Raw genomic sequence first — 72,089 nt, 5'->3', positions numbered from 1 at the left:
CTGTCCTCTAGGCTCACCTGGTGGGAAGCGCAAGCTTTTGGCTGAGTGACAGCATTCTCAAGTCTGAATCAGAAGTGCAAGGCTTGAATCCTGCTTCACAGGGATTGGAGACCAAAGATCCTCCAACTCTTGAGTTTTTGTGTGTCCACAATCCCTTTGCCCCACCATTGATAGCAGTGCCTTTAGCTGTCTAAGCCCTGGAATTTTTTCCCTAAACCTTCTGCCTCCCTCTCTTCAAGATCCTCCTTAAAATCTAACCCTTTGACTGAGCTTTTAGTTATCCTCTTAATACATCCTCCTTTGGCTCGGTGCTGAATTTAGTCCTTCTCACCCTTCTGTGAATTACCTTAGGATCTTGTGTCTATGTTAAAGACAATATAAATACAAGCTGTTGTAATTATTGTTAATTAAACATAGCTCACGTCAGTGTTAATTATTGGTTGGTGAGGGAACTGTGCAGTTTGGAAAACGTTTGTAAGTTTCAGGCTCTAAGTCAGAAGCACCCAGCACTAAGTGCCTGGCTTTCTCTCTTTTTAAAATCGTTTTGCATGAGTAACAAAATGCAACTTCTGCAGCGTGATGGACAAAGCACATGACAGTTAGAGATATAGACGAGAGTTATTTGAAAATTGAAAACTCAAATTTTGTACTTGAAATGTTATCAATTATTTTCATCGTTCTGGTAGAATCATTGACTTTTACTCTTAATGCATGTTTCCTGTTGGTCAAAAACAAGGGCAAAGACCAGTGTTAACTCAACTTTCAAATACTAAACATAAAAATGCAGCAGGCAGACTGCCCTATAATAGGAAAAACACAATCCTAGGGCATTACACCTTAAGATAAATAAATCAGTCATAACAATCCTACGACACTACCCATATCATGGCAATTATTTCTATTTTGGGATTAAATGCAAATAATATTTCCTGCTTCTGAACGGTGACCTTTTCTGGTTTGTTACTGAAATCCATATACAAGAAAAAAATGAAGTTATGATTTCTTGTTCAGCTGCTGGCATCAATTTGGAATTCCAAGCTTTCAAAAGTGTGCTGCAAGTTAAATGGGTTTAACATGTGTTCCTGATTTATCACAAATAGTGTCTGAGCCCAAGCAGAAGAATGTATTGTCTCAGACTAGCATTGCAGGTTTGCACTTTGCTAGCCCCATGACATACTTCTCAAAAGCTCTAATCTTTACAATTTCTAGTAGGAATTTCCCTGGTGCATGGTGCAGTGGAATGTAACAAGGCTTGATGAACTCATTTGGCTCATGACATTGCACTTAGACTTGCATGACCAAAACAGGTTATTGCTCCTTATAATTCAGAAACAGGATCACAAGCAGGAACTTGAGCAAGTTTTCATTGCAATCTAGGGAGAAGTTTAAAAAAAAACAAGCAGCACTGTAAAGACAAGTGCTGCCTGCCAGCCAGTATTTTTCGGAGAATCACAACCGGTTCACATCTGCAGTCTGTAATTGTAAAAATAACTTGATTTTCTCCAGTTTTATTTTCGACTATGCTAGCATTTATTCACAACTACTGTCTACAAAATTTGAAGAAAAATATAAATTTTTGGGTCTTTTGTACATTTATTTCATATTCATCAACTTCACAATGAACAATATTCTGTGCATCACACTCCACATTGTACCTTAAAAAAGTAGAGGGATCTAGCTCATGCCGAGAAGCTTCATAATGACTCGAGAAAGGACAAGATCTCTACTAATTATGTCTGACTACTTAAGCTTTATTGTGATTGTTGCTCCCCTATTAGCTTTTGGCCTCTCCTAATCTCGGTCATACAAATTCCAGCCACTTGTTTGCACATTTTGGCTGCCATTCTGGACTAAAACCGATTATGTTTATCTCTTTATTTTCCCTGTGGCTTCTCTTGGACCCTTCTCTCCTGTCAGCCAGTAATGTTATATGTCATTTCTCCCCTCTTGGCTAATTATCCCTCACCAATTCCTGCCCCAACCAATCACTACTACTCTGCCTTTCCACTCTCCTGATGTTCCAGGCTTGAATAAACCCACGGTTACCCTCTCTCTATTCTCCATTGAACTACCTTCTGGCTTCTTACAAGCAGTACCCCTACTGCTCCATTCTCCTCTCTCACCAACATTCCTGTCCAGCACATCTGCTGGGAGCCAACGCCGCGATCCTCCTCCCCATTGCACTCACCAATACTCCCTTAGACTCTGCTAGCAAATCATTTACCCCTCTCTGCATTTCCTTCTATAATGGCTGCTTGGTCATTCATACACAAAGCCCTTGCCATGCACGTTATTTTGGGCAATTGCATTGATATCCTGGGTTTAACTGTAACTTGGTTTATGGGTGGGGACACTTTGTCCATACCAAAGCCTCGTTGCCCATCTACACTTTCTACCACCTGTCCCACCAAACCAAGGTCAGTAGTGGAGTGGTCCTTGGACTCGTTCCCAACTCCACTGACACCTTCTCTTCCAAACACCTCACCTTTTGTTTAAAATCCTTGTTGTCTACAACCACCCACCATCACCATCCTACCCGAGATAACCTCCCTCCTTTCCTTCCTCAGCCGTTGCAATGTGACTCCTCATTCTGATTTCAATCGCCATCAGTTTGCCTTGCCTTCTCTCCTCTGAACTGCCTGTCAATTTAAACTTTCCTACCCATATTCAGAGCCATCCTTTGAGCTTGACATGTCTATTCCCATCGTCTTAATCACTGACAAGTTCATCCTCAATCACTTCCTTGTGTCTCTCATATGTACAACCACCAGCACCCTCCACCCCCACCCTTTCCAGTGCCATTTTCTTGTGCCCATCCCTGGAACAAGTCACTTACAACTGTACTTTCAAACCCTCAACTCTCTAGTCTTTGCCTTTCATTTGCCATTATATTTCTGCAACTGTCGAATTGCTAAACCACTCGCTCTCTGCCACCTTGTTTGCAGTGGTCTTGACAAGGTGCCATATAAAAGGTTATTGCACAAAGTAGGAGCTCATGGTGTAGTGGGTAACATATTAGCATGGATAGGAGATTGGCTGGCTGGCAGAAAACAAGAGTATGCATAAATGGGTCCTTTTCTGGTTGGCAGGATGTGACGAATGGAGTCCCGCAGGGGTCTGTGCTGGGGCCTCAATTTCTTTACAATTTATATCAATGAGTTAGATGAGGGGAGCAATGGCTTGGTAGCTAAATTTGCAGATAACACAAAGATAGGTAGGAAAGTATGTTGTGAAGAGGACATAAGGAGGTTGCCGACTGATATAGATAGCTTGAGTGAGTGGGCAAAAATCTGGCAGATGTGGGAAAATGTGAAGTTGTTCACTTTGGCAGGAAGAATAAAAAAGCAGAGTATTACTTAAACGGAGAACGACTGCAGAACTACAAGGTGCAGAGGTGATCTAGATGTTCTAGTGTATGAGCCACAAAAGGTTATTATGCAGGTACAAGTAATAAAGAAGGCTAATGGAATGCTATCCTTTATTACGAGAGGAATTGAAAATAAAAGTAAGGATGTTATGTTTCAGTTATACAGGACATTGGTGAGACTACATCTCGAATACTGTGTGCAGTTTTGGTCTCCTTATTTAAGGAAGGATGTGAATGCGTTGGAGGCATTTCAGATTGATACCTGAAATGGGCGAGTTGTCTTGACGAAAGGTTGGACAGACTGGGCTTGTTTTCAGTAAAGTTTAGAAAATGAGGGGAGACTCGATTGAAGTATATAAGATCTTGAATGGTCTTGACAAGGTGGCTGTGGAAAGGATGTTTCCTTTTGTGGGGGAGTCCAGAACAGGTAGCACAGTTTTAAAATTAGGGGTCATCCTTTTAGGACAGAGATGAGGAGAATTTTTTTCTCTGAGGGTTGTGCAACTTTGGAACACTCTGGCTCTGAAGGTGGAGGAGGCAGGGTCGTTGAATAATTTTAAGGCAGGGGTACATAAATTCTTGTTAGGCAAGGGAATCAAAGGTTATCGGGGGTAGATGAGAGCGTGGAATTCTAGACACAAACAGATCAGCCATGATCTTATTGAATGGCGGAGCAGGCTAGAGGAGCCGAATGGCCTAGTTCTGCTCCTAATTCATATGTTTGGAAATACCTATGTTCATATGCAAGTCCAAGGGGTGAGGCATAACTGACCCACAACTGTTATAGTCATCCAACAGCATATCTGTTGAATCACATTAAATGCTAGCAGACCTCGCTGCACTCCCTTGAAATGACTCACTACTCCAAGATCATCCTGGGCAGCAAATATAACTTTTCTCCACTATCAACTATCTCCTAAAACCCCCCTCCTCCACCTTCAATAAGAATTTGTCACAAAGACTGAGACCATCCATCTGCTGCTTCTCCCACTTCCCTTCCATCACCAAGCCATTCCACCATCCCTAGCTCCCCTCTACCTTAGCCCTGAACCTGCACCTCTCTCCTCACCCCTTGGCCCTCATACCTTCTCTCAGCTAATCTCAACAATGATAGCCACTGCCTGCCCCCTTGATTCCATTCAATGTCATTTCTCTTTTTAAAAAATTAGTTCTTGGGATGTGGGCATCACTGGCAAAGCCAGCATTTGTTGCCCATTCCAAAATGCCCTTGAAAAGGTAGTGGGTGAACCAACTTCTTGAACCCCTGCCGTTCACGTGGTGTAGGTACACCCAGTGCTGCTAAGGAGGGAGTTCCAGGATTTTGAACCAACAGTGAAGGAACAGCAAGTCAGGATGGTGAGTGACTTGGAGGGGAACTTGCAGGTAGTGGTGTTCCCACATGTCTGCTGTCCTCGTCTTTCTAGATGGTAGAGATTGTAGGGTTGGAAGGTCATAGAGTCACTTAGTCATTTATGGCACAGAAGGCAGTCATTATGCCCATCAAATCCATGCCAGCTCTCCACAGAACAATCCAGTCAGCCCCACTCCCCCGCTCAATCCCCATAGCCCTGCAAGTTTAATTCTTTCAAGCGCCCATCCAATTTCCTTTTGAAATCATCGATTGTCTCCGTTTCCACCGCTCTCGTGGGCTGCGGGTTTCAGGTCATTACCAATTGCTGTGTAAAAAATGTTCTTCCTCACACTCACCCTGCATCTCTTGCCCAAAACCTTCCATCTGTGTTCCCTAGTCCTTGCACCATCAGTTAATGGGAACAGTTTTTCCTTGTCTACCTTATCTAAGCCTGTCATAATCATGTACACCATCAAATCTCCCCTCAATCTCCTTTGTTCCAAGGAGACAACCCCTTCTTCTCCAACCTAAACTTTGTAACTAAAATCCAATATCCCTGGAACCATTCTGGTAAATCTTCTCTGCACCCTCTGCAAGACCAACACATCCCTCCTCAAATGTGGTGACTAGATCTGAATGCAATATTCTACTTGGGGCCCAACCAGAGCTTTATAAAGATTCAGCAGAACCTCCCTCCTTTTGTACTCAATACCTCTATTTATGAAGCCAAGATCCCATATGCTTTGCTAACCACTCTCTCAATACGTCCTGTCACCTTCAAAAGATGCACCCCACCTGTTCTTGCACATTCATTAGAACTGTACCATTAAGTCTAGATATCTTCACCCCATCCCTTCTGCCAAAATGCAACACTTCACACTTCTATTTGCTGAAGAAGCCTTGGTGAGTTGCTGCAGTGCATCTTGTAGATGGTACACTCTGCTGTCACTGTGTGCTGGTGGTGGATGAGGTGCAAATTGGCTTGGATAGTGTCAAGCTTAGAGTGTTGATGCAGCTACACCCATCCAGGCAAGTAGACAGTATTCCATCATACTCCTGACTTATGCCTTGTAGATGGTGAACAGGCTTTGGAGAGTCAGGAGTTGAGTTACATGCCACAAAATTCCCAGCTTCTGATCTCCTCCTGTAGCCATTATATTTATATATCTGGTGTAGCTAAGTTTCTGATCAATGGTAACCCCCAGGATGGTGATGGTGGGGGTTTCAGCAATGGTAATGCCATTGAATGTCAAGGGGAGATGGTTAGATTCTCTCTTGTTGGAGATGGTCATTGCCTGTCACTTGTGTGGCATGAATGTCATTTGTCACTCATCAGCACAAGCCTGTCCAGGTCTTGCTGCATGCGGACACAGACAGCTTCATTATCTGAAGAGTTGCGAATGGTACTGAACACTGCAATTGTCAGCAAACATCCACATTTCTGACCCCTGTTTTGGGGGTGGGGGGTGGTTGTGGAGATCATCGATGAAACAGTTGAAGATGGTTTGGCCTAGGACACTACTCTAAGGAACCCCTGCAGCGATGTCCTGGGTCTGAGAGGACTGACCTCCAACAACCACAACCATCTTCCTTTGTGCTAGGCATGACTTCAATCAGTGGAGAGTTTTCCCTTTGATTCCCATTAACTTCAATTTTGCTAGGGCTCCATGATGCCACACTCGGTCAAATGCTGCCTTGATGTCAAGAGCAATCGCTCTCACCTCACCTCTGGAATTCAACTCTTTTGTCCCTTCCTGGCCCACATTATAGATGACATTGTAAGCAATTCCCTTTTCTCAGGTACTATCTCTCTCACTTTCAAAGTCACCACCATTACCTCCTCAAAAGAAAACATCCTTCACTCTTTGCAAACTACCATCCCATTTTGAATCTCCCTTTCCTCTTCAAAGTCTGTGAATGTGTTGTTGCCTCCTTCTCACGCATCGCATGGCTGTATCTCTTCAAACAGGTTTCATTCCCTGCCGCAGCACTGAAGCAGCCCTAACAGAAGTCACAAGTGACATTCTCTGTGACTGACAATTATGTATTATCCCTCTTAATGATAGGAACAGAAGACTTAGGAACATAGGAGCAGGAGTGGGCCATTCAGCTTGTCGAGCCTGCTCCACCATTCAATTAGATCATCTACCTCAACGCCACCTTTCCTGTGCTATCTCCATATACCTTGATATCATCGATTTCTATCTTGAACATGCTCAATGATTACTCCAGAGGGCTGTGGAAGCTCAGAGAATTCCAAAGATTCACCACCCTCTGAGTGAAGAAATTCCTCCTCTTCTCCGTCTTAAATGGCCTACCCCTTATTCTGAGACTCAACAGCCAGGTGAAACATCCAGCTACATACAAAATTCTTACAAGGCGTGAGAGGGTGTAAGTTTCAATGAGATCACCTCTTATTCTTCAAAACTCTCGGGAATACATGCCCAGTTTCCTCAATCTCTCCTCATAAGACAATCCAACCATTCCAGAGATTAGTCTGGTGAACCTCCATTGTACACTCTCTATGGCAAGTATATCCTTCATTAGGTAAAATGACCAAAATTGTACACAATACTCCAGGTGCGGTCTCATCAAAGCTCTATACAATTGCAAGACTTCTTCACTACTGTACTCAAAACCACTTGTGATTAAGGTCAACATACCATTTGCCTTCCTAGTTGCTTGCTGCGCGTGTATGCTAGATTTTAGTGACTCATGAACAAGGACACCATTTGAACACCAACTCTTCCCAATCTCTCACCATTTAAGAAATACTCTGTCTTTCTGTTTTTCCTACCAAAGTAGATAACTTCACACTTATTCACATTATATTCCATCTTGCCCATTTATTTAGCCTGTTCAAGCCCCTTGAAATCTCCTTGCATCCTCCTCACAATTTACATTCTCACCTAGTTTTGTGTCATCAGCATATTTGGAAATGTTACATTTGGTCCCCACATCCAAATCATTTATATGGATTGTAAACAGTTGTGACCCTAGCACTGATCCCTGTGGTACACTACTAGTAACACTCTGCCATCCTGAGAATGACCCGGTTATTCCTACTCTCGGTTTACTGTCGGTTAACCAATTCTCAATCCATACCAGTATATTACCCCAATCCCATGTGCTCTAATTTTGTTTACTAACCTCCTATGTGTGATCTTATCAAAAGCCTTATGAAAATCCAAATATACCACATCCACTGGTTCTCCTTTATCTATGCTACAAGTAACATTCTCAAAAAACTCCAACAGGTTTGTCAAACATTATTTTCTTTTCATAAATCCATGTCGACTCTGCCCAATAATATCATTATTTTCTAAGTGTCTAGTTATCACATCTTTTATAATAGATCCTAACGTTTTCCTTACTACTGACGTCATCTAACAGGTCTGTAGTTCCCTGTTTCTCTTTCCCTCCTTTCTTAAATAGTGGGGTCACATTTGCAGTAGTGGGGTTACATTTGCGGAACCTGATGAAAGGTCATAGACCTGAAACATTAACACTGTTTCTCTCTCCGCAGATGCTGCCAGACCTGAGTATTTCCAGCACTGTTTTTATTTCTATTAGAAATCAGTTTGATAACACAACTCTTTAGGCTAATACCAAAAAGAATCTGAAATTATCATCCATTGATTTGAATTTGATCTCCATGCCCCTTTTTCTTGTCTCTGATTTGCTTTTTGGTAAAGAATCTGGGGTACAAACAGGTTTAATTGGTGTAAAAGGTTTAATTCTTGAAAATTTTAACAGGTTTTAATTGGTATTTTTTTTGTCCATATAACCAAACCAGTGTTTTATTACACATACACAGGCTAGGGGATTAGAATGGATCAAGTGGAGTGAGGAATGATTTGGAGGAAAGTATAGGTGGTCTGATTAGCAAGTTTGCAGACGACACTAAGATTGGTGGAGTAGCAGATAGTGAAGGGGACTGTCAGAGAATACAGCAGAATATAGAGAGATTGGAGAGTTTGGCAGAAAAATGGCAGATGGAGTTCAATCAGGGCAAATGCGAGGTGATGCATTTTGGAAGATCCAATTCAAGAGTGAATTATACAGTAAATGGAAAAGTCCTGGGGAAAATTGATGTACAGAGAGACTTGCGTGTTCAGGTCCATTGTTCCCTGAAGGTGGCAACGCAGGTCAATAGAGTGGTCAAGAAGGCATACGGCATGCTTTCCTTCATCGGACGGGGTATTGAGTACAAGGGTTGGCAGGTCATGTTACAGTTGTATAAGACTTTGGTTCGGCCACATTTGGAATACTGCGTGCAGTTCTGGTCACCACATTACCAAAAGGATGTAGATGCTTTGGAGAGGGTGCAGAGGAGGTTCACCAGGATGTTGCCTGGTATGGAGGGCGCTAGCTATGAAGAGAGGTTGAGTAGATTAGGATTATTTTCATTAGAAAGACGGAGGTTGAGGGGGGACCTGATTGAGGTGTACAAAATCATGAGAGGTATAGACAGGGTGGATAGCAAGAAGCTTTTTCCCCCAGAGCGGGGGATTCAATTACTAGGGGTCACGAGTTCAAAGTGAGAGGGGAAAAGTTTAGGGGGGATATGCGTGGAAAGTTCTTTACGAAGAGGGTGGGGGTGCCTGGAACGCGTTGCCAGCGGAGGTGGTAGACGCTGGCACGATAGCGTCTTTTAAGTTGTATCTAGACAGATACATGAATGGGCAGGAAGCAAAGAGATACAGACACTAAGAAAATAGGCGACATGTTTAGATAGAGGATCTGGATCGGCGCAGGCTTGGAGGGCCAAAGGGCCTGTTCCTGTGCTGTAATTTTCTTTGTTCTTGTTCTTTATACTATCTGGTTTCCGGAGAAAAATGTTCAGCAATCCCTTTATTTTCTTTTTGTTTAAGACAAATTTTTGCTCTCATCAAGCTTTTAAAATTAATGAGTTAACAGTGCAAATACAAACGAATGGGTATGATTTAGTTGCGATTACTGAGATATGGTTGCAGGGAAACCAGGTTCAGGAATTGAATATCCAAGGGTACTCAGTTTTTCGGAAGGATAGGCAGGAAGGAAAAGGAGGTGGTGAAGCTTTGTTAGAAAAGGAAGAGATCAGTGCTGTAGTGAGAGAAAGGCACTGGAGATCAAGACGTAGAATCAGTCTGGGCAGAAATAATAGCAAAGGGAAAGTTGTCCCTGGTGGGAGTAATCTATAGATCCCCAAACAGTAGTTCCGCAGTGGGGCACAGTATAAACCAGGAAATACTGGGGGCTTGTAAGAAAGGTACGGCAATAATCATGGGTGATTTTAATATGCATATAGACTGGATTAATCAAATTTGCAAGGGTAACCTCGAGGGAGAGTTCATTGAATTTATCAGAGCTTGTTTTTTGGAGCAATATGTTGTGGAACCAACCAGGGAGCAGGCTATTCTAGATTTCGTATTATGTAATGAGGTGGGATTAATTAATGATCTCACAGTTAAGGATCCTACAGGGAAGAGTGATCATAGCATGCTAGAATTTCAAATTCAGTTCGAGGGCGCGAAACTGGAGTCCCACACTAGCGTTCTGGAGTTAAACAAAGGTAAATACATAGGCGTGAGGACAGATTTGGCCCCAATGGACTGGACAGGAAAACTAAAAGGTAGGACAGTTGATGAGCAGTGGCAGATGTTTAAGGGGATATTCAATTCCTCCCAACTAAAATATATTCCAGAGAGGAAGAAAGATTGTAAGAGGGGGAAAATAGCATGGCTAAGCAAGGAAGTTAAGGATAACAAAGACAAAAACAAAGGCATACCATATTGCAAAGGCCAGTGGCAGGCTGGAAGATTGGGAAACTTTTAAAGATCAACAAAGGGTTACTAAAAATGTAATAAAAAGAGCAAAGGTAAATTAGGAAAGAAAACTAGCACAAAATATAAAAATGGATAGCAAAAGCTTCTGTAAGTATATAACAGGGAAGACAGTAGCTAAAGTGAATGTTGGTCCCTTGGAGGATGAGACTTAGGAGTTAATAGTGGGGAACACTAGAAATGGCAGAGACACTAAATCAGTATTTTGCCTGCGTTTTCACAGTGGAGGACACTAGTACCATCCCAGTAGTAACAGGTAATTCAGAGGTTATAGAAAGGAAGGAACTTAGAACATTCATCACCACTAGGGAAAAAATACTGAGCAAACTATTGGGATTGAAGACAGACAAGTCCCCAGGGCCTGATGGACTACATCCTAGGGTCTTAAAGGAAGTGGCAGTGGAGATAGTGGATCCATGGGTTATAATATTCCAAAATTTCCTGGATGTGGGAAAGGTTCCAGTGGGTTGGAAAAATGCTAATATAATGCCCTTATTCAAAAAAGGAGGGAGGCAGAAAGTAGGAGACTATGCACCAGTCAGTTTAACATCTGTCATTGGGAAATTGTTAGAATCCACTATTAAGGAAGTAATAACAGGACATTTAGAAAGTCAAAACACAATCCATCAGAGTCAGCATGGTTTTATGAAGGGTAAACTGTGTTTGAGTAATTTGCTAGAGTTCTTCAAAGATGTAACAAGTAGTGGAAAATGGTATATCTGGACTTCCAGAAGGCATTTGATAAGGTGCTGCACAAAAGGTTAATACACAAGGTAAGATCACATGGGGTTAGGGGTAATTTATTAGCTTGGATAGAGGATTGGCTAACCAACAGAAAAGAGAGAGTCTGGATAAACGGGTCCTTTTCTGGTTGGCAAGATGGAACTAGTGGGGTGCCACAGGGTTTGGTCCTCGGGCCCCAACTATTTACAATCTATATTAATGACTTGGATGTAGGGATAGAAGGTACTATAGCCAAATTTGCAGATAACACTAAAATAGGTGGGATAGTAAGTTGCAATAAAGAAATAAGAAATTTACAAATGGATATGGATAGGTTAGGTGAATGGGCCAATATCTGGCAGATGCAGTTTAACGTGGATAAGTGTGAGGCTATCCATTTTGGTCGGAAGTATAGAAAGGCAAATTATCTAAATGGAGAGAAACTTCCGAGTGCTTCGGTGCAGAGGGATCTGGGTGTCCTCGTGCATGAATTGCAGAAAACTAGTATGCAGGTACAGCAGGTAATAAGGAAGGCAATGGAATTTTGGCATTTACTGCTAAAGGAATAGAGTATAAAAGTAGGGAAGTGTTGCTGCAACTGTACAAGGCATTAGTGAGACCGCAACTGGAGTATTGAGTATAGTTTGGGTCCCCTTACTTGAGGAGGGATGTAGTTGCATTAGAGGCAGTTCAGAGGAGGTTCACTAGATTGATTCCAGAGATGAGGGGTTTGTCAGAGAGATTGAGCAGTTTAGGCCTATATTCTCTAGAGTTTAGAAGAATGAGAGGAGATCTAATTGAGGTACATATGATTAAGGGGATTGACAAAGTAGACGTAGAGAGGCTGTTTCCTCTTGTGGGGCAATCTAGAATGAGAGGTCATTGTTTTAGGATAAGAGGTAGCAGATTTAAAACAGAAATGAGGAGAAATTACTTCTCTCAAAGGGTCGTGAGTCTGTGGAATTCACTACCCCAGAGTGCAGTGGATGCCGTGACATTGAGTAAATTTAAGGAGCAAATAGGGAGATTTTTAATTAGTAATGGGTTGAAGGGTTATGGAGAACGGGCAGGAAAGTGGAGTTGAGGCCAAGATGAGATCAGTCATGATCATATTGAATGGCAGAACAGGCTTAAGAGGCTGAATTGCCTACTCCTGCTCCTAGTCCTTATGTTCTACATCAGAATTCAGCACTCAGCATGCTCAAATTAGTTACAGTATGTCTGAATAGAGTAAAGCTTCTATTTTATTCCAAAAACCAGTTTTAGTTATGTTAGATCTGCAGCTCTTAAGATGCATACTTGATGCTGTTTGCCCCAACAAAAATTGTGCTTCTGAGAAATTAGATCGGGAACAAGTCTATGCCACTAATAAGCACTCAACAAATGGAATTAGACTGCCCAGACTTGCGTCACATGGGATTGTGACATCACTTTGAACAGATTCAAACTCAACTTCCCCAGGCATTCTTTGAATGGCCCATCGAGGCACTCTTTGTTGCCTCATGAGCAGCAACTCCAACCGCCCCATCCTACTCTCTTGCTGATCTTCCTGCCCAGCGCGCTGGCTGGATGCTGATCTTGCCAATCTCCTGCCCATCCAACTCACCCACCTCAGTGCTGATCCCGTAGACTCTGCCTAAGAAAAAGACTTGCATCTATACAGTGCTCTTCACAATCACCAGACATCTCAAAGTGTCAATGAAGTGCTTTTGAAGCGTGATCACTTTTGCACTGTAGGAAATGCACCTGCCAATTTGCACACAGCAAATTCCCACAAACATTGTGATAATGATCAGATAAAGTGTTTCTGGCATTTTTGATTGAGAGATAAATATTGGCCAGGACACCAGAGATAAAACCCCATGCTCTTTTTTAGAAATAGTGCCATGGAATCTTTAACATCCACCTGAACAGGCAGATGGGGCCTTAGTTTAACCTCTCATTCAAATGCTGGCACCTCTGACCGTGCAGCACTCCCTCAGTACTACAATGGAGTGTCAGCCTTGATTTCTGTACTCAAACCCTGGAGTGGGACTTGAATCCGAAATCTTATGATTCAGAGGCGAGAGTGCTACCAACTGAGTTACGGCTGGTTCAGCTAGCTTTGACCCTCGCCACATCTGCTCTCAAAATGTCCATTCACACGTGAACAAAGACCTTGCAATTCATGAGATTATGGATGATTGCATCAACAGCAAGACCTTGACGGAAACCTGGTGGAGAGGTGATGACACCTTTCCCCTATATGAAACCCTCCCTGCCTGGCTATAACTTTCACCACTTGCCTTGCCCAGATCATCATGGAGGCGGTGTGGCTTTGCCACCAAATCACACCTTGATCTGTCCTCCTACTCCTTTGGCACTTTCTCCTCTGAGCATCTTAACTTGTTCCACCCCCTCACCTCATTTAAACTTCTCATTTTCTGCCATCCACCCAAGGACCATGCCAATTTTCTCAATGAACTAGAACCATAGAAAAGTTACGACCATTCAGCCCATCGTGTCTGCGTCGGCTGAAAAGACTAGCCGCCCATTCTAATCCCACCTTCCAGCACCTGGTCCATGGCCTTGCAGGTTACTTCAGGTCCAGGTCCAGGTATCTTTCAAATGAATTGAGGGTTTCTGCCTCCACCACTGATCCAGGAAGTGAATTCCAGACACACAGCACCCTCTGGGTGATTAAGTTTTTCATGTCCCCTCTAATCCATCTACAAATTACTTTAAATCTGTGCCCCCTGGTAATTGACCTCTACGCTAGGGGAAACAGGCCCCTCATAATTTTGTACACCTCAATTAAGTCACCATCAGCCTCCTCTGTTCTAAGGAAAACAACCCTAGCCTATCCAATCTTTCCTCATAGCTGCAATTTTCCAGCCCTGGCAACATTCTTGTAAATCTCCTCTGTACTCTCTCCAGAGTAATTATGTCCTTCCTGTAATGCAGTGACCAGAAGTGTAGGTAATACTCCAGCTGTGGCATGAACAGCATTTTATACAGTTCCAGCATTACATCCCTGCTTTTGTATTCTATACCTTGGCTAATAAAGGAAAGCATTCCATATGCCTTCTTCACCACTTTATCTACCTGTCCAGCCACCTTCACGGACCTGTGGGCATGTGCTCCAAGATCCCTCACAATATGTTCCAGTTTATTGTGTATTCCTTGCTTTGTTTGCTCTCCCCAAATGCATTACCTCACACTTCTCCAGATTGAATTCCATTTGCCACTTTTCCGCCCACTCAATCAAACCATCGATATCATTCTGGTGTCTACAACTATCCTCTTCACTATCAACTAAATGGCCAATTTTAGTGTCGTCTGCAAATTTCCCAATCATGCCTCCTACATTGAAGTTCAAATCATTAATATATACCACAAACAGCAAGGGAGCCAACACTGAGCTCTGTGGAATGCCACTGGAAACCGCCTTCCATTCGCAAAAACATCCGTCAACTATTACTCTTTGTTTCCTGTCACTGAGCCAATTTTGGATCCAACTTGCCATATTCCCCTGTATCCCTGGGCTTTTATTTTTCTGACCTTGTGGGACCTTGTCAAATACCTTCCTAAAATCCATGTAGATAACATTCACTGCACTACCCTCATCAATCCTCCTTGTTACTTCCTCAAAAAATTCAATTAAGTTGGTAAGACACGACCTTCCCTTCACAAATCCATGCTATCTATCCATGCCTTTCTAAGTAACAGTTTATCTTATCTCAGAATTGAATCTAATAATTTGCCCACCAAGGTCAGATTGCCTGGCCTATAATTATTTGGCCTATCCCTCACACCCTTTTTAACCAATGGTACAAAGTTTGCAGACCTCCAATCCTCTGGTACCTCGCTTGTATCTAGTGAGGATTTGAAAATGATCCTCAGAGCATCCGCCATTTCCTCCCTGGCTTCCTTTAACAGCCTGGGATACAATCCATCCGGCCCTGGTGATTTATCCACTTTCAAGGATGTCAAACCTTCTAGTACTTCCTCTCTTATTATGCTTACCGTATCTAATATTTCACACTTCTCTATCTTCACTGTTTTCCTCCTTCAGCCTCTGCACCAAGTGGCTTCTCATCCTAGGTGATTTCGACGTCCACCTCAATTTATCATGCTCTCTCTCCCTAGATCACTGCCCTCCTATCCTCCCTTAATCTCTCCCTCCATTTGAACTCCCCAACCCATATTATGGCCATCCACTTGACCTTGCCATCTCACGTGGCCTCAATATCCCCATAGTATCAATCACAGGTAAAGCAATCTCTGATCACTTCCTTGTATCACTCTCCATCCACATCCCGCTTCTCCCTCCAAACCCTACTTCCTTCTGTATTTCCTCCATTTCACTTACAATTGCACTCTCAAAATCCCAACTGTCTAGCTTTTAGCCCTTGTCTTCATTAAAACCATTACTCTCTCTCACCCTGGCCATTCCCCTGGTACAGCTCTCATCTCCGCTCTCAAGTCCAAGGGATGCAGACTTGAATTAGTATGGCAGACAAGAGGATTAGCCATCCATCATCAGATCTGGCTGGACCACATAAAGCACTAACAGGTACTGCTCTTATCTGCAAAAACTGCTTACTATTCCAGGATCATCCTGGAATGCAAAGGTAAGCACCGGCTTCTCTACTGCAAGCCGCCTTCTCAAACCTCTCTACCCGTCTCCTCCACCCTCACCAACAAGTATGAAGAGCTCATATACTTTTTTGTCTCAAAGACTGAAACAATCCAATCAGCTACCTCTACCAGTTCTCTCCCATCAGGCCAAACATCCCTGCCCTAACCCCAAACTTGCATCTTTCTCTGGTTTCACTTCATCTCCCCTCATGCCCTCTCCAAGCTCATCATGTCGATGAGACCCACCTCCTGCTCTCTCAACCCTATTCCCAGTAAACTTTTGACCACCCAACTTCCCTCCTGGCTCCCATGTCAGCCAACATTGTTAATGGCTCACTCTCCTCAGGTTCTATCCCTCTTTTTTTCAAATCTACAGTCATAAAAAAAAAAAGCCTTGCCCCCTCTATCTTTGCAAACAACTGCCTCATCTCCAACCTCCCATGATTCTCCTAAATCCTCGACCATGTTGTCACCTCCCAAGTTTGTGCCCATCTTCCACAATGTCCATGTTTGAATCTCTCCAATCAGGTTTCCAGCCCTGCTACAGTACCAAAACAGCTCAAGTCACAAATGACATCCCACGTAACTGTGACAAAGGCAAATTATCTCTACTTGTTCTTCTCGACCTGTCTGCAGTCTTTTGACACAGTTGATCACACCATCCTCCTTCACCACATCTCCATCACCGTCCAGCACTTGCCTCATTTCATTCTTATTCATCTAATCACAGCCAGAGAGTCACCATCAATGGCTTCTTTCAGCATCATTACGTTTGTCCTATCTATCCTTGGGCTCCTTCTATTTCCTCATCTACATGCTGCTCGGCAACATCATCCGAAAACAAATCAACTTCCACATTTACGCTGACGACACCCAGCTTTACCTCATCCCCACCTTTCTCAACCCCTCCATTGTCCTTTTTTAAAAAAAAAAATATTCTTTCCTGGGATGTGGGCGTCACTGGCAAGGCCAGCATTTATGGCCCATCCCCAAGTACCCTTGACAACTGAGTGGCTTGCTAGGCCATTTCAGAGGGCAGTTACGAGTCAACCACGTTGCTGTGGGCCTGAAGTCACATGTTGGCCAAACCAGGTAAAGAGGGCAGATTTCCTTCCCCAAAGGACATTAGTGAACCATCGATGATAGTTTCATGGCACCATTAACACCCCACCCCCTCTCTCTTACCATTAAACTTCAAACATGTACTTAGAATACAGAAAATATTGCAATTAAGTATACTTTAAAGCAGAATACTATATTTAACCACCAACACAGCTGCTACACTTGTAAACATTGATCATTATTCTTTCAGTTAGGATATAATTGACTAAACATTATTTTAAAGAAGTGTCCTAATTATTGGACTATTTCACCCCCACTTCCCCTCAAGGCCATTGTAAAAAAAAACTCATGTAACTGGGTTAACAGTATAAATACTCCAGAAAATTGTAATTTTCCTTTTCCTCTGCATCTTCAATACCTGCTCATTATCATCACCACAAATGCAGGCTCTGCATTATTAGACAAATGTTTCCCTGGAAATCAAATGCCTAGCTAAAGAAGTAGTTGGGGAGCCAGTAGGCATCTTCACAGAGGCAAGAGAAAGAATCTATCATTCTAGAAGCAATCCCAGATCACACTGGCACACTTCCTTGTGGCTGCCTCAAGAGCATTAATGCAAAAGATATGGCAGCACTTACCTACCTTCTCTCCCACAGAATTGTACAAGACCACCTAAAACAGAAAAATATACATTTTATGATTAATAGTCATGTAATGAATAGCATGTTCGGATCAGAGGCTTCATTTTTGGGTGCATTTGAAAGTTTTGCCCATTTTATGGCTTTCCATTATTTTCCCAGTAAAACCTAATGGTACATGTAGTAGTTAATGCTTTAAGGTCATTAAATTGAAAAAGTTAAATACTGTAAGTTTGTATATTAGCAGTGACAATCATCAAGCATTTTGTCAAGCAAATTTTATTGCCTTGTTTGAGAGTTCTGCACACGGTTTGCTAGGTTTGTCAGTCAGACTTACGCTAATAAATTATCAGGCAAATCTGACTGGGGAAGCCAATCAACTGTTTTATGTGAATTATGATTGTCTATCCCTAAATTGGTCAGAAGAATGATCTAACATTTGAGAAATACTTAGACTTGTTTCACGCATCACTACATTGACTTCTTTTTCTGAAACCAATCATGCTTATATTTACAAAAAATGTTACACTTTAATTTTCTAATTAGTAGTATTTAGTGCATAAATCTTTTAATAGATGACAACACTGAATACAAGTATAATCCTACATCTACAGACTTTGGCAGAACACCTAATGCAAAGCTTCAAATAGAAAAGCATAAAACTAGTGAAGTTTTATTTTTGCACTGAACAAAATTGTGTAATGACGGAAAACAAATGATTCTCACAGGTTATCATTTAAAATCTTAAGCCTGTACAATATAGCGCAATTTATCACAAAACTTTAGAAGCAAGGAAGTTCTTATCGGGGTTCATGTATTGCAAAATTTTTGATCCTGTCTCTGACTGATTTGGAGAAGGCAGGAATTCTTGTTTGGTTAACAAACACAATAAATACTGGAATATTCTGGAAAGAGACAGGACTAAAATTGATTCTGATAATGCAGATACTATAAATTAAAATTTACTGTAAATATTGTTTAAACTGAGTTTGTTATAACAAACCCAGTTGTATTGAAAGCTAAATTCTATAACTTCTAATGCAGCTTCAGCCAGGATCTGTTCTGCAGGAAGTTAGCGGAAAGCAAAGAGAAGACAGGAGACAGACAGAATACTTTACGAAGGGTATTTGTGATGATGTTGGAAAATAGTTTATAGGTAAAAATCAAGCTAAACTTTGAACATTAGTGACACTAAAACCAACTTAAAAGACATTTGAGATGATACTGTAGAAAATGAGTAACTTCTGCATATTTTATACAAAATGTTCTATTATACATACAAAAATTACAAACTATTGTAGAATAAAAAGTTGCGCCAAGCATGGCCTGCTAAATACATCTATAAGTATTTAAAAGATTAAAAAGCTTTTCAAAAAAAATATTGGTTATGTTACGAGAATTTATAATTGTTTTCAACAGTATGTGAGAAAAGCATCAACAGGTCAAACTGAAACCAAAACTACTTTAGTCCTGTGCCTGTCACTTGTGTACAATTATGTTTAAAAGATCTAACTGTAGAATCCAGGAAAAAGTGGGAGGGGTAATTCACCACTGAGCTTATTTGAATGAATTAACAAGTGAAAATATGATACTTCAAAACTAATTTAGAAAAAAAGTACTGTTTATTCCACATATATTGCAAAATCATTTCGGTCAGCTCAATTTATTTTGAAAGAACATTCCCAATAACTACTTAATTATCTAATGTGAGATACCGAACTAATCCCTACACACAAGCAATTGATCACATAACAGAATATGCTTCCATAAAAATTACTTGGAGAAGTCTTCTTTCCAGTTAAATACAATTAAAGCAATTGGGATAATCAAATTCTATTACAAATTACTCACATTTAGCTTGAGCCATCCAAAGTCAGATGTTGGTGTTTGAATTTAACTTTTTCTATTTTTTGGCAATAGATGGTACTTACAATGAGTCAGTTCTAACTTAATGGCAATCTTCAGGATCAATGATGGAAAATGTACTTTTGAAAGTTATCCTATCAACTTTTTCTGTAAATTTCACTAGGAAACAATGGAGGTGCAAGACAAACCAACAGCAGTCCCATATCAAATGACAGTGACAAAAGGCAGAAGGTTGTTACAGACAATGCAAAACCAGGTCAGCTGAGAAATTGCAAAAGGTTGTGGAAGACTATGAAGAATCTATTGTCCTTTTTGTTTAACGGTGTTAGTTCAGTCACTGTTGCAAAATTCAGATTGACTTTTTCGATACAATCTTTCATCAATGTGATTAGATTTGTTAGATTATACAGTGCAGCTCAAACATCCCCTGTATATCAAAAGCACAAAAGAAAAAGTAAAATTAATGACCAAGTCTGAGAAGCCACGTGATTATGCTCCAGAATGTATCAGTGGTCAAGATTCTGACGGTTGGCTCCTTGGGAACGGTCACATTTGCAACTAGATAAATGCCAGAAAAGTGTAAAAAAAAATCTAGTTTTTGAAGTTGCAATTAGTGATCACACCTGCAACAAAGAACATTTCATTACAGACTTGATTTAGAATATGACCACAACTAAAATTACTACATTTAATGACTTTTTATGAATTTTAAAATTATAGATGAATTTCAGAATTGGTTCCATGAAAATGTATGGTGAGAAATTTCCACTGAATTTTAGGCAATTGTGAAAACAAAAGTAATAGTCATCTCTGATTAGTTTGTATGTAATATGCCCCACATATATATATATGCTAAATTAAAACAGTGAACTACAGGGTTTCTTAGCTCTGTCCAATATATCAGTGCTAAAACAATACTCAATCCAGTGACATGAAACAAATATTATTAAACTGTTGGAGTTTATATTTTCTAAAGAGAAACACAAATGGTAAAACCGAAACATATTTCCACTTTCCAACACAAATCCACAAAACAAAGGCTTCCGGATACCCACCAGGAACTTGATCTTATTTCCCTATTAAAATGGATTCTCACCCCACTCAAACAGAATTCCACAGAACTCAACTGAAACACAAGTGGACTGGTAACAGGTAATGACATACAAAGCTTGAAGTGAAACTCATTATTTTGAGACAGATCCTATCATGGGTCAATATCTAGCCTCTGAAGTCCTACAATCCTTTACTATTCATTATTGGGGCTAGTACTACAATTTACTTTGTTGCAAATTGAGGTTTTGCAAAGTTCCCAATGATGCAGGTAAATATTTCACACATGTATTAAGTTAAATTATTACCACTTAGGAACTGACATAATGCATGGAGACAACCTGCTCATTGTTCAGCAGATACTATGCCTACCGGTTTTAGTCAGATGACTGCTGAAAAATTAAGCTCGACTAAAAATCAAGTGATTGGATGAATGGCAAAATGCAATAGCAGAAACATTTGCAAAAGACAATTGACCAAAACGTGTTTGATAATGATCTGAAAATTATTTGGAAGACATTCCAAATGTGAAGTAATGTTTAGGCATGTGCACAAATTCCTTCGCAAGGTGAAAAATCAGCAAGAACTTTGCAGTCTACCTTGCATTACTGCATAGTGATGCTACAGTAACTTTGTTCGGCTAACATGTCAAAACAGGTTAGCTGTGTCTACAGATGTGTTGCTTTTGATGAAATTTAACTGCAAGTTAAAGCTGAAATGCTCTTACTGGCAGCTTGTGGGTTTTTTCTAGATGTAGTTTACAAAGTAAAAGATCCTCCTTAACAACATTTCAGCATTTATATATGAATATGGGGTTTCTTGGATGCCCAGTTTTAAAAAGAAATCCAAACAACTTGCATTTCTATAGCACTTTTAACATAGAAAAACGGCTCAAGGCTCTTCACAGGAATGTTAACCAAAATTAAACACTGAGCCACATAAGGAGTTATTAGGGCAGATGAATAGAGGTAGGTTTTAAAGGAGTGTCTTGAAGAGAGAGAAGTAGAGAGCAGAGAGGTTTATAAAAAGATTTAAAACACGTAATTTTTTTAAATGAACAAAATGTCAGATGAAACAGAAGTTTAAAGAAACGTGATTAAAAGCATTTTTAAAAGATTACTGTAGTAGCTGACTGCTTACAGATCAGACAGAAATGAGGAATTTGCATATCAAGTTTTTATAGTCAAACATCTGGGTTTACAAGCACTTGGGATTGCCTTCCCAAGAAAATACAAGTGCATCTAATGACACTAAACTGCAAACTTAACAGGTTTGCATTCCTGAATAAATAGCTGGAGAGAACAGTAATAAAAAGCCACAAGCATTTTGATAGCTGCTGTTACATTTGTACCATATGTCCATGTTTTGGGATTACATTGGAAGAATGGGAACCAAACAAGTAGATACAATTTAATGCAATTTAAACACAAGACAATGCTTTACCCAAATTTACAAGTAATTGTTTAACTTTTCTCATAGAAATAACTTTTGGTAAAAGATAAAATACTTAAGCAAATGTAAGCCAGCTCTGATGAAAGGTCACAGACCTGAAACGTTAACCACGCTTCTCTCTCCACAGATGCTGCCTGACCTGGAGTATTTCCAACACTTGATTTTAATTTCAGATTTCCAGCATCTGCAGTATTTTGCTTTTATTTATGTAAGCCAATCTGTTTCTTTGCAATTTCCGTTTCCCATGCTGTTAACAGATTTTCAGTATTTTCAAAATAAATCACAAAATCAGACCAGATTAATAACCAATTGTTTATTGTGCAATATCCATCTGATCCACCATAACCTGAAGCTCCAGTTCAAGATTTGGTACTCTACGCAAAGTCAGTTCTGTCCGGTTGCAGTACATGCTTGTATTAAAAAAGAAAACACGTTTTTACAAATTTTGCAGTGCCTTACCATTCCAATTTTTTCCTATCCCACACAAGCTAAAGGTACTCTCCTCTCCAAAAGAAGAGCTATTGCAAACAAGAAAATGCAAATGTGGGTTTCTATGACAACACTAAACTGTACACTACATAAATATGGCAGTATCAGTGGATATGCTAGCTGCACATACGTTAGCATGAGTGGACTTTTCCCCCTACTCTTATCAATGGCAATATCATACTATAGGCAATGATAAACAGAGGTCTACAGGCAATGACTGCTTTTCTTCTTTGAACACTATTTGCCATTGGCTCAGGTCTAGGGAAACGGATTCACAATATTTCAAGTTGAAGTAGAAAAGTAATCAAAATAAGGCACAATATTACCTACATTTCGATAAATGGAGGGGAACCAGACTTCAGTGTTACATCATTGCAGAGAAATATAATTGCGTAACATTCAGTGGGAAAAACCACATAACATTTTGAAACTGAGCCAACACAATCACCAGTTAGCAGTACCCCCCTCTTTCCTTTGATTACTGTATACTGATTTCATGCAGTTTTATGGAAGAAAGCCTTTAAAACTGCATTGTGCAGAATATTCTCTGAACCCCAGCTTTCAGTAGTGCAAACTACTTACTGTTCTACTGTAAAAGCAAGATCACAGGTGATTGCTTGTAATGTTACTGTACATAAAAAAATTGCACAAAACAAGGATCTCAAGACAAAAATGCCTTGCCCTATTACACCCAGTTTAAAGAATCTTGAAACATTAGTGATGTTGGATGGCTTAAGCCCATCTCACTCCTACCAGCAAACACAAGGCCCAAGATAAATCAACTCTTGGGTGTTTTTTTTTTGCTAACATGGACATAACCTTACCTGACTTATACAACAACTGCAAAACAATGTTGGCAGCATATACTGGACATTTTAATTAAAATCTCCACACAAGGGTATTCATCACTTTTTACAAAATATATTTTGCATTCAATAATTTGTAGCTTGTGAAGAAAAAGAAAGCTGCAGAAATCTGAGTAAAATGGGTTGCAGCACGGAAGGCCCTTGCTTTGGTTGCTGAACAGTTTTAGTCCTGCTTTGAGTGCTCCTTAACATCTTCCTCATCTGTATATTCTGATGGTTCATCCCATGGTTTCAGCAGCCGGCCTATGTAGTCATATTTTTCTGCAAATTAAATCAAATATTTTATTTCAGTAATACATCATGCTTTTTAAAAATAATTCAGTGCATTATTTTCTTCAAAGCTTAGTATACCAATACATGCCAGTTTTGTGTCATTTATTTTTCCAATTTTTTCGGGGATACAGACAATATTTGGCAGCCCTTTTCTTTATACTCAAGTTAACTTCTGCAAAATTTTGGTGGACAACAGAATTTGGTAATGAATAGTTACAAAATGGGCAGCTGAGCAGAAGAATTTTTAAGAGGATAATTTAAGTACAGATTAAAAACACAAAACTGTAAACAATTTTAAACCCATATTTCTACTCATTACAATTTCATTCTTCTTTTAAAACCAATTAAATCTCGGTTTCAACAAAATGATCTGAAATTGTACTTTGATGGAAAATTTATTGAACACAAGACAATTGTAAATCACAAAAGATTTTACACACCGATTGTGAAAACAGTACTGGATACAAAAATAAATAGAAATCTGAAAATATGGCACTGGATTTTAAGCACCCGCTGCCAGGAGTAGCAGGGGGCAAAAAGCAAAAAGCATGCGCCATGCCGCCACCATCTTCCTTGCTGCAGCCCTTGTTAATAACCCAGTCGCGCCTGCAAACCCCCCAATCACATAGAGGGGGCGGACTTTCTGACCCCGGCAATGGCTTCAGCTGCCTGTGCGCAGGCGCTGGTGCCACTTTTAAAGGGCAGCTGGCTAATTTAAATTTTTAAAGTTATAGCCTCCCCCACTTTACTGATCATAAATCTGCTGCCCCTTTCCCACCCCCCAATAACTATAAAATTAAGTATTTGCCCTCTTTCCCCCCCACAAAAACTCAGGTTTCAAACATGACCTTCTGCCACCCCCACCCCAAACTCAGTGGACAGGTCACCTCTTCCCACCATCCCCTACACTAATGATGTAAATTTGACCCCATTCGCCACCACCACCCACCACACTAAAAATCTTAAGTTCCCTTCTTCCCCACCACTGTGGCGCCTGCTTTCCCCAGACGGGAAAGTGAAGGCGCGAGTGCCTGCTGCCGCTCAGAAGATCGTAGCCTGACTAACATTGCAGGCATGTTTATTTAAATCTATTCATTTAATAAATTTACATTTGGTAAGCAGGGTCCCGTCAGCCAGCAGCGGGGGGCGCCGCGAAGCAGCCCCGCTGCCGCCGAGAAGATTGTCCCCGGCCCCACCCCCTGAAGACTGTCTTCCGGCCCCATGCCCTGCTAAGGAGACGTACATCAGGGGCCCTGTAAGATCCAGCCCATAAGATCGAGATCATTATATTCGGGTCAGGATCCTGGCAAATTTGGAAACAAAAGCTCGCTGCTCATTCACAGTACCAAACACCAGAGATCTGGTCCATTTGGTTGAACTATGCATCATTGTGGCTGTTGATTTTTCACCTCTCTGCTTCAATCACAGCACAGCCAGGTCATTAATAGAACTGCTATAATAATGTGCGCTGATCATGTGCAGGTAATGGATACTGTTCTAAATTAATGTTCTGCACTAATCCTCAAAGGTCATAGCTTCAAAAGGAATATCAAACAAGGAGGCCATGAATTTCCTCAATCCAACTTAAACCAATATTACAGCAAATTCTACGCCAATATAACAATCACAGAAACTTCCTGAAAATTTCATTAGCATAAGCCAGAACGTAAGAAACCAATCTATGTTATAAAAATTAAAGTTTAAAGCTATCAAGCAGTCATGTTCAAGGTGTAAAAGTCAGTGTTGTTTCAGGGAAAACCTCTGGGATCCCTACGGAAGGTGAATTTTACAGTTGCAGGCCTGGTTGCTGGTCGTCTTGTAATTGCTGGGCTTTTGCAGTCTTCTTCAGTCCACTTCAGGTTGAAGCCAGTGCTGATGGCTTAGTTCAATTTTCATACGTAGAGTAGTTGGCTTCCAACCCGTCTCAGCAGGGTTCAATTGTGTTGGCTGGAACTCATCTCTCTCTCTCTCTCTCTCTCTCAGCCTTGCTGGAATTCAAGATGGCTTTAATTGTTCATCACGTGGCTGAGGAGAGACCACACTGATCTTGATGTCTGAAGTTCTATACTGGCAAGACCCTCTTTTGTTTCTCAAAACCATTATCTTTTAAGTGTTAGTTTTCCCATGTGACTTTCGTTTTCAGTTCTTGCTGGGCTGTACAATGGGCTTTGGATGACCCTATTTTGGGGATACTGTTCACACTCCATTGTAGTGAAGGTTAGTTGGAGAAAAAAAGTCTGGAGAAGGCCTTTGTCTTTGAATGCAGCTCACATCCATGTGTGATTGTCTTATTTTCATGCAGACGGGGTTAATTGCTTTCCAGTCTTAGATGATGGATGTGCATTACAATGCAGGAGGTCTGAAGATGACCATGTATGCACATGAAGTAGAGGCCCGGCTGAAGACTATTCGGAACTCGATAAAGCCAGAAGCAAACATGAATTGTCCTCCATTTTGTTGACAGCTAATGTCCCAATCTTGTTAAATTGTTCTAAATTTTATAACTTTTCAGTTTGTTTCTGTATTTTCATCGCTACAGTTGTCGTGAGTGTGACACCACCCTTCCTCTGCCAATTTCTTGTACAGTTGGGGTGAGAAATGCATCCAGAACATGCTCCATTGCAACTCTCACCCATTTTTGCACCCATGATATTTTCTACCAGAAATGCCATTAGGCGCAGGAAGCACTTACTAGCAGAAAAAGGTAGAATGATAGTGTCATAATGCATCACATCACGTTAAAAGATATCCAGTTAAAAACTCGTCTACATGGTTTCTGTAGGGCAATGGTTAGGTGCTTTCATTTTGTCGTGGGACTTCTATATTGCAAGTGCGGGAAAATCCTTGTATTACAATCATAAATGTAGCTTTTTTGTATTTTCTGTCTACTGAAAGTAGAACTTGAGGTCTCGTTCTGCATGGCTTAAAATTCCTTGGGCATCTAGGGTATCATTTAACTATATTTGGCTTCCTTGGTGGAAAACAGGAAGACAACTAATGGGAAAGCAGGAAAGTCAGGCTACACACGAAGCATCTGAGGGCCACTCAAGTGTCTCAATTCACAGATCCTCACCCCAAAACAGTGTCTTCATTTCCCAAGTAAAGCCATCCATGGGAGTAATGCCAAATGCGATCATGTGACCTCTAAACCACCTCTGGCACATCAAATGCATTCCCAGTTGTAGTCAAGGTGCTCACTGCACATATTTTTTGCCTCTGGCTCTTTTCAGGCAGAAACAGGAAGCACATTGCTCACTGAGCTCCCTATAAGTCAGGTCATTTGAGATTTTGTTTCATTTTGCAACTGAGCTGAAATCTTCATCCATACTTTTGTCAACTCCAGATTGGACTACTCCAATATGCTCCTAGATGGCCTCCCAACCTCCACCCTATAAATTTCAACACATCCATCAGTCTGCTGCTCATATTCTGTCCCGCAGTCTTCACCTGTCCTCAATAACTTAATATGGCTCGCAGTCTCCCAGCAGCTGAAATTTAAAACTCTTAGTGTTTAAGTCCCTAATGATCTCATCCATCCCAAATGCTGCAAACATCTTCTGTCCCAAAACCCTTCCCTCGAACTCCTCTCAAAGTCTGGCTTCTTGTACATTCCTTCACCCTGGCATTAGTGGTTATGCCTTCAGCCACCTAGATCCCACACTCTGGAATTCCCTCCCCAAACCCCTCTGCCTTTCCAGATTGAAGACCCTCTTTGACTAAGCTTTCATAATCCCTCCAAATATCTTGTGCTCCAAAAAAATTAAACATAATTTGAATATTAGAATTTAGTACGAAATTCTTACCATAGAACAGTTCCAGTACTTTCTTCATGGGATATAGCATCAATTGTACAATGTCAAGTGCAACCAGTGAAAGTCGCTGAATGCTTACCCATGAATTGCATCTCCCATTCTCTAACACTTTCCATCTGTACAGCGTTTAAATCAGACAGATCATCAAATTCGTCCCTCAGAGCTTCTTTATCAAGACAGAAAGTAGCCAATCCCCTAGAGGCATCTCGGCCAGCAAATATGCCGTAGGGACCATCTGTTTAAAAAAAAGTTGCAGAAATAGATTAGAAACTCATTGCATTAGCAGCTGACAACTGAAAATGGATTTTGTCCCAAACTTCTATAAATAATAGCTGACAAAAGAACCAAGAATATTTAATCATTTGATACCTTTAGGCAATTTAACGTGAATAAGTTGCTTCTCATGAAAACATCTGGGAATATAAAAAGGCCATTAGGTTTAACAGGCTTGTTTCTTTTTAAATAAATAAATCCCACTTAATTGCATTCTCATCAAATCCTTTATTTCATTCTTCAGAAATACATCCAATTACCCCTTGAACTCATTTTTATAGACCTAAGTAAGAGTAGGCCATTCAGCCCCTCGAGCCTGCTTCACCATTCTATAAGTTAATGGCTGATCTGATCGTCCCGAGTATGACCTTCCTCAATATTTCCATGTTTTACTGGAAAGTATTATTAACACATTGCTATTATTCTATTTAATTGAAATATAGAACACGGAAAGAGCAGCCTATTGACCCAATTGCTTGCAGAAATGTAGTCAATTAAGAAATAAAGATGAAGGGCCAAAGCCTATAACACATACCACCACAATGGTTGAAAAAAATCTAAAAGGGCAAGGGCAGATCAGTAGTAATTTAGTGACACCAGGCTTGGGTTTAAAGTCCTGAAAAGCCGAAAAATTAAGAATTCAATAGCTCTCGAGTCCAAGGCTTGTGTTTTAGCCTTGAAGTGTGGTTGAGAAAAGCAGACTTATTTTTCTTAGGTCTGATAAAAATGCCACTGTAACAAGCTGCTGCGTTGATCTGCAAAACGTAGAACTGGTTCAGCATGCTCACGAAGCAACACTGAAGCTCAGCATCCAAATAAAGCAATTTATCAATGCTACGACCAGGTGAGAAAGTAGTCTAGGGCTCCCTTTTAGCCTTCAGCTGGTCTTACTGTAACAGGGTTTAATTTTAAACACACCGCGTTTAGCTCCCCCTTGGTGAATCCTTGTTCAGCACTTTCCAATTATAAGGCAAAGAAACCAGCACAAACAAGCTTTCTTAGGTTTAAAGAAGAAAGGTTGAAATTTATTAAACTTAAACTCTAATTTGGTTAATGCCAACGGATACACAACGCGCCCCACGCTAGCATGCATACGCGATACACACATGCAAATAGAGACAGAAAAGAGAAGAAAAATAAAGTAGAAAGGTTTGAGGCAATATCTGAAGAGTTGTTGTTACAGTTCTTCGAGCTCACTGCAGAGTCCTTGATTGTAGGTAGATCTTGCTTTTTGTTGGGGCACAGTATTCTTCTTAAACCTTGCTTGCTGTAAGAGACTTTTCTCTTGGGGTTCATTTGTCTTCAGTGGATTCAGAGGCTTGTGAGAAAGAGATGAGAGCAGACAGGAGAGATCTTCAGTCCAGGAGCAAACAGACTTTCACCCCAAACTGTTTGCACAATTTCAAAAAACTCAGGTTGCCCAGCAGGTCAGTCATGTGACTAGCTGGTATGACCATGTCAGTTTGTGTATTCGGCCATCTTAGCAGTCAACCTGGAATGCGAGCTCCCCCATCTTCAACATCTGGTGATCAAAAGTCCATTGTGGGTTGAATTTCAGGGAATGGCTGCTTTGTCCTTCCAAACACCAGCCACAGCTGATCTGTTCAACAAGTCCTCCCCTCACTCCAGTAACAGTTTAAAATCAATGTTCAGGACAACATAAATGTGCCTCATTCTTGGCAGGTGGGGGCCTGGCATGACAGTCAAAGACAACAATCAAAAAAATCTTAAAATATGGTTGAAGTTCAGAAAATAAAACAGAATATCAAAGCAGCACAATGGAAAAATCCCCATGGTTAAAATGTAATCAATTTTAGAAAGCAAGGAAATCTACCTGATCTCAACAGGCTGCACCAATGGGATATCCAGTGCATGCTCAAGCAGAATCAATGTACCCAGTCTCCAAAAGACATACAGGAGACTTGAGGTGCATGGAATTCTTTCGAGGATCGTTCTTCCAAGACTCAATCTACACAGAGCTATAATATTGAACTGCCTTTACAGTAGATGTGTTTTGATGATGTGAGCAGCAAGACTGGCTGTCAGAGGCCAGTCATCACAGTCCAGGACATTACTGCAGAAGTTCCTCTGTGAAGCTTTCTCAGCCCAACTATTTTCAGCTGCTTCAACAATAGTCTTCCCTGTGTCATTAGAACACGAGTAAGGTCGTTTACCTCCATTCACAACTTCTCCAATAATGAAGCAGTCTATGCCAGCCTGCAAGAGAGCTTAGATAATATCTAGGCTTGAGCTGATAAGTGGTAGACAACATTATCGACCAGTAACTAAACTGGACCAGCCATAGCAAGGCATGGCTACAAGTTAGGTACACTATGACATGTGGCTCACCTCCTGAGCCCTCAAAGCCTCCCCAATATGAACAAAGTCCAAGTCAGGGGGGTGCTGGAATACTCAACAGGCTAGATGCAACCATACACTCAAGTAGCACAATACCACCAAGGATAAAGCAATGTGCTTGATTGGTACCTTTGCCACTGGAATCAATATCCACCCCCTCCGCCACTGACACACTGGCTGCAGGATGTATTGCAGTAACCCAAAGGTACTTGTATTTCACCTACCACCTCTGCCAAGAGGACAAGAGTAGCAATATTGCAGGAACACCTTCAGCTCCAAGTTCTCTTCCAAATCACACACTATCCTGATTTGGCATATACCACCATTCTTTCATCACCAATGGGTCACTATCTCAGAATTCCCTACTTAACATTGTATGGGATCAGCATCAACACAAGGACTACTGCAGTTCAAGGAGATGAACAACGACCATCTTCTCAGGGCAACTCAGGATGGACAATAAAGGCAGCCACATCCCGAGAAAAACAATTTTTGATTTCAATGCAGGTCACATAGAACTTTCAGCTATCTAAATCTTCCCTGAGGGAGGTGAATAGTCATAAGTTTTAAAGTTATTTTTCTAGATGATACTAGATTGGAGCAGAAAGACAGGGTATTCACGAAATCACAAAAAACATTTCCATAAAGTACTTGATAAACTTTCTATACTTATTCACTTTCAATCCTATTCTTAATCAAATAATTACCAAGTTTTTTTCTAAAGGAGTTGATTCACAGTCATCATTTGATCTTGATTGGAGCCTATTTCATAGCTGCTATTCTGTAGATTGCTTGGAAGTGGATGGGTGGTATTTTAATCTTAAGTACCACTCAGATTTTTTATTTGTGTCTTCTAGTTCAGTGAAATTTTCAAAATAATCCTTGCTTTTAACATTTTTTAATATAGATCATACTCTTTCACTAGTCTTTTGAATTCAGTCCCTTTTAATAACAACGTTTTAAGTCTTTGAAATTACCCATGTGACTTCTCTCTATACACTATGGATCATCTTATGGAAGACAGGGCCTCAAAATTGTGCACAGTAGCACAAATACGGCCATAGCATAATACTGCACTTGCATCAACCAACAATCAACTGCGGTACTTAGTTTCACAGTGACAATGTTATTTTCAGAAGAATTGATACATACCCAAATTACTTTTCACTTTTGCCAATGCTCTTGAATATTTAGTATTTCATTTTTTACAAAACACATTATCCTATACTTATGCACATTAAAACAAGTCATTCCCTTGCTGATCCACTTAATTTATCCAAATCCTGTCAAATGCTACCCAACTCTCCATACCAAATGACTACAGTTTGGTGTTACGTTCTAACACGTAGTGAAGTGTTACCCTCAACACCATCAGTATGAAAGAAAAGCTTGATCACTGTCTTAAAGCTCTTATCATCTACCACTTTCTCCTTCTGATTACCAATCCAGTTTTCCATCCATCTAACCAATCTACCTTTAATCATTCCTTAAAAACATTACATGCTGGATTTCTGGTTCTGAAAGTCCAAGTCAATTAGAACCACTGCACAGCCTATGATAGCAATTAAATCAGCTATCAGAAGATTTGTACAGCAAAAACATAATGCTTCTCAAACCATGTCAACTGCTCTTTATGGCCTCTAGAGTGTAAATGAATATCCCATAAAATGCTCTTCTGCATTAACCATGATACTATTTTACCATTCACCGATTCATGTCATTCTTCTTTTTGACAGCAATGCTCAAGTTAATCATGCAAATCAAAGCCTCACCCATCTCCTTGAGGATTATCGAGTCAAAGTCATAACGGCACAGAAGGAGACCATTCAGCCCAGAGTCCATGCCGCTCTCTGCAATCCATTAAGTCCCATTCCCCCACTCTATCCCCGTAACAGCACAGAAACAGGCCACTCGGTTCAAAAGGTCCTTATCGGTGTTTATGCTCCACACAAACTTCCTCCCAACCTTCCTATTAGCATACGCTTCCATTCCTTTCTCCCTCATGTGTTTATCCAATTTCTCCTTAAATGCATCTATTCCAGTTGGCTCAGCTACTCCTTGCGTTAACGGATTCCATTCAGAATCTTTTTAGGATCTGCAATGCAGTCAGTTCCGGAACCTGGGCTTGTTTTCATCTCAGCGCAGCCAACAAATGGAAGACCCATAAATCTGTAGTCAGGCGCACTCCTCTGGTATAAAAGCACTTAAAAGATTATTGAGGCAGTTTAAACAGATCTTCAATTTGTCCAGCCTACTGCAGAATGGCATGAAAAATTTAACACATCTGCCATCTCCTGACATCCTCGAAGGACTTAACTGAATTTAGCACTAAATTTATTTCATACATTTTTTAAAAATGTAAAAACAATTTAAAATCCTACAACACACTCATCAACTTTTTTCCTTACTGATTTCAATGTCCACATTTATGATGGAAACTAATATAAGTAGATCACGCTATAGTTACACTTTACCACCAATGATGGTGCTAGGATTTTAAATACATCATAGAACCATAGAAATTTATGGCACAAGAGGCAATTCAACCCACTGTCTGTGCAGACTGAAAAAGAGCATAATCGCACGTTCCAGCTCTTGGCCTGTAGCCTTGTAAGTTAGAGCACTTCAAGTGCATTTCCAAGTAGTTTTTTAATGCAGTGAAGGTTTCTGCCTTTACCACCTTTTCAGGTAGAGAGTTCCAGAAATAACTTCTTCTCAACTACTCTTTAATCCTCCTACTTTAAATCTACGCCCCGATTACTGGCCTCTCTGCAAATGGAAATAGGTCCTTCCTAACCACTAGAGACCCCACAACTTTGTACACCTCAATTAAATCTCCCCTCAGCCTCCTCTGTTCCACAGAAAACAACCCTAACCTATCCAATCTTCCCTCTTGCTAAAATTCTCCAGCCCTTACAACATCCTCATAAATCTCCTCTGAACACTGTCTAGGGTGAGAACATTTTTCCTTCAATGCAATCACCAGAACTGTAAGCAGTACTCTAGCTGGGCTGAACTAGTGTTTTATATGGTCCCAGCAGAATCTCCCTGCTTACATTCTATGTCTCAGCTAATAAAGAAAAGTATCCCATATGCCTTTTTGACCAACTTATCTACCTGTCCTGCTACCTTCAGGGGTCTCTGGACATGCACACCAAAGTCCCTCTGTACGTCTGCACTGCTCAGTATCTTACCATTTACTGTGTATTCTCTTGCCTTGTTTGCCCTCTGCAATTGTATTGCCTCATAGTTCTCCGGATTGAATTCCATTTGCCAGATTTCTGCCCACCTGACCAGTCCATCAATAGCTTCCTGAAGTCTACAGATTTCTTCCTCATTACCAACCACATGGCCAATTTGTATCATCTGCAAACTTCTTAATCCTGCCGCCTACATTTAAATACAAGTATTGAGCCAAATTTGCTGTAAAAATAACGGTGATTTATGTGCAAATCTAATAGCAACTTCCAACAATTGCACATGCGCAATTAATTAACAGTGAAAATCTGTAAGCTGCTGTCTGAGATGCACTGCCCCCACCATGAGCAGCGTGAAAACAGCACCTTTCTATTTGATTGGCCTTAATCATCCATTTCACCTTTGAGATATTGAAATACTCCATGGACAGACTAAAATTACCTGCTGATCTCACTTGCCTAAATAGTAAAATGAACTACTTGCTCACTAAAAGCTGACAACTGCCAATTAGTACACTTTTTAAAATCTTTATTCATTTCTAACCAATTGTCTTGTTCACATGCCTTGAATCATAAAGTCATAGAACGATGCTATGCTTCTGCTATGCTGGCAACGCTTAGGGTAGATAAGTCACCTGGTCGAGATGGCTTGCACCCCAGGTTGCTAAAGGAAGTGAAGGTGAAGCTAGCAGAAAGGCTTACCATAATCTTCCAATCTTCCCTGGATACAGGGGAGTGCCAGATGTTTGGAGTGGCAAATGTGACACACTTATTCAAGAAAGGGTATAAGGACAGTCCAAGCAACTATAGGCCAGTTAGTTTAACATCAGTGAGAGGTAAGATTTTAGAAACAATAATCAGGGAAAAAGATCAACAGGCACTTGGAGAGGTTAGAGTTAATCAAGGATAGCCATCACAGATCTTTAAAAGGTAGATCATGCTTAACTAATCTAACTGAACTTTTTGATGAAATAGCAGAGAAAATTGATGAAGGGAATGCAGTGGATGTTGTTTATATGGAATTTTAGAAAGCGTTTGATAAGGTACCACATAAAGGCTGGTTAGCAAAATTGAGGCTCATGGAATAAGAGGGCTAGTGTCCAATTGGATAAAAAAGTTGACTTAAGGACAGAAAACAGCAAGTCTTAGTAAACGGTTGCTTTTCAAACTGGAGGATGGTAGAAAGTGGTGCTCCCCAAGGGTCAGTGGTGGGACCACTGCTTTTTTTTGATAGATATATAAAAAGGACTTGTATCTTAGAATACAGAGTAGAATCTCAAAATTTGCAATGACACCAAACTGAGGATTATATGAACTGCCTGCAACAGGACATAGCCAGCGGAGTGGACAGACAGGTGGCAGATGGAGTAAGGAGACGCAATATATACTTAATGGCACAGTTCTAAAGAGTGTGCAGGAACAGAGGGACCTGGAGGTCCAGTGCATCGATCTTTGAAGGTAGCAGGACATATTGAGAGTGGTTAGTAAAGCATATGGGATCTTGGGCTTCATAAACAGAGGCATTGAGTACAAAAGCAGGGAAGTTATGCTGAACCTTTATAAAGCTCTGATTAGGCCCCTACTGGAGTATTGCATCCAGTTCGGGTCACCACACTGATGGAAGAATGTGAGGATCCTTCAGAGGGTGCAGAGGAGATTTACCAGAATGATTCCAAGGGTGTAGGCTTTTAATTTTAATTTAATTTAATTTAGAGATACAGCACTGAAACAGGCCCTTCGGCCCACCAAGTCTGTGCCGACCAACAACCACCCATTTATGCTAAGCCTACAGTAATCCCATATTCCCTACCACCTACCTACTTAAAGCAGTTGATGTAGTCTACGTGGACTTCAGTAAGGCTTTTAATTTAATTACAAGGCTAGGTTGGAAAAGCTGGGTTTGTTCTCCTTAGAACAAGAGATTGAGGGGAGATTTAAAAGACGTGTACAAGATTATGACAGGCTTAGACAAGTTAGACACGGAAAAGCTGTTCTCATTAACTAATGGTATAAGAACTAGGGAACACAGATCAGAAGTTTTGGGCAAGAGATGCAGAGGCAAAATGAGGAAGTCTTTTTTTACGCAGCGGGTGGTGGTAACGAACTGGAACTCCCTGCCCACAAGGGTGGTTAAAGTGGAGACAATGACTTCAAGAGGACGTTGGACGGCCACCTGAGGGAAACAGACTTGCAGGGCTACAGGCATCGAGTGGGGGAGTGGGACTTACTGGATAGCCCGTCGAGTCAGTGTCAGTTCTCTGCAAGAGCAAGCTAGCTAGTCCCGTTCCCCCGTCCTTTCCCCATAGTCATAGAGACATACAGCACAGAAACAGGCCCTTTGGCCCACCGCGTCCATGCCAACCATAATGCCTATCTATACTAATCCCACCTGCCTGCATTAATTCCATATCCCTCTATGCCTTGCTCATTCAAGTACCTGTCCAGACGCCTCTTAAAGTCGCTACTGTTCCTGCCTCCACCACCTCCTCTGGCAGCTCATTCCAGATATCCACTATTCTTTGTGTGAAAAATTTACCCCTTTGATCCCCTTTAAACCTCCTCCCTTTCACCTTAAATCTATGCCCTCTAGTTTTAGTCACCCCTACCATGGGAAACGGACTCTGGCTATCTACCCTATCTATGCCTCTCATAATTTTATATACCTCTATCATGTCCCCTCTCAGCCTCCTTCGCTCCAGGGAAAACAGACCCAGCCTATCCAATCTCTCTTTGTAACTCAAGCCCTCCAAACCAGGCAACATCCTTGTGAATCTTTCCTGCACCCTCTCTAGCTTAATCACATCTTTCCTGTAGTGCGTCGACCAGAACTGCACACAGTACTCCAAGTAACCAACCTTATGTACAACTATAACATGACATCCCAACTCTTGTACTCAATGCCTCGGTCGATGAAGGCAAGCATGCCATACGCCTTCTTCACCACCCTGTCTACCTGTGTTGCCACTTTCAGGGAACTATGTACTTGCACCCCAAGGTCTCTCTGCTCAACAACACTCCCCAGGGCCCTGCCATTCACTGCACGTCATGCCCTGGTTTAACTTCCCAAAATACATCACTTCGCACTTGTCTGCGTTAAATTCCATTTGCCAATCCCTTGCCCACTTTCCCAGTTGATCTATATCCTTAGATAACCTTCTTCACTGTCCACTATACCACCAATTTCAGTGTCATCTGCAAACTTACTAATCATGCCCCCTACATTCACATCCAAGTCATTAATATATATGACAAACAACAGAGGACCCAGCATCAATCCCTGCGGCACACCACTGGTCACCGGCCTCCAATCTGAAAAACAACCCTCCACTACCACCCTCTGCCTCCTACCACCAAGCCAATTTTGTACCCAATTGGCTAGCTCACCCTGGATCGCATGTGTTCGAACCTTCCGGACCAGCCTGCCATGCGGGTCCTTGTCAAAGACCTCGCTACAGTCCAAAGTAGACAACATCCACCACCCTGCCCTTGTCAATCCTCTTGGTCACCTCCTCAAAAAACTCAAACAAATTCGTGAGACATGATTTCCCACACGCAAAGCCATGCTGACTATCCCTAAATCAGACCTTGCCTTCCCAAATGCACATAAATCCTGCCTCTCAGAATCCCTTCCAATAACTTTCCCACCACTGATGTAAGGCTCACTGGCCTGTAGTTCCCTGGCTTATCCCTGCTGCCCCTCTTAAATAAAGGCACAACATTAGCTATCCTCCAGTCTTCCGGTGCCTCACCCGTGGCTAACGATGATAGAAAAATCTCTACCAGGGCCCCAGCATCTCCTCCCATGCTTCCCAGAGCATCCTAGGATACACCTGGTCAGGCCCTGGGGATTTATCCACCTTAATGCGCTTCAAAACCTCCAACACCTCCTCCTTTGTAATGTTGATATGCTCCAGGATATCGCTGTTCCCTCCCTTGAACTCACTAACTTCCATGACCTTCTCCACGGTGAATACAGACGAGAAGTATTCATTTAAGACCTCGCCCATTTCCCATGGCTCCACACATAGATTACCACACTGATCCTTAAGGGGACCTACTCTCTCCCTAGCTACCCTTTGACTCTTAGTATACTTAGAGAATCTTATAGGATTCTCCTTTATCTTATCTGCCAGGGAAATCTCATGGCTCCTTTTCGCCCTCCTAATTTCCTTCTTAAGTGTACTCCTACATCCCTTATACTCGAGGGACTCGCTTGATCCCAGCTGCCTATACCAGACATATGCCTCCTTCTTTGTCCTAACAAGACCCTCAATATCCCTCATCAACCAAGGTTCCCTAAACTTGCCAGCCTTGCCCTTCAATCTAACAGGAACATGCCGGCCCTGAATTCCCATCTCACTTTTAAAAGCCTCCCACTTGCCAGACGTCCCTTTACCTGTAAACAGCCTCTCCTATTCAACGTTTGAGAGTTCCTGTCTGATGCCATCGAAATTAGCCTTCCCCCAAATTTAGGACTTCAACTTGAGGACCATGCCTATCCTTTTCCATAACTATCTTGAAGCTAATAGAGTTATGGTCACTGGTCCCAAAGTGCTCCCCCACTGACACATCAACCAACTGCCCAGTCTCATTTCCTAAGAAGAGGTCGAGTGTAGCCCCTTCTCTAGTAGGGCCATCCACATACTGCTTTAGAAAACTATCCTGGACACAGTTAAATTCTTCCCCATCTGATCCATTAGCACTAAGGCAGTCCCAATCAATATTAGGGAAGTTAAAATCACCTATTACAACCCTAAAATTCCTACACCTATCTGTGATTTCCCTACATAGATGCTCCTCCAATTCCCTCTGACTATTGGGGGGCCTATAGTATAATCCCATCAAAGTGATCACCCATTTCTTATTTCTAAGTTCTACCCATATGGCCTCACCGGATGTTCCCCCAGGGATACCCTCTCTAAGTACTGCCGTGATGTCCTCCCTAATCAATAGTGCAACTCCCCCTCCTCTAAGTTCATCTGCCTTACCTGTAAGGCTTCTTGCATTAGAGTAAATGCAGTTTAGCCTACCAGACCTTCCACGCTCCCTGTCCTGCCCCTGCCCGGCCTGCCGACTGGACTTAGTCATGGAGAGATACAGCACCGAAATAGACCCTTTAGCTCCTCGAGTCCACGCCGACCATCAACCACCCAGTTTATACTAATCCTATATTAATCCCATTTTCCTCTCACATCCCCACCTTCCCTCAATTCTCATACTACCTACCTACACTAGGGACAATTTACAATGGCCAATTTACCTATCAACCCGCAAGTCTTTGGCATGTGGGAGGAAACCGGAGCACCCGGAGGAAACCCATGCGGTCACAGGGAGAACTTGCAAACTCCGCACAGGCAGTACCCAGAACCGAACCCGGGTCGCTGGAGCTGTGAGGCTGCGGTGCTAACCACTGCGCCGCCCTTGCTTGCTTTAACCTCTACATTTGCCTCAACTATCTCATCGGAGAGACTACTACTTTGGGTCCCATCCCCCCTGCCAGACTAGTTTAAACCCTCCCGAGTAGTACTAGCAAACCTCCCCGCAAGGATATTGGTCCCCCTCCAGTTTAGATGCAACCCGTCCCTCTTGTACAGGTCACCTCTGCACCAGAAGAGATCCCAATGATCCAAGTAGCTGAAGCCTTCCCGCCTACACCAGCTCTTCAGCCACACATTCATTTGCCTTATCCTCCTATTCCTACCCTCACTAGCACGTGGCACAGGCAGTAATCCTGAGATTACAACCCTAGAGGTCCTGCTTTTTAACTTTCTGCCTAACTCCCTATATTCACTTTGCAGGACCTCATCTCTCTTCCTGCCTATGTCATTAGTACCAATATGGACCACGACCTCTGGCTGATCACCCTCTCCTTTCAGAATGTCCTGCAGCCGCTCTGAGGCATCCTTGACCCTAGCACTAAGGAGGCAGCATACCACCCTGGAGCCTCGTTTGCAGCCACAGAAACGCCTATCTGCACCCCTTACAATAGAATCCCCCACCACTATAGCTCTTCCACCCCTTTTCCTGCCCTGTTGTGCAGCAGAGCCCTCCGTGGTGCCACGAACTTGGCTGTTGCTGCTTTCCCCTGGGAGATCATCCCCCCAAAAGTATCCAAAGCAGTATATCTGTTTGAGAGGGGGAGGCCACAGGGGACTCCTGCACTACCTGCCTGCGCCTACTACTCCGCCTGGTGGTCACCCATCCCTTTCATGCCTGTGCAGCCATTACCTGCGGCGTGACCACCTCACTAAACGTGCTATCCACGACGTCCTCAGCATCGCGGATGCTCCACAGTAAATCCACCTGCAGCTCCAGCTCCATAATGCGGATAGCCAGAAGATGCAGATGGATACACTTCCTGCACACATGGTCATCAGGGACACTGGAAGCGTCTCTGATTGCACACATAGCGCAGGAAGAGCATATCACGGGGCTGAGCTCTCCTGTCATGACTTACCTTAGATTAATTAATTACTCCCTTAATTAAAAAATACTAATTACACTAGGGGCCTTGTTCTACCCACTACAATCTAAAGTCCTTAATAGGCTACACTGAATTAAAAAAAACACTTTAGTAGTACTCACCTTATCACCAGGTTTTTTTTTCAACAAAAAAACTTTCCCTTTTTTAAGCTACTTAAATGCACTAACAGCTGCTACTCACCCAACCAGCTTCCACGTCTCAGCATGCGCAGAGAGAGCAGGTCCACCTGCCGCTGCCGCTCCTGTCTTCAGGTAAGTGAGGGCAATTTGCCTCACTGCAATATTTTCCCTTCAAGTACTTATCTAATTCCCTTTTCAAAGCCACGATTGAATCTGCCTCCAGCACCCTTTCCTACAGTGCATTCCAGATCATAACCACTCACTGCGTAATCAGATTTTTCATGTCACCATTGGTTTGTTTGCGAATCACCTTATATCCGCGTCCTCTGGTTCTAGACCTTCCACCAATGGGAATAGTTTCTCTCCATCTAATCTATCTAGACCCCTCATGATTTTGAATACCTATGAAATCTCCTCTCAATCTTCACTGCTCCAAGAACAACCCCAGCTTCTCCAATCTAACCATGTAACTGATGGCCCTCATCCTTAGAGCCATTCTCATAACTCTTTTCTGCACCCTCTAAATCCTTCCTGAAGTGTGGTGCCCAGAATTGGACACAATACTCCAGTTATGGACAAACCAGAGTTTTCTAAAGGTTCAGCATAACTCCCTTGCTTTTGTACACTATGCCTCTACTTATAAAGCCCAGGATCTCACATGCTTTTTAAAGTACTTTCTCAACCTGCCCTGCCACCTTCAATGATTTGTTCACATACACACCCAGGTCTCTCTGTTCCTGCACCCCCCTTTCGAATTGTACCCTTTAGCTTATATTGTCTCTCCTCTTTCGCCCTCCCAAAATGTATCACTTTGCACTTCTCTGCATTAAATTTCATCTGCCATGTGTCAGCCCATTCCACCAGCCTATGTCCTCTTGAAGTTTATCACGATCCTCCTCACAGTTCATAACACTAGCAAGTTTTGATTCATCTGCAAATTTTGAAATTGTACCCTGAACACCCAAGTCCAAGTCATTAATATACATCACAAAAAGCAGTGGGCTTAGTACTAACCCCTGGGGAACACCACTGTATACCTTCTACCAGTTTGAAAAACAACCGTTCACCACCATAATAAAAGCAAAATACTGCGAATGCTGGAAATCTGAAATAAAAACAAGAAATGCTGGAACCACTCAGCAGGTCTGGCAGCATCTGTGGAAAGAGAAGCAGAGTTAAGGTTTCGGGTCAGTGACCCTTCTTCGGAACTGGCAAATATTAGAAATGTCATTTCTAATATTTGCCAGTTCTGAAGAAGGGTCACTGACACGAAACGTTAACTCTGCTTCTCTTTCCACAGATGATGCCAGACCTGCTGAGTGGTTCCAGCATTTCTTGTTTTTATAACCATTCACCACTACTGTGTTTTGGTCCTTTATCCACCAGGTATCCATTGCTGCCACTGCCCCTTTTGTTCCATGGCTTCAACTTTGCTGACAAGATTATGTGACACTTTATCAAACATCTTTTGGAAGTCCACAAACACATGAACTGCATTACCCTCATCAACCCCCTCTTTTCCTCATCAAAATACTCAAATTAATTAAGCATGATTTGCCTTTAACAAATTCATGCTGGCTTTCCTTAATTAATCCATGTTCAACCAAGGACTGTTAACTTCGTCCTGGATTATTGTTTCTAAAGTTTTCCCACCACCGAAATTAAACTGACTGGCCTGCAGTTGCTGGGCTGATCCTTACAGCCTTTTTTGAACAAAGATGTAACATTTGCAATTCTCCAGTCCTCTGCATCCAAGTAGGATTGGAAGTTTATGGCCAGTATCTCTGAAATTTCTACCCATACTTCCCTCAGCAAACTAGGATGCATCCCATCCAGACGGCACAGTGGCGCAGTGGTTAGCACCGCAGCCTCACAGCTCCAGCGACCCGGGTTCAATTCTGGGTACTGCCTGTGTGGAGTTTGCAAGTTCTCCCTGTGTCTGCGTGGGTTTCCTCCGGGTGCTCCGGTTTCCTCCCACAGCCAAAAGACTTGCAGGTTGATAGGTAAATTGGCCATTATAAATTGCCCCTAATATAGGTAGGTGGTAGGGGAATATAGGGACAGGTGAGGATGTGGTAGGAATATGGGATTAGTGTAGGATTAGTATAAATGGGTGGTTAATGGTCGGCACAGACTCGGTGGGCCGAAGGGCCTGTTTCAGTGCTGTATCTCTAAATCTAAAATCAGACTTCAAGTACAGCCAGCCTTTCGAATATCTCCTCTGTATCAATTTTTAGCCCATCCAATATCTCAACTACCTCCTCTTTTACTGTGATTTTGACTCTCAGATGCAAAGTACTCATTTAGCACTTCAGCTATGCTCTCTGCCTCCATGCGGAGTTCTCAATTTTTTCCCTAATTGGCCCCACCCCTTCTCAACACAGTTTTACTATTTATATGGCTGTCGAAGACGTTTGGTTTCCCTTTTATGTTAGCTGCTAGTCTCTTCGCATATGCTCTCTTTGCCACTCTTAGCTGCTATTTCACTTCCCCTTTGAACTTTCTATATACAGCCTGGTTCTCGCTTTTTCTGCTTCCTTTTACTCTCTGTCTCTTGAATTATGCAGGGAGCTCTGGTTTTGGTTGCCCTACTTCCCCCACACCACCCCGCCCCCCAAGACTGTACCTGAACCATCTCCTCTTTAAAGGCCACCCCATTGTTCAATTACATTTTCACCTGCTAATCTTTAGATTCCAATTTACCCGGGTCAGATCCATTCGCAACCCACTGGAATTGGCCCTGCTCCAATTAAGTATTTATATTCTAGATTGCTTCTTGTCTTTTTCCATTGCTAATCTAAAACCTATGACACCATGATCACTGCTCCTCTGATACTTGCTCCACTTGACTCACCTCACTCCCCAGAACCAGATCTACCACCAACTGCATCCCTTACTAGTAATACCAGCCCCTTGCTTAGCTAAACTGATTTATAAGAATATATCAAGTACACTTTTACACTAGTAACCAACAGTAGACACAGGGTCCTATCACCATCAGTAACACTCAATGCAAGCCTGCCAGCTTATAGTAAAGAGGCGGCATCATCAGCCCACAAAAATATGAGCATCTGAATATTTAGGTTATAGCTGCTAGCTTTATTGAAGTAATGGGGAAACTAGTCTCACACATTTGGATTCCAGGACACCCTTGATATTAAAAGCAGACTGCATGAGCACAACTAGGGACAAGCTCCCAAAAATAGAATGGGGATCCTGACAGATGGAGACTGCTCCTTCCCTAAAGGATCAAAAATCCTGTAATATATAAAATTCCCTTTGATGACTTTATTCTCCAGGTTCCATTTTGCTCGTCTTCTACTTATTTCCATTTGCTGTCATGTCTGTTTTTGTTAGCCTTGCAATTAGTTTTCTTTTATTGAGACTGAAAGCCAACAAATCCCCTTGACCTGGTGGCCTACATCCTCGGGTTCTAAAACAGGAAACTGTAGAGGTAGTGGATGCACTAAGTTGTGATCTTCCAAACTTCCCTGGAAAATATGACACCGCTCTTCAAGAAAGGAGGGAGAGAATAAAAAAGGGAATTACTTCCTGACATCCTTCGTCAGGAAATGCTGAAATCCATTCTTAATAAAGTGTTAACAGGGCAATTAGAAAATCATAATAAAATATGTTGACTCTGCCTAACTGTATGAAAAGCAAACTGTGTTTGACAAATCAATCAGAATTTTTTGAGGATGTAACTAACAGGGTAAATAAAGGGAACCAATGGACATAATATAGTTAGATTTTCAAAAGGCATTCGATAACATGCCACCCAAGATAAGGGCTCATGGGGTAGGGAGTAATATACTAGCACGGATAGAGGACTGGTTAAAGGACATAAATTAGGGAGTAGGAATAAACGGGCTTTTTCAGGTCGACAGGCTACTACTACTGGGAGCTGCAAGGATCAGTGCTACAGCCTCAGTTGTTTATAATCTATGTTAACCACTTGGATACATTACATTTGATCCCTTCATCTAAGTTTGCTGATAATCCAAAACTAGATGGGAAGGCAAGCCGTGAGGACACAGAGTCTGCAAAGGGATATAGATAGGTTAATTCAGTGGGCAAGTAGATGGCAAACAGAGTATAATGTGAGGTGATTCACTTTGGCAATAAGAATAGAAAGGCAGATTTTAAGAAGGAGAGAAACTATTAAATGTTGGTGTTCAGAGAGACCTGGGTGTCCTCATAGAAGGAACTCAAAGTTAACATGCAGGTACAACAAACAATTAAGAGGGCAAATGGTATACTGACCTTTATTGTAAGGGCGTTCAAGGACAAAAGTAAGGAGGTCTTGCTGCAATTGTACAGGACTTTGGTGAGACCACACCTGGAGCACTGTGTACAGTTTTGACTTCCGTACCTAAGGAATAATATACTTGCCTTAAAAGGGACGCAACGAAGGTTCACTAGATAGAATCCTGGGATGAGAGGTCTATGAGGAGAGACTAAGTAGAATGGACCTACACTCTCTGGAGTTCAGAAAAATGAGGGGTGATCTCTTTGAAACATGTAAGTTTCTAAGAGGGGTTGACAGGATAGATGCTGAGAGGCTGTTTCCCCTGGCTGGAGCGTCTAAAACTAGGAGTCATAGTCTCAGGATAAGGGAGGACCATTTTGGACTGAAATGAGGAGAAAGCTCATCACTCACAAGCTTGTGAATCTTTGTAATTCCTGATCCACAACTTTCCCTTACCCCTATTAGCTGTGGATGCTCAGTCATCAAGTATGTTCAAGGCTGGGATCGATAGATATTTGATCACTAAGGGAATCAAAGGATATGGGGATCAAGCAGGGAAGTGGGGTTGAAGTTAAGGATCAACTGTGTTTCCGTATCCCCAGGCAGCATGGATACCTCAAAGTTTTAAATTGAGAAGACGTTTAAATTACATAAAGAATATAGCATAAATTCACCAAAGAGGAAAACTATAGATATGAGGAGGGACTTGAGAAGTAATGAACTATTTTCATTGGAGTGCAGAGAGATAGTTAAGAGCAGATTTCTAAAATTACATAGGAATTTGATAGGATTAATAGGGAAAGACTATTTTCTTCTTGTGAGGAAGAAAGTGACGAGAGTTATTTATTTAAAAGTCATAAAGAGTGAAGAAAGATGTTATGAGAAGTTCATGTTGCAACATGGAATGCTTTGCTACTGGGGATAGTTGATGCAGAGATCACTATCCTTTAAAGGAAAAATGGACAAATAATTGAAGCGCAGGATGGTACAGTGCTATGGGGAGAATGTAGTACAGTAGGGCCAGTTTTGAATCTCAAAAATGGCCTCCTTCTGGGTTATGTATGTCTATGGTTCTATGGCTTTTGAAAACTTATCTGCAATGTAAACAGTTTCAGCAGGCCTTCATAGCACAAACTGAGGTGCAACTTGGGTTTTAATCACGATATCTAACCTAAACAAATATAGTCCCTAACTGAAATGTACAATGTGATATGACCAAAAATTGTTTTCAGTTTCTATTCATTGAAATGTTAATTAAAGGTTATTCAATATTTTGTGGAAAAAAAGTAGTCCAACTTACCTTTCCTTCTCGTCCTCATGGTTTTGCCGCATAATAGCTGCAACAGTTAATTACAAACCTACGAAATGGGAGATTATATATACATTGTAAGTAATAGCAGCTACCTTGGATAGCAAATTACAACACAGCACAATTGAAGTTGACTATTTAATAAATCACTTAAGTTTTACTCAGTTTGGAAAGTCACTTGAGTCTTCATTGCTACCAGCTTGCAACATACTGTCCAGGGTGGCTACTATTATTTAACACACACGCACACTGTTCCATTTTGAAATCTAAGATTGTATTTTCTGCTGATTTCATAATTAAATCTTTGCAGGTTTCGGTTTCAATCAAGTTGAGCTGGTACCTCCACCATTGCCCTCATTGACATTTGCAATCAGATGTCATTTTTAAAAAGCCAGTATTCTCAACGATGGAAATCTGAAGTGACGGAGGAAATCTTACAAAGACAGTGCCTGAGCATGTAAACTTCAAACCACCCGGAGGTGGGGGTAGGTGGCGGAAGGCCTATTTTAAACAATCATTTGCCACTCAGTTTTACAGGAATATGAAAATGTTAACAATTGGAAAATCTTGTTTTAACTACAAATGCTAGATTTTTAAGGAAAAAAAGATTTTAAAAGACCCAACCATCCCACTACTTGTAAAAAAAAAATGCTGCACACATCGATTGATAATGGAAGCAATTATTGCAGAACTCTATAGCTTACAAGCGATGAGTGGGGGCAAGACTTTTATTCTTCTCTGTTCTTCCCCTCTGAACTTGAGGCACTCCGTTCTCTCAGGTCTAACCCCGACATTGTCATCAAACCTGCACACAAGGGTGGTGTAGTTGTATGGCGTACCGACCTCTACCTTGTAGAGGCTCAGCGCCAACTTTCAGACATTTCTTCCTACCTCCCTCTGGACCATGACCCCACCACTGAACATCAAGCAACTGTCCACAAGACTGACACTGACCTCATCTCCTCTGGAGATCTTAACTCGACAGCTTCCAACCTCATCATAGTCTCGCAACCCCAGACAGCCCGCTTCTACCTCCCTCCCAAAATCCACAAACAGGACTGTCCCGACAGACCCATTGTGTCAGCCTGCTCCTGCCCTACTGAACTTATTTCTTCCTATCTTCATTATCTTTTCTCTGCTGGTCCAGTCTCTTCCCACCTACATCCGTGACCCTTCTGGCGCCCTACGTCATTTTGACAAATTCCAGTTTCCTGGCCCCAACCGCCTCCTCTTCACTATGGACGTCCAATCTTTCTACACCTCCAACCCCCACCAGGACGGGTTGAGGGCTTCTTCCTCGAACAGAGGCCCAAACAGTCCCCATCCACCGCCACCCTCCTCCGCCTGGCTGAACTTGTTCTCACATTGAACAACTTCTCCTTCAACTCCACCTACTTCCTTCAAGTAAAAGGTGTTGCTATGGATACCCGCATGGGTCCTGGTTATGTCTGTTTTTTTGTGGGATATGTCGAACATTCCTTGTTCCAGTCCTACTCAGGCCCCCTCCCCCAACTCTTTTTCCGGTACATGGATGACTGTATTGGTGCCATTGCCTGCTCCTGCCCCAAACTGGAAAACTATCAACTTTGCTTCTAATTTCCACCCTTCCCTCACCTTTACATGGTCCATCTCCGACACTTCCCTTCCTCGACTTCTCTGTCTCCATCTCTGGAAATAGGCTGTCTACTAATGTCCAATATAAGCCCACCAACTCCCACAGCTACCTCGACTACACTTCTTCACACCCTGCCTCCTGTAAGAACTCCATTCCATTCTCCCAGTTTCTCAGTCTCTTGCATCTGCTATGATGCTACCTCCCATGACAGCGCTTCTGATATGTGTCTTCCTTTTTCCTCAACCGAGGATTCCCCCCCACTGTGGTTGACAGGGCCCTCAACTGTGTCCAGCCCATTTCCCGCACCCCTACCCTAACCCCTTCCCCTCCCTCCCAGAACCGCGACAGGGTTCCCTTGTCCTCACTTGCCAGCCCATAAGGATCATCCTCCACCATTTCCACCACCTCCAGCATGATGCCACCACCAAATGCATCTTCCCCTCCCTTCCCCTGTCAGCATTCCGAAGGGATCGCTCCCTCCACGACTTCATTACCCACACCACCTCGCCCCCTTCCCATGACACCTTCCGCTGCAATCGCAGGAGGTGTAATACCTGCCCATTTACCTTCTCTCTCCTCACTATCCCAGGCCCCAAACACTCCTTTCAGGTGAAGCAGCGATTTACTTGTACTTCTTTCAATGTATACTGTATTTGCTGCTCACAATGTGGTCTCCTCTACATTGGGGAGACCAAACACAGACTGGGTGACCGCTTTGCGGAACACCTCCACTCAGTCCGAAAGCAATGACCCCGAGCTTCAAGTTGCTTGCCATTTCAACACTCCCCCCTGCTCTCATGCTCACATCTCTGTCCTGGGATTGCTGCAGCGTTCCAGTGAACATCAAAGCAAGCTCGAGGAACAGCATCTTATTTACCGATTAGGCACACTACAGCCTGCCAGACTGAGCATTGAGTTCAATAATTTCAGAGCATGATGGACCCCCTATTTTACTTTTATTTTAAGTTATTTTTTCTTTTTTTTATATTTTGTTTGTGGTTATTTTATTTTATCTTAGTTTGTTCAGTTTCCCGACCCACTTTTATTTCATGTTTGTATTTGTGGTTGTTCAGTTGTCAGTCCATTAACTCCCTATCTGTACTAACGCTTTGTCTTTCAACCCACCGTTAACATATTGTTTGCCTTTGCTCTATGACCTTCTGATCGGTTATTCTGTGACCTTGTCCTATCTACACCTTCTCTTTTGTTATCTCTTGCCCCAGCCCCACTTTACTTGCTTAAAACCTTCCACATTTTTAATATCTGCTAGTTCTGAAGGATCACTGACCTGAAAAGTTAACTCTGCTTCTCTCTCCACAGATGCTGCCAGACCTGCTGAGTATTTCCAGCATTTCTTGTTTTTATTTCAGATTTCCAGCATCTGCAATATTTTCTTTTATTCTTCTGTTCCATTGCTTAGTTTTTAAAGCCAGACTGATTTAAAAGAGGTTGTTTAGTATTGAAATAACGCCACTTGCAGCAAGTCAATATGGTGCATAAACAATGAGCAGGGATTGTGCTGAATCCTTTAACTCGCCTGCACGAGTTTTTCACCATCATGGTGAAGTGGTATAGCCAGACAGCCAAGCAAAGTCCAACAGCATAAACTTCGGCACTGTATTGCAGACATAACCGAGATTCCAGGTATTCCATGAGACAGTTAAAATCCCAACGGTGAATTCCTATAAATTACAGTTAAATGATTTAACACAACATATTTTCTTCATCATACCTACAAATGTCAGTAGGCTACATTTTCACCCTGGCATAAAGATAATGGACTATGTGGTGGTAATGACGAAATTATGGTGGTAACAATGCCAAAACTGTCTGGCATCAATACGGTGTTTGACATCATTACGCAACTGAAACCCACCGAACAACATGCTGCTGAGGTTGCAATCAATTGGAAATCAATTGAATTGCCAAAAATTACAACTCCTGCACTGTTAAAACCCTTGAAAAAATTTATAACTGTTGAATGAGTTCTAATGGGTTTCTAACTTCCAAATTACTGAAACACCTACACTGGACCTAGGAAGGTGATTTTGTATTTATGGAATGCCAGATTTCTCCATTATGTTTTTAAAAATTCCAATTTAAAAAAAAATTAAAGTGTATCTTCATTTTAGCTTCTATCTTAATCCAATCATTTATTTCACTATCTGAAAATTTAAATTAAAAGTGGAGGATATTAAGTGCTTTTAACTTCCTGGTTTGCTATGTGTGAATACTTCAACGTGATTGGTTGCTTAACTGCTTGCTAACATTACTGCTGCTGCACATCAAAGAACTCCCTTGACTTGCCGTCAGGAAAAGGGGAAAACCATAAGACAGCGACTGCAAGATCTGAGAGCTGATTTCTTCAAGGTCAGCAACAGGCTCGCCTGCTTTGCTGTTGACCACCAACTGTGGGCCAATAAATGCCTGCCCATCTATTACTTCTTCAAAGCCTTCTAATTCTTTTGTGTGGGCTGGGCGGGGAGAAAAGTTAGAAGTCATGGAGAGAGATGCACGAGCTTCAGGTTAGTATCTTAACTCTACTTCTTAGTGACTCCGTTATCCTTGCTGTAGCACAACTTGATGGCTGCTCACCCAAGATCTCAGACCTGCCACATTACTGTGGTAAATCACAAAGGCAGTCTTTAGAGGTCATATCACAAGCTTCAACTTTTCAAGAGGGATAGAGGTTACAAATCCAGAGAGATTGATGACAAATAAAAAGATATCTAACACAAGGTAAATCAATGAAGCATAAACAATCCAGAGAGGAAATTAAAAAGCCTAAAATAAAAGCAAAATACTGCAGATGCTGGAAGTTCTGAAGGATCGCTGACCTGAAACGTTAACTCTGCTTCTCTCTCCACAGATGCTGCCAGACCTGATTATTTCCGGCATTTCTTGTTTTTATTTTACATTAAATTAAAAAGCTTGCTGCACATGGATGCTGAGAAATTCCCCAAAATGCTAAATCCAGATACAAGAGGGTGTCAACCTTGGAGGCTCTGAACCTGCACGCTGGGCAGCAAATGCGAGAAAAAAAAACTGAGGCATCTGTGAAACTGATCTTTGAGCAAAGATCAAATTAAAAGAACTGGCAATTTAAACTTCCTTCCATACCAGAGGCGTTCTTAGAAATTGTTGTCTCGCCACATACATGGCAATGGTGACAATTTCAGCCACATGTATTAATTTTAGAAGAAAATACCTGACATATAATAGATAAATGTACTGCACATGTATTTACTTAAACATCTACCAGCATTCAGTGTAATATTTTGTAGTCTGTCTTTTAAAGTTTAGAATTCTGGCATGAATTTATCAGATACCACACATTTTAGTGCAACTTCTAGGTTTTTGCCCAGCAGTTGCAAATGGTACTTGACTCTAATGTGACTGCTGACTCACATAACCAAAGACATCTAGCTTCACATAAATATTAGGGCAAGCTACCCTACAGTCAGTATATCAGTTGGAGTTAAAAATTACATCACACCCAAACAAAAGATAGCTAGGAACACAAATAACCAGATACAAAATCAATTACAGCACATTTGGCCCAACTGGTCTATGCTTCACAAGAGACTTCGCCCACCTTACTTCATTTCATCCTGTCAGCATAATTCTTTTCTTCCTGGTGTGCTTATATAGCTTCCTTTTAAATGCATCTATACGATTCTCTCCAAATACTCTAGGTAGTGACGAGCTCCCCATTGTAACCCCTCGCTAGGCAAAGACGTCTCTCCTAAATTCCTTATTGAATTTATTTTAATAAAGTTAGTTCTTCTTCTTTGGCCTCCTTATCTCGAGAGACAATGGGTAAGCGCCTGGAGGTGGTCAGTGGTGTGTGGAGCAGTGCCTGGAGTGGCTATAAAGGCCATTTCTAGAGTGACAGGCTCTTCCACAGGTGCTGCAGAAAAATGTGTTTGTCGGGGCTGTTACACAGTTGGCTCTCCCCTTGCGCCTCTGTCTTTTTTCCTGCCAACTGCTAAGTCTCTTCGACTCGCCACACTTTAGCCCTGCCTTTATGACTGCCCGCCGCTCTGGTGAACACTGGCAACTGAGTCCCACGACTTGCGATCAATGGCACAGGACTTCATGTCGCGTTTGCAGACATCTTTGAAGCAGAGACATGGACGGCCGGTGGGTCTGATACCAGTGGCGAGCTCGCTGTACAATGTGTCTTTGGGGATCCTGCCATCTTCCATGCGGCTCACATGGCCAAGCCATCTCAAGCGTCGCTGACTCAGTAGTGTGTATAAGCTGGGGATGTTGGCCGCCTCGAGGACTTCTGTGTTGGAGATACGGTCCTGCCACCTGATGCCAAGTATTCTCCGGAGGCAGCGAAGATGGAATGAATTGAGACGTCGCTCTTGGCTGACATACGTTGTCCAGGCCTCACTGCCATAGAGCAAGGTACTGAGGACACAGGCTTGATACACTCGGACTTTTGTGTTACGTGTCAGTGCGCCATTTTCCCACACACACTTGGCCAGTCTGGACATAGCAGTGGAAGCCTTTCCCATGCACTTGTTGATTTCTGTATCTACTGACAGGTTACTGGTGATAGTTGAGCCTAGGTAGGTGAACTCTTGAACTACTTCCAGAGCTTGGTCGCCAATATTGATGGATGGAGCATTTCTGACGTCCTGCCCCATGATGTTCATTTTCTTGAGGCTGATGGTTAGGCCAAATTCATTGCAGGCAGCCGCAAACCTGTCTATGAGACTCTGCAGGCACTCTTCAGTGTGAGATGTTAAAGCAGCATTGTCAGCAAAGAGGACTTTCCGTACTTTGGACTTCGCTCTTAGACGGGCAAGGTTCAACAACCTGCCCCCTGATCTTGTGTGGAGAAAAATTCTTATCTTCCTGGTGTGCTTATCTAGCTTCCTTTTAAGTGCACGTAGCTAAAATGGTAACACCACAGAGAGATATCTGTGGTGAATCAACAATTTCTAACGAACACCTCTGACATAGAAGCAAGTTTAATCTGCAAATTCTTTTAATTTGACTTTAGGCACACACTAACGAGATCAGTTTAATTGGTGCCTACATGCTTTTTTATTGCATTTGCTACCTAATATGTACTTTCAGAGCCTCTCAAGTTGCCACCCTTTTCATCGTATCTAAAATTGATATTGCAGGCTGTTTCTCAGCATCCACGCATAGTAGATATCATGGACAGTCACAAACATGAGAAAACACTCAAATAACACATGAAAAACAAAGTCAAACACACACCAGCAAAACATATTGGACACAGATGCTTGCAGCAGAGAAATCACACCAAAAAAAATTACATAACAGACAAGCACCAATATCCAACGACACTCAGCTAGCATGGTACACCACTTGCACATGAAGCAAATCACAGGGTACGCAAAGATATCATGGACAAAAACATAAGCAACAGATCAAATAAAAAAAAAATCTCTCAAAGGCACCAGTATTACAATGCACAGCATAGGTTAGCAGCTAAAGACAAAAAAAAATTCCCTCCTAGGTTATGCCCCTTACAGCTATCAACTTTTTATCCCCTTCTCATCACCTCTTCAGCTTCCTCCAAATTCCTCCCCCGCCTTGTGTAGTGGAAGCTGACAGCAATGATTTGTTCTGAAAACAAATTTTAGATACCAATTAGTCCATACTTATTTAGTAAGATTACTTTTAATTTCCAGTTTGCTATTAATATTCAGTACAACTTTTGCAGTATAAGTTTCTTTTGATTTTCGGTTGCTGGCTTGATACTTACAGGCTCTCTTAAGCTTGCTAACTTTGAAAAATTTAAATTCCTTAAAGTGCTGGAGAAACATAGCTCGCTCAGAATTATTAGATACATCTACTGGATCAGTATGGTCAAACTGGTTAAAAAAGGTCAAAGTGGGATATCAAGTCAAATATAGCTTTTTAAACCAGAAAGGTTTATTAAAAGAATCATCTACACTATACCCATGAGAAACTGAACGACATTATGGTATTAGGTGTCAACTGTGGTTCAGTTTGGCACTCTTGTCTCTGAGTTAGCAGGTTGTAGGTTCACATCCTGCTCCAGTCCGGAGCACAAATTCTGGGCTGACAGTTCAGTACAATACTGTCAGATGTCGTGTCTTTCGGATAAGATCATAACACTGCTTCAGTAATGGGGGAAACAGGAGACAGAGGGAGGGGGGGGGAGACAGAGGGAGGGGGGGGGGAGACAGAGGGAGGGGGGGGGGAGACAGAGGGAGGGGGGGGGGAGACAGAGGGAGGGGGGGGGGAGACAGAGGGAGGGGGGGGGAGACAGAGGGAGGGGGGGGGAGACAGAGGGAGGGGGGGGGAGACAGAGGGAGGGGGGGGGAGACAGAGGGAGGGGGGGGGAGACAGAGGGAGGGGGGGGGAGACAGAGGGAGGGGGGGGGAGACAGAGGGAGGGGGGGGGAGACAGAGGGAGGGGGGGGAGACAGAGGGAGGGGGGGGAGACAGAGGGAGGGGGGGGAGACAGAGGGAGGGGGGGGAGACAGAGGGAGGGGGGGGAAAGAGGGAGGGGGGGGGAAAGAGGGAGGGGGGGGGGGAAAGAGGGAGGGGGGGGGGGAAAGAGGGAGGGGGGGGGGGAAAGAGGGAGGGGGGGGAAAGAGGGAGGGGGGGGAAAGAGGGAGGGGGGGAAAGAGGGAGGGGGGGGAAAGAGGGAGGGGGGGGAAAGAGGGAGGGGGGGGAAAGAGGGAGGGGGGGGAAAGAGGGGGGGGGGAAAGAGGGAGGGGGGGGGAAGAGGGAGGGGGGGGAAAGAGGGAGGGGGGGGAAAGAGGGAGGGGGGGGAAAGAGGGAGGGGGGGGAAAGAGGGAGGGGGGGGAAAGAGGGAGGGGGGGGAAAGAGGGAGGGGGGGGAAAGAGGGAGGGGGGGGAGAAAGAGGGAGGGGGGGGGAAAGAGGGAGGGGGGGGAAAGAGGGAGGGGGGGGAAAGAGGGAGGGGGGGGAAAGAGGGAGGGGGGGGGAAAGAGGGAGGGGGGGGGAAAGAGGGAGGGGGGGGGAAAGAGGGAGGGGGGGGGAAAGAGGGAGGGGGGGGGAAAGAGGGAGGGGGGGGAGACAGAGGGAGGGGGGGGGAGACAGAGGGAGGGGGGGGGAGACAGAGGGAGGGGGGGGGAGACAGAGGGAGGGGGGGGGAGACAGAGGGAGGGGGGGGGAGACAGAGGGAGGGGGGGGGAGACAGAGGGAGGGGGGGGGAGACAGAGGGAGGGGGGGGGAGACAGAGGGAGGGGGGGGGAGACAGAGGGAGGGGGGGGGAGACAGAGGGAGGGGGGGGGAGACAGAGGGAGGGGGGGGAGACAGAGGGAGGGGGGGGAGACAGAGGGAGGGGGGGGGAGACAGAGGGAGGGGGGGGGGAGACAGAGGGAGGGGGGGGGAGACAGTGGGAGGGGGGGGGAGACAGAGGGAGGGGGGGGGAGACAGAGGGAGGGGGGGGGAGACAGAGGGAGGGGGGGGGAGACAGAGGGAGGGGGGGGGAGACAGAGGGAGGGGGGGGGAGACAGAGGGAGGGGGGGGGAGACAGAGGGAGGGGGGGGGAGACAGAGGGAGGGGGGGGAAAGAGGGAGGGGGGGGGGAAGAGGGAGGGGGGGGGGAAGAGGGAGGGGGGGGGAAAGAGGGAGGGGGGGGGAAAGAGGGAGGGGGGGGGAAAGAGGGAGGGGGGGGAAAGAGGGAGGGGGGGGGAAAGAGGGAGGGGGGGGGAAAGAGGGAGGGGGGGGGAAAGAGGGAGGGGGGGGGAAAGAGGGAGGGGGGGGAAAGAGGGAGGGGGGGGAAAGAGGGAGGGGGGGGAAAGAGGGAGGGGGGGGAGAAAGAGGGAGGGGGGGGAGAAAGAGGGAGGGGGGGGAGACAGAGGGAGGGGGGGGGAGACAGAGGGAGGGGGGGGGAGACAGAGGGAGGGGGGGGGAGACAGAGGGAGGGGGGGGGAGACAGAGGGAGGGGGGGGAGACAGAGGGAGGGGGGGGGAGACAGAGGGAGGGGGGGGGAGACAGAGGGAGGGGGGGGGAGACAGAGGGAGGGGGGGGGAGACAGAGGGAGGGGGGGGGAGACAGAGGGAGGGGGGGGGAGACAGAGGGAGGGGGGGGGGAGACAGAGGGAGGGGGGGGGGAGACAGAGGGAGGGGGGGGGGAGACAGAGGGAGGGGGGGGGGAGACAGAGGGAGGGGGGGGGAGACAGAGGGAGGGGGGGGGAGACAGAGGGAGGGGGGGGGAGACAGAGGGAGGGGGGGGGAGACAGAGGGAGGGGGGGGGAGACAGAGGGAGGGGGGGGGAGACAGAGGGAGGGGGGGGGAGACAGAGGGAGGGGGGGGGAGACAGAGGGAGGGGGGGGGAGACAGAGGGAGGGGGGGGGAGACAGAGGGAGGGGGGGGGAGACAGAGGGAGGGGGGGGGAGACAGAGGGAGGGGGGGGGAGACAGAGGGAGGGGGGGGGGAGACAGAGGGAGGGGGGGGGGAGACAGAGGGAGGGGGGGGGGAGACAGAGGGAGGGGGGGGGAGACAGAGGGAGGGGGGGGGAGACAGAGGGAGGGGGGGGGAGACAGAGGGAGGGGGGGGGAGACAGAGGGAGGGGGGGGGAGACAGAGGGAGGGGGGGGGAGACAGAGGGAGGGGGGGGGAGACAGAGGGAGGGGGGGGGAGACAGAGGGAGGGGGGGGGAGACAGAGGGAGGGGGGGGGAGACAGAGGGAGGGGGGGGGAGACAGAGGGAGGGGGGGGGAGACAGAGGGAGGGGGGGGGAGACAGAGGGAGGGGGGGGGAGACAGAGGGAGGGGGGGGGAGACAGAGGGAGGGGGGGGGAGACAGAGGGAGGGGGGGGGAGACAGAGGGAGGGGGGGGGAGACAGAGGGAGGGGGGGGGAGACAGAGGGAGGGGGGGGGAGACAGAGGGAGGGGGGGGGAGACAGAGGGAGGGGGGGGGAGACAGAGGGAGGGGGGGGGAGACAGAGGGAGGGGGGGGGAGACAGAGGGAGGGGGGGGGAGACAGAGGGAGGGGGGGGGAGACAGAGGGAGGGGGGGGGAGACAGAGGGAGGGGGGGGGAGACAGAGGGAGGGGGGGGGAGACAGAGGGAGGGGGGGGGAGACAGAGGGAGGGGGGGGGAGACAGAGGGAGGGGGGGGGAGACAGAGGGAGGGGGGGGGAGACAGAGGGAGGGGGGGGGAGACAGAGGGAGGGGGGGGGAGACAGAGGGAGGGGGGGGGAGACAGAGGGAGGGGGGGGAGACAGAGGGAGGGGGGGGGAGACAGAGGGAGGGGGGGGGAGACAGAGGGAGGGGGGGGGAGACAGAGGGAGGGGGGGGGAGACAGAGGGAGGGGGGGGGAGACAGAGGGAGGGGGGGGGAGACAGAGGGAGGGGGGGGGAGACAGAGGGAGGGGGGGGGAGACAGAGGGAGGGGGGGGGAGACAGAGGGAGGGGGGGGAGACAGAGGGAGGGGGGGGAGACAGAGGGAGGGGGGGGAGACAGAGGGAGGGGGGGGAGACAGAGGGAGGGGGGGGAAAGAGGGAGGGGGGGGGGAAGAGGGAGGGGGGGGAAAGAGGGAGGGGGGGGAAAGAGGGAGGGGGGGGAAAGAGGGGGGGGGAAAGAGGGAGGGGGGGGGAAAGAGGGAGGGGGGGGGAAAGAGGGAGGGGGGGGGAAAGAGGGAGGGGGGGGGAAAGAGGGAGGGGGGGGGAAAGAGGGAGGGGGGGGAAAGAGGGAGGGGGGGGGAAAGAGGGAGGGGGGGGGAAAGAGGGAGGGGGGGGAAAGAGGGAGGGGGGGGGAAAGAGGGAGGGGGGGGGAAAGAGGGAGGGGGGGGAAAGAGGGAGGGGGGGGGAAAGAGGGAGGGGGGGGAAAGAGGGAGGGGGGGGGAAAGAGGGAGGGGGGGGGAAAGAGGGAGGGGGGGAAAGAGGGAGGGGGGGGGAAAGAGGGAGGGGGGGGGAAGAGGGAGAGTTGTGGAGTGGGGGTAAGAATGGTCAGGGAGGGGGAAGGAGGAAGAGGGGGAAGGGAGGGGGAGAGAGACCCAGAAGGTGCAGCTCCTTCTGACAGCTGGCATTCCAGCAAGCTAGAAAGCACATGCCCTACTGAAAAAATCCGACAACGGTAATATAAGGCAGAGAGCGCTAGCAGTGACCCACCATCTTCATCAGAACCTTCAAGCGAGAGAGAAATCTATCATCTCAGGCCTGCAAATATTTCTTGTCTCAAGAGAATTTGACAGGTTTATTGTAACCCTTCTCCCTCACTAAAATCCACCTACTTCTTTCCCTTTGTTATGTACTTCTTCTTGTTTGTGTGCGCGCGTGCGAGTGTGAATGAATGAGGTTATGACAATTTCAGGATAAGGCGTATTGGTCAATAAACAAATGACTGTTTTTAAAAAAACCTACAAGAAAACCTGCCCATGTCTGGTCATTTGAAAAATAAAACACGGTGGGGTGTTGACCAGTGGGAACCACCACATCACACCATGTGGCCACAATATACTGTAAGATATTCCGATTGTCTTGCTTCTCTGCAAAAATCCTGGATAGCAGTGGTTGTCTGCAGGTTTATGCAAGCATTTTACATATTGTGGGGTTAAATGTTAAACTTGGGCAACATAAACCTATAAATTCTTAAAATGTAGGTTTCAGGCCCTAAGATCTGGTTGTCAAAACTCATCAAGCTGTAAGCACAAAAAATGGTGCTATCGGGGAAAAGCACAAACTACAGCACTATGTTCTAAGGTTACCTGGACCAGTTGCTTAAAGCATTGAATTACCAGAGGTGCAGAGGCATTCAAAAAAGAATGGAAGGTCCTTGAAATTTAGTAAATTCAGATAGCCAGCAGCTTCAAAGGTTAGCAGAATGGATAAAGGAACAGAAAACATGCATAAACATGGATAAATACATATATTCCTTCGAACTTTGAATAGCCATCTTAAAGTCTTAATTTCTTGAAGTAACGAAGAATAATATGGGTCACTAATCATGGACCACCAGGAAGCAGTGACCCCACAGAAAAGGAATTGCCCAGACTACAAGCTAGGAATGTTGATTCCATTATATCATGCTGCTAATCTTCGTGCAGTTATACATTGATTTGACATGCATATCTTCAGACTGGTGTGAGCACAGTGAGGTACACTACACTAACTCTATCTAACCATCCAAATTTCTGCATATCCTTAAAACTTCCAGACTCCTCCAATGGTTCAGTGACTAACTGAATCATATATACCGAGGCCATCCCAGGTTTGACCAATCTATTGAGTTAGTTAATCTAAATTGGTGCAGCATACTGCTTCTATTAGGCATTCTCGGAGCTGGGAAGATGAGGGAAGGAGTCAGCTGGAGTTCCTATCTCGATTCCGATCCAGTGATCCTTGCTAGAAGAGCAGAGAGATCAGATGAGGACTTGGCTGTCCCGACACAAACGAATAACCTGCTGGTACTTTGAGCAACTGCCTAATAAGTTTAAAAATTCATCTCTACACCAGTTGGGAGTTACATTGTACTCCTTCAGTGAAAACTATGCCATGTCATGCTGATGCAGCATTACTATCCCATAAGGTTTTACAATATGATTGAACAAATGTTTGCGCAAGTATATTTTTGTTTCTCATCTAAATAGCTGGGTAAAAACATTGTAAACAATTTGTTTTTGCATTAGTATCAAAACTAAAATACAAATACAAGGGAATTTAAGGATCCAATGGGGAGCAGCAATTAAATTGCAGACCTCTAATCTAAAGTATTTAAGTCAGGAGTTTCACTTTCAGGTTGTTTTATCTGCTGCTTGCTGTAAAAACACAAAACAATGAACGATGTTAAAATTTTATTTTCTACTCCTTACCCTCTCTTGATTCAATTCTTTTTCTGTGGGGTCACTGCTTCCTGGTGGTCCATGATTAGTGACCCATATTATTTTCTAACAATTTTCAAGTCATTGTAACCTTTTCCTCAGAAGTTCATCATAAATAACAAATAATGTATGTATAAGTTTTAGGATATGAAACTGAAAGGCACATAATTGCACATGCCAATAGTCTCTAAACTCAGCTTTTCTAGAGTAGAGGAAAATGAGGTTGCTCCCATGTTGAAGACAGGGTAGTAAAGAGGGAGCATGGTAAGGAACATATATTTTTAAGATATCATGGGTCACCATGAATTATTCTTCTGCACCCATCAGCATTTAGGACAGATTCTGAGTTTATACTTGCCCCAGTCCCCTAAACAAGCATGCGATAGAGAATTTTAAAATGAAAGCAGAAACACCAGTTGGTATACTACCAAATGCAAAAAAAAAGCATGATAAATATACCTCCAGCTCCACATAGCACCAATATTTATTTAGTATTTGCTTATCACAAGTCAGTCACACTTGTGCCTCAAAGATAGAGGTCAACAGTTCAAACTCCACTGCAGACTTGAGCTAGGCTAATAGGGTTATATTTTCAGAAGTGTAGTCTTTTGGATGAGATGTTAACGAAGGTCTAATCTGCCTGTTCAGGTAGGTCTAAATAATGCCGTGGCATTATTTTAAAAGAACAGAGCTCTTCCAGGGTTCTGGCCAACATTCCTGCCTCCATCAGTGACACCAAAAACAGATTATGCGGTCATGAGTTTGTTTGCTAATGGTAAAACCTTGATGTGTGCAAATCAGCTGCTGTGTTTACCCTACATAACAGGGGCTGCACTTTAAAAAGTAGTTGATGTGTTGCAAAGCACTTTATGACATCCTGAGGAAGAGAAAGGCACTATATAAATGCAAGCTGTCCTTCAAGAGGTTAGAATATAGGTTTAAAAAGTTATGCAAAAATAGCATTACATTTTGCATAAATATCTGTAGACATAACTATCACTCCATCACTTAGACCCAAATGAGTTTTGTAAATAGGGATACGCGAAGATTCAAGATTCAGATTCTCTCACAAAAATGTTTTAGTGGCACAGAGATAGCTAAACAGCTGTAGTTCTATTCTGGACAGATCCACGTTATTAAACTGAAGCCAAGATCCTGAGCACCTTGGTGGTAAAAGGCTATTTTAATTTTGGCAGAAATCGGCTCTAAAAGGCATCCACAGAGACCTTATAACAAGATTTAAATATTACTTTAAAATTACGAAACAAGGTGCATGGCAGAAAATCAGCAATGGTTCTGACATAATATGCCAAGGAAAATTAATTGAAAAGTATCACTTAAATGTAAAGTTATTTGAAATCTATGTGTACATACAGCAGTGCTACAACTATAAATGAGATACTGCACATTCTTCCACCAACTCAACTTCCAGATGTCGAATTAAAATCATGATTTTGTCAGTACATTAGCAAATATGCCACAAAGGAAGCCTCAATGCGACTTAACACAATGGTACACATGTTGCACACAAATATATCAGTGACATTGTATTTAAAAAGAGAGCCTTAGCAGCAGTTTCCTGAAAGGAATGTTATGTTGTTGACTTCATTAAGTAAAATTACTTCAAATTAAAAAGAAACTTGCAGCATGCTGTTGAATATTAAACAGATTTGGATGGACAATACAAATTCAAAGACAATATAACATCACAACACCTGAAACATTAACCCGACCATCTTCTCTCCAGATGCTGAATGACCCGCTGACGGTTTCCAGCATCTAATTCCAAAAACTGCAGTATTTTACTTTTCAGTTTTCATTGCCACTTCTTATTTTTATTTATTTTTTTATTTAGAGATACAGCACTGAAACAGGCCCTTTGGCCCACCGAGTCTGTGCCGACCAACAACCACCCATTTATACTAATCCTACAGTAATCCCATATTCCCTATCACCTACCTACACTAGGGGCAATTTACAACGGCCAATTTACCTATCACCTGCAAGTCTTTGGCTGTGGGAGGAATCCGGAGCACCCAGCGAAAACCCACACGGTCACAGGGAGAACCTGCAAACTCCGCACAGGCAGTACCCAGAATCGAACCCGGGTCCCTGGAGCTGTGAGGCTGCGGTGCTAACCACTGTGCTAGGACTGCCCACCTTGAAGAGGGACTGTTCTTCAACATGATTTTTATTTATCTCTTATCCTGTTCACCGTCATTGCAATCCGTTTTCCATCTTGTGTTTGATCACATTCACTAAAGGTCACTTGCACAATCACATCACTCTTCTTGGGTCGTTTTCCTTAAAGCAGAGGAGGCTGAGGGTGACTTGATTGAGATATACAAAATTATGTGGGGCCTAGATAGAGTAGACAAGAAAGGTCTGTTTCCCCTAGCAGAGGTGTCAATTACCAGGGGGCACAGATTTAAGATGGATTAGAGGGGACATGAGGAAAAACATTTTCACACCAGTGGGTGTCTGGAATTTACTGCTAGGAACAGCAGTAGAAGCAGAAACCCTCAACTCATTTAAAAGGTGCTGGAGCTGCACCTGAAGTGCTGTAACCTGCAAGGCTACGGACCAGATGCTGGAGGTGGGATTAGATTAGGCAGCTAGTTTTTTTCAGCCGTGGAAATATGATGGGCTGAATGGCCTCTTTCTGTGCCATAAGTTTGATGGTTCTATGCTTTTCAGCAACTATACTCCACTCTGACATTCCACATGGATTAATTCTATCTTTCCTGTGTCAGATCTACCCATGATCCGATATCTTGGTGATATTCAGTGTTTACTCTAATCATGTCTCTTGCCACTTTCAAGATTTAACCTCGCCACCATGCGTCGTTGAATGCATGCTCTCAAGCTTTCTCTTCAGCAGCACCGACTGAAGGTACTGCCAAAGGGTCACCAAAGCTGAAATGTTAACCACATCTTCCTCTCTCTACAGATGTTGTCTGACCTGACTAACATTTTCTGCTTTTATTAATGATATTGTTACGGCCAGGTGAGAAGCAGTAGAATGGCTCCCCTCTCTACCTCTTGGTCAACTGCAGCAGGTGTTTCAGAAAGAATTTGCTTGTGATTTAGTGAATGCCTGTTTAAGTGCTGTGACCGTAAAAGACAGACACAGACAGGTTTTCTTGTAAGGTGCAAGAGAAAAGGAGTGTTTGTTGTTCTTTATACCCGACAAATAAAAATAAAAACCGCTCCAATTCACATTCTCACATGCACCCAAGAGATTCTCACACACACACACAGAAGTAGGTTACTCGGAAGGAGGACAGGTTGAACTGTTTAAGTGTGTGAAAAAGAAAATCAATCATATACGAATTCTGTAGACTGATGCGTTGGATGGTTTCAGGCCATATTCAGTGATTTTCCCTGGATTCTGCGCAGAAATGATTTAAAGTTTTGACAGATGATCTCTGTCTTTTCCTCTGAAATCAGCAGCTGTTTGGCTTACATTGAAGACAGTGCCTGCGGCGTTTGGCTATGCATATACAGGCAGGGCACAAGACTGCAGAACGGCTGGAGAGACAGAGCACAAGTTTTCTTCTCGCTGTTAGCCACTCTTGGTCCGTTTGCAAACGAACCCACTCAGGAGAACCAGTCTCTTTCTAACACAAACAGTTTGCTTGTTACCACATACCCTCTATTTCCAATCTAGCCAGTCATCAAATCTGGTGCCAAGAAGGCATTTCACAACCACCTTCTCGGGCAATTAGGAATGGGCAATAAATGCTGGCCTGGCATCACTCATTCTGCCTGTGGTCCGTATGTTGGACACCTTGCTTTAGATAATGGACCTGGAATGAGAGTTTCCCAGCTTACTGTGACCATTTTTAAAAATTTGTTATGGATGTGCAAAGAGGTGTTCTTAGCGATGCTGTGGATATGTGGTCGGAAGCTCATCTCATGGTCAAACATGACACCAAGGTTGCGAACAGTCTGGTTCAGCCTCAGCCAGGGAGAAGGATGGAGTCGGTGGCTAAGGATCAGAGTTTGAAGTGGGGACTAAAGATAATGGCTTCAGTCTTCCCAATATTAGAATCATAGAATGGTTAGAGCACTGGAGGCCATTCAGCCTGCCGTGCCCATGCGGGCTCTCTGCAACAGCAATTCAGCTAGTCCCACTCCCCTACCCTCTCCCTGCAATTTTTCTCTCCTCAGGTGCTTATCCAATTCCCTTTTGAAAGCCACAGTTGAATCCACCCCCACCACATGCTCAGGATGCATTCCAGGTCCCAACCACTTGCTGCAGGAAAAGTCTTTCCTCATGTCGCGGTTGGCCCTTTTGCCATTCACCTCTATATCAGTGTCCTCTGGTTCTTGATCCCTTCGCCAATAGCAACAGTTTCTCTACTCTGTCAAGTCCCTCACAATTTTGAGCACCTCTATCAAATCTCCTCTCAACCTTCTCTTCTCCAAGGAGAACAATGCCAGCCTATCCAATTCATCAAAGCAGCTGAAGTCCCTCATCCCTGGAACCACTCCCACAAATCTTCCCTACAACCTCTCCAAAATCTCCACTTCCCTTTGAAAATGCAGTGCCCAGAATAGGACACAACACTCCTGCTGAGGCTGAAACAGTGTTCCATAAAGGTTCAGCATAACTTCCCTGCCTTTGTACTCCATGCCTCCATTTATAAAGCCCAGGATTATGTATGCCTTATTAAGCACTTTCTCAACCTGCCCTACTAGCTTCAATGATTTGTGCATATATGCTCCAGGTATCCCTGTTTCTGCACCTCTTTCAGAATTGTACCCTTTAATTTATATTGCCTCTCCCAGTTCTTCCAATAAAAATGGATTACTTCACATTTCCCTTCATTAAGTTTCATCTGCCATGTGTCCACCCATTCCACCAGCCTGTCCATATCTTCTTAAGTCCATCACTACTTTTCACACAGTTCACAATACTTTCAAATTTTGTGAAAAGGAAATTTAGTTGCAGGAAACTTCTGCTCATCCAGTCCCATATTCCAGATAAGCAGTCTGACAATTTAGAGACTGTGGAGGGGTAAAGAGGGGTAGTGAGATAGAGCTGGGTATCATTGACGTACATGTGGAAACTGACATGGTTTTTGGATGATGTTGCCGAGGGGTAGCATGTAGATGAGAAATAAGGGAGAACCAATGATAGATTCTTGAAAGCACCAGAGCTGACAGTGTATGAGCAGAAAGAGTACATCTGGTGTATATTTCTTGCCCATAATTCACCATTCCTACACATCACACAGCAAAGAAAACACAAAGGCAGTCATCTGACACATATTCGATGAGGCCCACAAGGTGATGATGAAGAGTAAGGATTTTTTAAGTGGTTTGGACCACAACTCACCCGTAATGCAAGAGCTTGCAAAAAGAATCGAGAAAAAATACAAGTAAAGGGAATGGTCAGCAAGCCCTAGTTCCTGGGGTACCTGTGATTTGCAGCTTGGCCTGGTCTCCTCCAATATCTCCTACAATCAAATAAACTTCCAGATACAACATGAAAAAAAAGAGGCAGAATGCCTGTAAATGGAGTAACTTGAGCTTCTGTTCAGCAAATCAGACTTTTCAATCTTAAAACCCTTAGAAAGTCAATCCGATCTGCAAGAGACTCAGGAGTTACTTCAAGAATTCAACAATTATACCTACACTCTTACATGGTATAATGCTCCTGAGTTTATAAAATAGTACATCCTTCAACTTAATTTGAACAATGTCATTGGAGACATACTAGCTAAAAGATTATTGCAAAAGGTTACATATTTGGAGATTAACAAAACATAATTATGATCTGTGCATTGAAATTGCAAGGACTGCCTCAAAATTGCCAGGAATCTATGCAGATATTTTATATTTAATAACATTTTTTTTTTTAAGTACTCCATTAAAACTGTGAAGTGAACTTACTGAATTGAAACTGAATTTAGTTTAGTTTAGAGATACAGCACAGAAACAGGCCCTTCGGCCCACCGTGTCTGTGCCGACCATCAACCACCCATTTATACTAATCCTACACTAATTCCATATTCCTACCACATCCCCACCTGTCCCTATATTATCCCTACCACCTACCTATACTAGGGGCAATTTCTAATGGCCAATTTACCTATCAACCTTCAAGTCTTTGGCATGTGGGAGGAAACCGGAGCATCCGGAGGAAACCCATGCAGACACAGGGAGAACTTGCAAACCCCACACAGGCAGTACCCGGAATTGAACCCGGGTCACTGGAGCTGTGAGGCTGCAGTGCTAACCACTGCGCCCCTTTCTGATTTCATAACTTCTTGCTCTCAAATCATCAGTCATGTACAACTTTTGACTTAACTGTATGCAAATATGTCAATTAGATACTTGAATTTGGACTCCATGTCACATAACCTTCAAAAGCCACTGATTCAAAATCTGGTAGTTAAAATTATTTTAGCGCACAATTCCTACTTCCTCATATTTATGTTATTTAAATCAAGTTACTGCATAACTTCACTTCAATGCAAATAAGTGACCTTGAATTATTAAAAGTTAGCTGTATTAGGGTGCTCCTGAGGTTTCAGTACCAAGACGTCGAGAATACTCCACGCATCCCTTTTTTTAAAAACACGTAGATTTTATGGCACAACAATTACCTATATGTAATAGAAAACTTACTGTGCGTGGAATGTTATCTATTCACCACTTGGTCCATACTCCTGTCATACTGACATTTTTGCACAGATTACTTACCCTATAAATCACTAAACATACTATCCAATATTACATCATAATTTGAAAAAGCCTGCACAGATCTGACAAGTCTCCATTCTATAATAGTTATTTGGGTTATGTAGCAAGGGTAGGTAAACCCAGATAGCTTCCTATAGGAAAATTACAAATCTTCTTAGCAAGTGTAGTTACATATTAAAACCAGCCACACTCAGAGCCAAAGCTTGCATGTGCAAATTTAGCTTAACATTAGCTCTCAGAATTCCCCCACTGAACTACCAATGAAAACATGACAAATGTGTCACACACAGATTCAAGGATGATAAGCGAGTCCTTGGGGTAGAGTAAGCAGGGTTACTGACTACAATTGTGTGGCTGAAGGACAAAAACTGGTGCACTAAAGATGGCTGGCAGACTAACTGGCTGTACTTGAAGGTGGCAGGGCTGGGTGAGAAAGAAGCTTAAAAAGCATACAGGATCCTGGGTTTTATAAATAAAAGCATAGAGTCCAAAAGCAAGGAAGTTATGGTCCACTTTTATTAAACAATGGTTTGGCCTCAACTGGAGTATCGTGTCCAATTCTGGACACCACACTTTAGGAAGGATGTGAAGGCAATGGACAGGGTGCAGAAAAGATTTACATGAATGATTCTGAGTGAGAGACTTCAGTTACGTGGCTAGATTGGAGAAGCTGGGGCTGTGCTCCTTGGAGGAGATGAGGAGATGTGATAGAGGGATCTGGACAGAATAGATAAGGAGAAACCATTCCCATTGACGGAAGAGTCAAGTTAGGGCGGCACAGTGGTTAGCACCGCAGCCTCACAGCTCCAGCGACCCGGATTCAGTTCTGGATACTGCCTGTGCGGAGTTTGCAAGTTCTCCGTGACTGCATGGGTTTCCGCCGGGTACTCCAGTTTCCTCCCACAGCTAAAGACTTGCAGGTTGATAGATAAATTGGCCATTGTAAATTGCCCCTAGTATAAGTAGATGGTAGGAGAATGGTGGGGATGTGGCAGGGAATATGGGATTAATATAGGATTAGTATAAATGGGTGGTTGTTGGTCGGCACAGAGTCAGTGGGCCGAAGGGCCTGTTTCAGTGCTGTATCTATTAAAAAAAACCAGAGGACACCAATTTAAGGTGATTGGCAAAAGAACCAGAGGCGATATGAGGAAAAACTTTTGTTTTACGCAGAGTGTGGTTGGGATCTGGAATGCACAGCATGAGAGTACGGTGGAGGCAGATTCAATCATGGCTTTCAAAAGGGAATTGAATAATATCTGAAGAGAGAAGATTTGCAGGGCCATAGGGAAAACGCAGGGGAGTGGGACTGGCTGAGTTGCTCTTACCGACAGCTGGCACGACACAATGAGCTAAATTACCTCTTTCTGTACTGTAACCATTTTACGATTCTATAATTCCTATGTGGTGGCAACCGTGGTTCAGTAGCTGACTCAGCTTCATGTCAGAAGCTGTGGGTTCAAGTTCAACTCCAGAAACTGAGAAAAAAATCTAGGTTGACACTCTTACGACAGAGAGTGTTGCACTGTCAGAGATGCTACCTTTCAAATGAGATGCTAAATCGAAGCCATTTGCCCTCTCAGGTGGACACAATAGATGCCATGACACTATTTCAAAGAAGTGTAGAGGGGTTCGCTTCAGTGTCCTAACCAATATTTCTCCCTCACAAACAAATGATCTGACCATCACATTGGTGCTTGTGGAACCTTGCTAAATGCACATTAGCTGCCACACTTCCTACATTACAACAATGACTACACTTCAAATGTTAATTGGGAAGTCCTGGGGTGCAAAAGCCACTACATAAATGCAAGTTCTTTCTTTAATGAGGGATTTACAAATTTCCAAAATACCAGTCCAATTGACTCCATAAAGATGTCTTGCGAGTCAATAATTCAGCCCCTTTAAAGTACTCCCTTCAGTTGTGGTATACAATGATTGCGCTGATAGATTATTTCAAAAATATTTCTTCATGTAACAATCTCTCTGTAGCAGAGACACTTACCCATAATCCACAGCATCAATGAAACTGATCATAGAGTGGGCACAAACTCTACTAAGAGGCAGCATTTTAAAAAATAACTTAAGGAGACATGCAAATCCATTTGTGTTCTGATGCACGGTGCCAAGAACCACTGCTAATCCAGTCATGCATGGTTGCCTACTGGGCATTACTGATTGAAAATGGAAATGGTACCAAGTCTGCATACACTAAAACATTTATAACACCATAATAATATAAAAGCAAAATACTGCAGATGGTGGAAATCTGAAATAAAAACAAGAAATGCTGGAAATACTCAGCAGGTCTGGCAGCATCTGTGGAGAGAGAAGCAGAGTTAACATTTCAGGTCAATGACCCTTCATCAGAACGCAAACTGCCTGAGTTCTGAAGAAGGGTTACTGACCTGCAACGTTAATTCTGCTTCTCTCTCCACAGATGCTGCCAGACCTGCTGAGTATTTCTAGCATTTCTTGTTTTTATTTATAACACCACATAAGTTCTTGGATGTATTTATATTCTAGCAAAAGTTACATGCAACAAACACAGCACAGCCTCAGTGTAATAAATATCACTAAACTGATATCACCCCTCAACTTTTGGAAAACAAAGTTCATCCACAAGTGCATCAGTTTTCCTTACGGCTTCTGTAAAACATTAATCCCATTAATTTTCCAGGGCCTGATGGTATGCATCCCAGAGTACTTAAGGAAGTGGCCCGAGAAATAGTGGATGCATTGGTGGTCAACTTCCAAGATTCTATAGACTTTGGAACAGTTCCTACAGATTGGAGGGTAGCTAATGTAGCCTCACTATTTAAAAAAGGGAAGTAGAGAGAAAGCAGGGAATTATAGACCAGTCAAGCCTGATGTCGGTAGTGGGGAAAATTCTAGAGTTCATAATCAAAGATTTTATAGCAGAGCACTTGGAGAACAGTGGTCGAATCGGACAGAGTCAGCATGGATTTACGAAAGGGAAATCATGCTTGACAAATCTACTAGAATTCTTTGAGGATGAAACTAGTAGAGTTGATGAGGGGGAGCCAGTGGATGTGGTTTATTTGAACTTTCAGAAGACTTTCGACAAAGTCCCACATAAGAGATTAGCATTTAAAATTAAAGCGCATGGGATGGGGGTAGTGTATTGCGATGGATAGAAATTGGTTGGCGGACAGGAAACAAAGAGTAAGGATAAATGGGTCTTTTTTCGAATGGCAGGCAGTGACTAGTGGAGTAACGCAGGGATCGGTGCTAGGACCCCAGCTATTCACAATATACATTAATGATTTAGATGAGGGAACGAAATGCAATATTTCCAAATTTGCAGACACAAAACTGGGTAGGAGGGTGAGTTGTGACGAGGATGCAGAGAGTCTTCAGGGTGATTTGGACAAGTTGAGTGAGTGGGCTAATGCATGGCTGATGCTGTATAATGTGGATAAATGTGAGGTTATCCACTTTGGTAGCAAAAACAGGAAGGCAGATTATCTGAATGGCTATAAACTGAGAGAGGGGAATATGCAGCGAGTCCTGGGTGTTCTCGAACACCAGTCGCTGAAGGTAAGCGTGCAGGTGCAACAGGCGGTAAAAAAGGCAAATGGTATGTTGGCCTTCATAGCGAGAGGATTCGAGTACAGAAGCAGGGATGTCTTGCTGCAATTATACCAGGCCTTGGTGAGGCCACACCTGGAATATTGTGTGCAGTTTTGGTCTCCTTATCTGAGGAAGGATATTCTTGCTATAGAGGGAGTGCTGATTCCTGGGATGGCAGGACTGACGTATGAGGAGAGATTGAGTCAGGTAGGTTTATATTCGCTGGAGTTCAGAAGAGTGAGGGGGGATCTCATAGAAACCTATAAAATTCAAACAGAACTTGACAGGGTAGATGCAGGAAGGATGTTCCCGATGGTGGGGGAGTGCAGAACCAGGGGTCATAGTCTAAGGATACAGGGTAAACCTTTCAGGACTGAGATGAGGAGAAATTTCTTCACCCAGAGTGGTGAGCCTGTGGAATTCACTACCACAGAAAGCAGTCGAGGCCAAAACATTGTATGTTTTCAAAAAGCACTTAGGTATAGCTCTTGGGTCTAATGGGATCAAAGGGTATGGGGCAAAAGCCAGAACAGACTACTGAGTTGGATGATCAGCCATGATCACAATGAATGGTGGAGCAGGCTTGAAGGGCCATATTGCCTACTCCTGCTCCTATTTTCTATGTTTACAGCTCAATTTATAAAAACATTAAGAGTATGTTTGTTGATCAAAAAAATGCTACTCTTTCAGAATCCAGCAATTTTATTTCTCAATACGTCAGGAGATTCTCACTACAATCTTATATGCAACGATAATATTTGCATTTTCTCATTTACAGGATTTACCTGGGTCTTCTACGAAAGGCAGTTACATTCAAGTTTTGTTCCCAGCTCAAGATACTGCATAAAAAACTGTATCTAACAGATGACAACTACTGAAATAGGAATAAACTTCGCAAAATCTGGGAATGCAAAACCCTAAATTTAGCTAATCGTCACAAAGTCTGGGAATACAAAACCCTAAATACAGCTAATCTTCGCCAGTTCGAAACTCGAACACACACACCACCTGAACAGAACGACATTACAAACGCGCGCAACTCAAGCAACTTTACACTATAATCTCGAGTCCCACTGATTAAGTCAACTTCCAACATTAGACAGGAAAACATCCTCAGGTCCGTAACGAAGTTTCACTATACTGTGCATCTGCCAAGAAAATTGCTCGCCGGTCACATCCTCTGAAGCACTTCAGTGGGGAAAAAAAACTTTGCAACTATCAAATAAAAGCAAATATTTAAATTCCTGCACCTTGCGTCTCTCGGTTAACTGATAAATGCTGTGCTGCAGGAGTAAAAATATAAATGTGCTGCTCTCTTCGTGTACGTAGTTTACATTCAAATACATTAGGAATAAATGAATGCTAACTGCAACCACAAAGACACACAGTGAATGCCCACAGCTGAGCGAAGTTCTTCAGACAGATGTCTATCTGCATTCCCCGGTGGTGATTGTGCAACCCCTATGGATTGTTTATGAGGTAAGTGATTTGTCGTTGTACTGACCGAGTCCGTAGAATTTCTTCCCTTTGGTCACATCGAAGACTTTGCCGTTGACGGCAAGTAGCAGCCGCGGGTTTTGAACCCCGTCGTACTCACGCAGCTGTTCCAGACTGAAATCGCGTTTCTTCATCTTGGGTAGCTCGGGCTCCTTGCGCTCGGTCTCCGAGCCGGCCCTCCTTCTCCGGTACAGCCTGTACACCCCAAGCAAAGCCAGCAGCAATAGACAGACGTTAAACACTAACCCACCGACACCGAAACCGGCCATCCCCGCCGCTTCCTCCTCCTCCAGAGACGGACCGCCACCCGCGTTCCCGCTATTCCCTTCCACATTGTCCGCCATAATACACGTTAGCAACCCCGCCAGTAGCGGGTACACAATCCAGTATAATGGCGTCCCATTGGGTCAACTCCAATAGCACTTCCGCCAATCAAACGCTGCCACAAGGCCTGACGGGAGTCGTAGTCCCAAAGCTGTGGCGACGCCGGCGCACGCTCCAACCTGCACATGCGTCTGAGCAGTGTAGCTTAATGATGACGATAAACGCAGACTCCAGTGCGCAGCGCAGTCAGTTAGTGTTGGATGCGCTGAGTACGTGGCACCCTTGAAAATGGGCACGTGGAGTGCAGACAATTGCCAGAGCCGTGCGTTGGCGTGGACTTGGCTGATAGGGGAGCTCATTCACAGGGTTGAATTTTGTTTTGCCATTGGAGATGGGCATGGAGGGCAAACAAAATGGTAGGGGGCACCATTCCTGACATTACCTGGACCAGCTGCCATTTTGTCCAGGGAAGGCCGAGGACCGCCTTCCGGCCCAGGCCAATTGAAGCCCTTAAATGGCCACCTAAGAGCCTCTTCCCACCTCCATCTCAATGGTACTGAAGGCGGAGGGACCCACCACTGTGTGGAGAGGTTGCCAGGGTTGGGGAGGTTAGTCCCTCCTTTGGGGGCAATCCAGGTGTGTCTCCTCCAGCAGTGATCACCGCAACTCCCCAACCCCTCAGGAAAGACCCGCCCCAAACCCTGTTGTCAGGGGCTGCCTAAATGTCCCCAGCAACTCTGACTCCACTGTGTTCTCCTGGGGTCCTCGCCTCTCCAGCTCCAGGAGAAATACCAAGAACAGAATATGGACCTCTACACCACATTTGTTGACAGTCGTGAGGGCCTTTGGAAGGAAATGGAGAAATTCTGCTGCCCTGAGAAATTCATCACAATGGTTTGACAGTTCCATGATGGCATAGTAATGCATGTCCTGGGTGATAGTGAGTCTTCTGACCCATTCTCAAAGGCAATTAAGGATGGGCAGTAAATGCTGGCTGAGCCAGTGATGCTCACATCCCATAAACGAATAAAAGAAATTTCCAGTCACTAATGGAGTTAAGCAGGGCTGCATGCTAGCACCAACCCTCTTCAGCATGTTTTTCTCCACCATGCTGTCCGATGCCTTCCATGATGGGGAGATGGTGGTGCAGTAATATCACTG

At 43.7% G+C, this 72,089-nt stretch overlaps 1 protein-coding gene across 4 annotated transcripts; it reads right to left on the bottom strand.

Annotated features, from left to right (window-relative positions):
• Positions 1–19,189: 19,189 nt before the first annotated feature.
• Positions 19,190–71,023, bottom strand: pgrmc2 (progesterone receptor membrane component 2). 4 transcript variants are annotated; one of them, XR_010976030.1, is made up of 5 exons: positions 70,612–71,023; positions 48,287–48,680; positions 45,375–45,432; positions 44,089–44,197; positions 27,474–27,629 (listed from the first exon to the last, which is right to left on the bottom strand). XR_010976030.1 is itself a non-coding variant. In XM_068042958.1 (3 exons), exons 1-3 carry the CDS (start codon positions 70,946–70,948, stop codon positions 23,473–23,475), a joined length of 591 nt encoding a protein of 196 aa, XP_067899059.1. In that variant the 5' UTR covers positions 70,949–71,020; the 3' UTR covers positions 19,190–23,472. The 4 variants fall into 4 exon arrangements, 1 of the variants encoding a protein (XP_067899059.1); XR_010976035.1 differs by lacking the exon at positions 44,089–44,197; XR_010976036.1 differs by lacking the exons at positions 27,474–27,629; positions 44,089–44,197 and adding an exon at positions 27,792–27,807.
• Positions 71,024–72,089: the final 1,066 nt, after the last annotated feature.

The sequence above is a fragment of the Heterodontus francisci genome, chromosome 1 (genome assembly GCF_036365525.1).
Source record: "Heterodontus francisci isolate sHetFra1 chromosome 1, sHetFra1.hap1, whole genome shotgun sequence".
NCBI classification, from domain to species: Eukaryota; Metazoa; Chordata; class Chondrichthyes; order Heterodontiformes; family Heterodontidae; genus Heterodontus; species Heterodontus francisci.
This window is presented reverse-complemented; position numbering and strand designations above follow the sequence as displayed.

Excerpts from the sequence above, each read along its gene's own strand:
- pgrmc2 (XM_068042958.1), bottom strand. The coding sequence starts at position 70,948 with ATGGCGGACAATGTGGAAGGGAATAGCGGGAACGCGGGTGGCGGTCCG. Across the intron at positions 27,630-70,611 it reads GAAGAAATTCTACGGACTCG|ATGGTCCCTACGGCATATTT; the intron begins GTCAGTACAACG and ends TTTTTTAAACAG. Across the intron at positions 23,571-27,473 it reads ATGGGAGATGCAATTCATGG|AAAAATATGACTACATAGGC; the intron begins GTAAGCATTCAG and ends TTTAATTTGCAG.